Below are 72,089 nucleotides of genomic sequence, written 5' to 3' on the forward strand. Positions count from 1 at the left end.
AAAGGTTAGCTATTTGATGAGGGTTCTCAGTTATTAATATGACCCATAGTGTATAGATTAAAAAACAACATAAAGCAGAGAAAAAAAAACCCAAAACCAATTACTCCTACTTAACAGCTCCAAAGTATATACTCTTAAGTACGGCCCTGCAGACATCGAATTTGTACGTGTACATACTCTTTTCTATCAAACCAAATGAGAGTCAGTTTATTAGGATAAAATTTTTTTCTACCTTTTCCAAGGGGATGGTTTTGAGTAGTGAAAAGCTGCATGGGATGTGAGGATGTGAAGTACAGTCAGTATGGATTCTTAAGGTTCTTGTGGTTTTTTTTAATTTGACAAATGTTTGGGAGTGCCTCTAAAATCTTGAGAAATCATCAAGAAGAGAATTTAAAGATATGTAGTGATATCCAGAATTTCTGGGGAGGGGTTCTGGTAAAAGAACTCTCCCTCTCTAAGCCTTGGTGATCAAGTTCAATGTAAAGATACGGAATATCTGAGTTAAATGTTCTACTTACACTAGTGCATGTTCATGGACTAAAAGGATGAGTAAATTGAAGAATATTTAAAAATTCTAGTTTAAGGGATGGACTATGAACAAAAATTTAGAACTATTTTGAGCACATATTATATTCCTCATTCTGCCGTAATTCACCCTTTGATGGCGCTCCTTGCAAAGTATATTGAACAAAGGCATGTCTTCAGTGAAAGGACCAGGAAATAAAAAATAAGTTGCATTTATGTGGTTTTTCAAAGCATTCAACTTAGTTTTAATAATCAGAGTTTTGCCCCATACACATTTCACTAATTTATAGAAAGTTTATGTAAATTATGCAACATCGGTAATAAGAACAGCTAACATCTAAGGTTTTTGAACAAACAAAGCAGACATAACAGACTCTTGGTGGAAGCAGAAGTGCTTGTGTGTGTTAGAGAGTGAGGTCTGGCTGTGCTCAGGGCATTAGCAAGTGTGTTTTACAGAGGAAATGGACAATTAAACTATTCTAGAGAGCATGTTAGAGGGTTACTCGGTCATCCGTTGAGAGTTCCTCTTGTGTCTGGACTCAAAGTTGGTAATGAAGTGGAGTACACTTTTCTCTTTAAAGATGGTAATAAAGTGGAATATACTTTTCTGTCCTTTGTCTGTTCAGCTCTCTCAAGAATCCCATAGAGAAACAGGGTAACTGGCCCACTATGTTTGGCCATTTTTGGATTGACAGAATTCCTCCCATACCACTAATATTCACAAATAAGGCAAGATAATGAACATTAAGAAAATCAACAAGCAAGGGAGTACTGAATTTAGTCTTCTAACAGCATCAAAGTAGTCAGCAAAGTTCCAGATTGGTACAATGGTGAAAGAGGTATGCTATTTTCAAATCCCATCCCAGTTAGATGGTAAAAGATTCCACATAGCAGACCCAAGGGAACAAGTAACACTCATGTCCCATTATAACATAAGGGTAAGACAAGCTGATGTTGCAGGAATTTAAGAAAAGAAAATAATACTCAGGCTTAGAAATATTGAGGCAGCTATTCTCAAATACAGACCATAAGCTGCTTCTAACTGGCGGTACAAGAATCAGCTTAAGAGCTTATTAGAAAGCAAATTTTCCATTCTACACTCCAAGAAATTCTGATTAATTAAAGGTGGGTGAATTAGAAATGTGTGTTTTAAAAGCTTCCCAGGTGGGACTTCCCTGGTGGTGCAGTGGTTAAGAATCCACCTGCCAATGCAGAGGACATGGGTTTGAGGCCTGGTCCGGGAAGATCCCACACGCTGTAGAGCAATTAAGCCCATGCGCCACAACTACTGAGCCCATGTGCTGCAACTACTGAAGCCTGTGCTCCGCAAAAAGAGAAGTCACCACAATGAGAAGCCCACGCACCACACAAAGAGTAGCCCCTGCTTGCCACAACTAGAGAAAGCCCACTTACAGCAATAGACCCAATGCAGACATAAATAAATAAATAAATTTATAAATTTATGAAAAAATAAAATGTATGTCTTTAAAAAAAAATGTATGTCTTTAAGGACACAAGAGTTCCCTTTTCTAAGGATCCATAGTCCTTAGTTTATAGTCTTTATCCTATCATATTTCCAGGCAACGATCCATACTTCCAGATAGCCAGATAGCCAGAAAGGGAATTATCAGAGCAAGAAGGGCAAAGGGCTTCTATTTAATGAGGCATCGCCTTTTTGGTCATGAAGAAGATCCCTCTGTTAGTATTTCCAACTACATTTCTTTCAACATAATGCAACACATGGTCACCTTTCAATGTGAGGGACCCAGGGAAAAATATTATAGCTGACAAACTGCTTCCAAAATCAATATTGGAGTCAAGTGAGGGTGGATATTGGGTAAGCATCCAGCTAAGCATTCCAAAGTCATCTAATGAAGACACAATAATAAATTTTTGGAGCTATATTGGTAAATGTAGTATCTACTCTCTACCCCCTCTCTAAGAATTCCCTAGCTATTTCAAAGTAAAGTTATTAATATAAATAGTTTATATGTGACTTATTTGAAAAATCACTCAACATATATACCACAAATCTATTAAATCCTAAAATTATAAATTCATAGAGCATTCAATTTAGAATATTAATAGATATTTAGGCTAACCTTTTCAGTAGGTGTCTAGTACATGGGAGATATAAAAGTATACGTGTATATGACAATGACAGGATAAAAAGAATACTAATCTGTGGGGTAAAGATTAAGGTAAACATTGGGAAATACTCAAGGACCCCAGGACTCATTTTTTTACTCAAAGACTTATGGAGTTTTGTGGGGTTTTTTGATCTTTAAATTTCAGAAAGAAGACCAACCTACATTAACTTAACCTATATCCACAACGTTTGCGTGTACCTTTCACAAGAAAGTAACCTTTGGTTCATTTATCCATATCCTAAAGAGAAGCTGTTCATCTCCAACATTTCACAGCTGCTATAATTGTCACCTTTTTTCTAAGTCATAGGGAAAAAATAGGAGGTCAGCTGGAAATGCAGAGGAGGAATGGAGAATGCCATTCCCTAGCCTTGGTGTCAAAGACAGATGGTTTGCCTGTTTTCAAAAGCACTCAGTGTAGAACATGCAGAATTGAGAAGTAGAAAGAAGATCTCAATCAGTCTTACCTAAGGATTTTGAACATCATTTTCACCTCTTATTCTTCAATATGTATATATGGATGTACCTGATAAAGTCCTGGATGATAATAGCTCTTGGGAAAGCCAGCAGTCAATGATCAATATGTTTCCCTTAGCTTTTGCTCATAAAAAGTAAGAGGCAAATTTCTTCTCCTACTGCAATGAGTTCAATTCAAATGCCTGGGAACAATTATCTCTATTTTATTTTGACATTAACAGGTTTAAACAAAGACTTATCATTTACCAGATGAATGACTTTGGGTAAATTACTTAAATTTATTAATCCTGATTTTCTTCAAATGTAAAGTGATGAGTGTACATTTCTGAAAATTAAATGGTATGACATACATACAAGCACCTAGCATAGTATCGATATATGGCCATATTAGTTGTTAAACAAATGGCATTCTTTCACCTCATTCTCACTTGAGGAGCCATCACTTTATGGTCAGGGCATTTCCACAGATGCTTGTAAAAGATCTCTCCCCTACAATCCTATGTCTTTCATGCAACCTTTCTAGACTGGTCAGAGAGTAGTGCATAACTTCCTGTTTGTCCCTACTGGGTGCTTTAGTTGCATAGCCACAGGGGTGACATAAAGTATGTCACCTTCTAGAAACTTCTATTTACTGACAGTAAATGTAAATAATTGCAAACTTGAAGATAAACTGTGATACCAGAGACTTTTCTTGGTATTGCATTTCCCCTTAAGTGGCATACAGTCTCTCCAATTCTAACCACACAGGAGCCATTGCTCTTCTTCCTGTTTTGTTCTTTCATCATCCTCAGTCTTTCAGTTCCAGAATGAAACCCTGAGTAGAGTAATCATGTGGGTGTTTGACTTGGAAGACTACTAGAACTGGAGCTAGGATTGAAGAAGCAGAATTGTGCCTCAGGCAACTCATAGATTGAAGTAAATTTTGGTGCCTCCACACCACAAAAATCCACTATCAACATACCTTACCTTATTAAACATCCTATCCTCCTTTCTAATTACTGAGCAGATACCCCAATAATCACAACCCACATTCCTCTATAGATGGAGAAAGATGAATCCCAGACATTTGAGGAAAACCAACGTCAATACTTTTGATTAGAATCCCCAAAGATTAAAGATACTATCATACCCATAAAAACCATTCTTAAACATAATTTCTGAAGAAAATTGAAAAAAAATAATTGCTAAAATTTTCAAAATGAACAAATAGAAGATTAGATACAAAGTGAAGTTAAATTGGTTGAAAGACTGAGGCAAGATGTTTCCTCAGAACTGTACTACAAAATAATAAACAAATAAAAAGTAAAACAGAAGAGTTAACAGCAAGAATGTTTCAACACTCATTTAATAGAATTTTCAGAGGAATATTATAGAGATGATGAGGAGAAAAAATTTTAAATAAAGTAGAAGAAATAAAAGATCCCTAAATTGAACAAAATATGATGACTGCAAATGGAAAGGGGATCACTGGGTACTATGTAGAAAGATAAGAAAAGGAGAAATGTGGCCATATTTCAGAAATAAATTATATAAAGCTACCAAAAAACCCAGGTTATATTCAAAGTAATGAGAATCAGATTACTCTATGATATTTTAGAAGTTGCAGTGGAGGATAGAAGATAGGAAAATATCATTAAAAACCTTGATCCCATAACCAGCAAAATGACATGTAAGTAGTACAGCAAACTAAAGATATTTTATAATATTCTGTTTACCAACAGAAAAATACGTTTTAAGGATATACCCTATCAAAATGAAAAAAAAATTATACTCCATAATGTAGAAATACATAAGATACAAGCAACACTGGTGAGCAAATTTTTCATCATTATACTTGTATAAAAATATACTTGAAACCTCACACACAACTTGTTAGCAATCAGGAACTATTTACTTAGACTAAGGATAAGGCAGGGGCAGGTAAAAGAGAAAGCATTTTGAGTTTTTTGATCTGTTTGAATGTGGATATAGATACTAATCAATTCCAGATGTTGGTAGAAAAATAAAACTTTTCAAAGTTTAGCAAAATCTTAAGAATCATCACCACTGAAGAGTGGAAATAGGATGAATAAACTGTGAATCAATAAAAATAATGAAACAGAGCAAAGGACACTCCATTAATCCAACAAGGCCAAGGGTGAAAAGAGAAATTTTTAAAAGCATAGCAAGCAACAAAACAAACAACAACAATAAAAAAACAAATAAACAAAACTAAGCTAAGGTGCCAAAAGTAAGTCAAAAAATATCAGTGACCACTATACTGTCATTGTCAATTTTTAAACTTTCCATATTAAAAGGCAGAGACTAATAATGTGGGGGAGGAAAGGCAGAAAAAAGAAAATCCAACTGTCTACCTATAACCTGTTTGCAAGAGGTATACCTGAGAGACATACATACCCAAACCCTACATACAGTTGATAATCTTACTGATACTTGATAAACTTATTTACTAGAAATTTATAGCAAATATTCTGTTTTATAATCTGTATCTTTTGTCCATTTTCCTATATGTTTAGAATGTAATGGACTTAGAATGCATGAAAATTCATAGAAGAAAAGCAAATTGCCAATAAATATACCACCTTGTGGGTAGCACAGAAATGCAAATTAAAGTGAGATACACTTTTTTTTTTCTGATTAATTGGGTAAAACAGAAAGGAAGAGAGAAAGAGAAAAAATGAAGGAAAGACAAGAAGGGAAGGGAAGGGAAGGGAAAGGAAGGTAATACACCTTCCTATCTTTGATTTCCAGGTCTCAAGAGGAGAGAAGCAACAACAACAAAAAAATCATTTTCTGTGGCATCTGACACTCCTTTTCCCTGGATTTTCCTCCTTAGATTTCCATGATACCACCCTCTGCTGGTCTGTATGTGTCCTTCTTTACCTATCTGATCTCACAGGTACTTGTTTATTCTCCACTCCTTAAATACCAACATTTTCAAAATTCCACCTTTGACTGCTTTCCTGCCACACCATCTTCCCAAATGGTCTCATTCTTTCCTCTGGTTTCAACGACGGAAGACTCACATATTATTATTTCCAGCCCAGATCTTCCTAATGAAATTCTAATTCTTCCATCCAAATGCTCACTCATTAATATTTGAGAGGAACCCTAATTAAACTCAGAATGTCCAAATATTAAAATGTATTTTACACATATTTATCACTTGAACCTCACAACAAACCCTTCTTAAAGGTATATATAATGATAAACTATAAAATAAGTATTTTTAGAGGGCTTAAGAAAGTGTGTCACAATGATGTGAATACTACAGTGATATCTGTTATTCAGCAGGTTTGGATTGGCAAAATAAACTTTAAAATCAGAAATTAATGAAAAGAACTAATAATGTCACCCTGCTCTAGATTATTTTATAATTTTATACAGTGCAACAAGCCAATAAATGTAGCAGTAAAAAGTCTTTGATACACAAGTATTGCTTTTTAGTACCATAAAAATGTACTTTCGGGAGAGTAGCACATTATAGTTTAAGTGAAGCTCTTCATTAGATAGTATGAGAAAATGAGCCATGAAAGGAAGATGGAAAAGCCTCTTTAATAGTTCCTGTGTAGATAATGTAGGCCAATCAATAGCCATGCCTCATTTATTTTATGTCCGTGAGAACCTAGAGGCAAAATGTTAGTGTTTGCTATTCTGTTGGCTTTCCTTGCTCTGCATCAGTAATGAAAAAATGGATTTGCAGATTAAGGTACAATTTTTACAAGTGTGACTCAAACAATAGGCTGTTATTGTTAACCAGTATGGAAAGGAACACCTTTTGTGTTACCTTTGGGTCCATTAAAGTCACTTCTAAGCTGGATGATGAATTTAGTATGTCTCCAAAATGAGCCAATCAATACAAAAGTTCATAAATACTTTATGAATGTTAATGTATAAAAATACATTAATGGTACATAAAAAATTAAGAGGTCCATAAAATACCTAATTTAGAAGATGTCACAATAACTGATGAAGGCAATCCTAAAATCAACATATTTTTTAGAAGTCTATTGATGGTGTTTCCATCTGAAGCACACCTTTAGGTATTATGTGTAATGACCCACCTAGTATCACCTCTAGGTGATGGCATATTGAAATATGATCTATGTCTACTTAAAGTCAAAAGGTTTATTTCATTATTACTGTCATATTTATGGGAACAGACTTTAATGGGAGAAAAATCTTTGGTAAATAAATTTGTGATTTTTTAAAAAATCTGTTTTCCATAAAGAGACTAAAAGTTAAATACCATATAAAATGGATTAATATTTGCTTTTATAGACGATAACTGAATGTTAGACATTATGCTTTGAACTGGCTGTAGAAGGGAAAAGAAAAAACAAAGGGAAAACTAAAAATGAAAATCAGAGAGGCAGACCAATAGATAAGACAATAGAAAAGGCAGAACAAGAGAAGGTGGCTTGGGTGTAAAAGTAACTTTGGGGGTTCTCCTGAAATTTACTGGAGAGCTGTCTTACTGCCTCTGGATTTCAAACTCCAAAAGTGAAGAGCAGGATAAGATTCCATACAACAGAAAAAATATCATCAAGGTCAGATCAACAGTGCATACAGTCCAGTAGTTTCTTCTGATTTTAACAATTATACTTCAAACCGTATTTTTAGGGAAAAGTTTATTTTCTTACTCAACTTTACAAGGCTAAGAAAATGTTCTGAATAGAATAGTGAAAAAAAATTCTTTCCTCCATCTCTTGTCTATATTTTCCTATATATTTATGTATTTAGTCTGTGTAGTATTTTTTTTAACATTTAAAACACTGTGCTGGATTTCCATTTGACTTTCCCATTTCCACTAGTATTTTTAACTCAGATATACTTATATTGCAATGTCCAAAAACATAGCAACATCAGTAGAAAAACACAACTTTTCATGGTATATGAGACATAGCGTGGCATAATGTTTCACAAGAGGCCAATTTCAAAAGAAGTGTAGAAGTTACCAGTGCATACATAAGGCTTCTAAACTGGGAAGAGAAAAATAAGCCCCTACTGTGCCATGCTTACACTGGTACAGTTCTAATGTGGTTGTTTGGAAAGTGTTCTTTCATCCGTTTCTAGTCTCACTGTTCTTTTGCTGCTAGATTTTTTTTTCACTATATTTTTCCTAAAGAAAATGCATTTAGTTCCATCATGAAAATGGATAAAGTATAAATAATTTTTCACATATTTCTTATGCACATAATATGTGCCAGATACTAAAAACAGTTACTGTGGGGAAAAAAAAATAATGCCATTGTCAGTATCCTAAATCAGCTTATCACTTAGCTGGGAAACAAGATTCAGAAATGAGAGAGAAGTGAAGAGGTAGGGTGTACTTGATGAAAAAATTAAGTGGTATAAACTCAAGTGAAATTAAGAAGGCTTCATAGAGAAGTGCAGGAAGTATGGCTTGAAAGAAGATGCAGGAAGTATGGCTTGAAAGAAGATGCAGGGAGCCCTTATAAGTAGAGGAAAGCTCATGAGCATAAAAGGATACCAAGAAGACCAAAATAACTGGAGTGAAGGATTCAAGTTAGGGAAAGATGGGAAACCAAATTCTTTAACTAGATGTGAGCCAATTTAAGGTGGACTTAGAATACCATAATGAAAAAATAAGACCAGCCTAGAGATAGAAAAAGCAAAAGGAAATCACTTTACTGGTTAAAACATTACTGGTTAAAACAGCTGTAATAATTTAAGCAAATTGTCTGATGTTTAAAACCAGTATCACTGGAAAGAGTCTCGAAAAGATGAGCTGAAGGGGAAATATGAGGCATTTTTTATGCAACAAAGAAGACTCTCAACACTCAGAAGTGACTTTCAGATGGGGCTAAAGGCAAAAAGTAAACAAAATGCTCTTCTGCATCTTTGATTTAATCTCCATGGACAAAATTTAAGAGTTCAGACAAGCAGGAGTTAAGAAATCTGTGGGTAGATTTGCTAGATATAATTTATAACATTATAACGTTTTTTGAGGTTTTGGTAAGCTAACGTCTGCTTAGTTAAGGTCTTAATTAGTGACCAATGACACACTGAATTGGAAGGTCTTACACTTTTACTATAAGTCAATTCATATTTTTTAGAAATAGGACAAGTTATCATTATAAATTATAAATGAATATTCAATAGAAATGAGCTTTTTCTTCCCCAGGGGACATTTATGTTTCATTTTTTGACCTTAGGCTAACGATTGCCAGGTTTAGCAACTAATATGCACTCTACTTTAGTAAGCCTTAATTCTGAACCTAATGTTAGGGAAGATCAATCCAAGATAATTTTCAGATTCTTTATATATTAACTCACTGTGATTTCCATTTAATTTACTCTTGCATTAGGTATCATATTTGTTAATGGTCTATATATTTTCCATTCTTATCTCTTCAGGTTAGTAAACAGGGAAAAGGCATAGTTTCTTGGAGGAAAAAACTGTCATTTGTTGCAGCAAACCACTATCCAAAATTACTGATGACATCAACTTAATAGTTTTCTTCCTACTTTCTAACTGAAAAGGAATTATTCTTACGCAAGGATATTTCTTTTTCTGTTGTATCTCTAGGCAATGTAACTTCAGTGGCTGTGCTGACCAGTGGATGAATTCTTCTCTCCATTAGCGGTAACAAAAAAATGAATAACAACATACAGAATTCAAGATGCTTTATCTATATGGTATAGTTTTATATATATATATATATATATATATATATAGTTATAACTATACTATATGGTATAGTTATATGGGGTCATCAGCAATATTCCAACCCAAGTAATTTTAATTTTCCATTTTCCATTCAAGAAAACTGAGGCTCACTTTGAACTGCTCCATACTTTACTAACAAAGCTACTTTAGGCAAAGTCAGAACTTGGAGGCTTAGTTTCTTCTTTTGTTAGATGTGAATATTACCCTGTATTCAACATGTTCAATTGTAAGGTTAAGTTCTAATGTATTATTAGTGGAGCAACATCTTAAAATCACAAAAATGACCTTCCTCCAGATTTAATTGAGGACTTTTAGACCAAAAAAAACACCATATTCTGGGTATCTTTCTTTACTATTTTAAATAACTCTACACTTATTTATACCACATACGAAAAATGTCTTTACTGACACTACTAGCTGTAAAAAGGTTTATTCCCGGGCACCATAATTGTAGTCTGATTGTTTATGCCATTTGGAAAGTTCATAGTATAAGAAAAATTGTCTTGTTGATCACTTACAAAGGTATTCCTCCCAGGAATAACAAACTCTAGTAGATTCATTAAATCATCTTCTCTAGAGCCATTAGGTAATTTCTTTGATTCAATTTTATTTTTCTACCTATGCCATTGTAATATTCAAAAGAGCTACAAAGAAAAGAGAAAGCTCTGTGTAATGGAAAGTGCATAGGATTTAGAATTAAAAAAAAAAACAAGAAAACTTGGGTTGAATCTTATTTCTGTATTTATTAGTTGAAGAATCTTGAGCATCAAGGTCTACAGGAAGGAAGCAAGGACTTATACCTTTAAGAGATATTGCAAAGGAGATGCCCCATGGATGGTACCTCTGGCTGACTGAGACCTTTTGTCCTGGATGCTCAGTTGGAATCAGGAATAAATGTTATTGCGTTTTGGAGGACAGTGAGAAGTTATTTTTTAAAATACATTTGACTCTTTGCAATAAAGAATTACCCTTTCCTACCCAAGAGTCTTCTTTATGTGTGCCAAGTCCTTTTGGAGGGCAGGATTTATTTCCCAACCTAATGTAAGAAAGCCCCACAGTAATGGGAACTAGAGTGGTCAAGAACTCCACCTTTCTATTCCCTAAGCATTTATACTCAGTGGTTCTCTCTCCGGAGCTCCAGGATTATAGTATCCTACTCAGCATCCCACTTGGATATCTAAAAGACATCTCAGACTTTCCTGGGAAAAAGTGAATTCCTCATCTTCCCCTTCTTCAGTAATGAACTTTAACTAGATATATTGACAGCAAAGCATGGCTAAGACATCTTAGTAAAGAAAAGGTCAAGTTTCAGGACCATGTATAAGTTATGATTCAAGCTCTGTTTAAACAATGCATACACATATTCATATACATGAACGCATATTGATAGCTGTTTGGAAAACATCTGAAAGAATATGCATTCATGTGATGACAGTGGCTATACTTGAATAAACAAATTCAAAAGGCTTTCATGTACTATAGAGACTGTACTATTAAAAATGCTTATAATGAGCCTCTGTTACTGTTAAAATCAGGAAAAAAACTAATTAAAAATGATAGCACAAGTAGACTTTCATTGTTTTTCTAAAAAATTTATCCAAGTATTTTATTTTGTGCCTTAGAGCAAAGCTAGGATGACAGTGAAGGGTTCATTGTAAGCCACTCTTTCCAATACTACATTTTGTCATATTTGACAAGAAAAATAATAGGAATTCAAAATCAGTTTTCTCTTAGTGGGCAGTTTAAATGTATGTGGGGTATTATAGGCTTATTCCAATTCTTGTAAATGATTTAGAATTTACAAAAGTATACTTGGCTTTCTTAAAGCACTAATTTATGAACCTAAATAGTACTGACATAAAACTATCAGTACACATATTTCCCCTCTTGTTATTTTAGTTCTTGCTTTGTCCATTTGTTAACAGTTCCAAGAATTTTGTTACATACATTTGTATGCCAGCAGAATATGGCTTTAATATATCATTATCAACATCAGAAAGGAATATTTGTTAAGTGTCCATTTGCGTGTGTTATTCTCCACGGCTCAATAGTTGAACGATCTTTTACTCAGATGACTTGTAGCAATACTTTAAGATGTCACCTTCAGGCATGTACGAAGTACTAAAGGAAACTGGAGAACTAAATCTCTACTTTCCTATCTTCTTTATTTTGCTCACCCTCCATCTTTCTCTCCCTCTGTACTCTCTTTGTTAATTGATTATTTTTAAGTCTAGCTTTTGTGTGGAATGATTTGTCTGCCTTTTTGCACTTATATTTATCTAACTACTGGATCTGGGCTTCTATTAACCCTTACATTTTGTCTTGGGTCCCAGAATATTTCCTCTCCTTTACTTGACTAGTATGTAGAAGGTTGGTTGTTTGAGTACTTTTCTTGGGGGTCAGGGGAGGCAGTATTTGCAAAACATTCTGTGTCTTTCTTTTTGTATTTAATATAGAAAACCCTATTTGTAGAGTAGAAAGATCATGAGATATAACAGACAGAAAACAAAGTTTGCTCCCTATCTTTGCTGACTTACTACATATATGCCCTTTGGGTTAGTTTCTTACCCAAACTAACATAGATGTCATCATCTGTAGCATGTATGATGTCATTATCTGTAGCATGTAGATGATAACTACATCTGTGGTTATGTGGTTGTGTGACTACATGAAATAATGTGCCAAGAATCTAGCAGGGAGGCTCTGATATTGTACTTGTACTTCCCCCAACCTAGAACTCATGTGCTCTGGTCTAAATCAGCCTCACTGGCTCTAATTTTACCTTAGGCTTTTGCTTGCCTAATCTCACTCTTAGTGAGATTCCACTTTGCACACCACTCCTAAAAGCTGAGTCTAGCTTAATTTCCCCTGGTTGCACTTCCATTAATCTACTATCTCTGGAAATGAGGTTTTCCATTCCCTCTTACACACAAAGCATTTTACATAATGAAATGCAGCCATTCTACTACAATCTTTATGGCTTAAAACTATCTCTGCCTGAAATATTTTCCTGGCTGGATATTCTTCAGGTTGGTGTTTTACAACCACGGTCTCCACTGAAGATGCTTAAGAGAAAACGTGGCTTCCCGTGTATTGTTATGAACTGAACTGTGTTCCCCCCAAATTCAAATGTTGAAGGCTTCATCCCTGATAAGACTGTATTTAGAGACAGAGCCTATAAGGAGGTAATAAATGTTAAGTGAGGTCATAGCAGTGAGCCTTAGTGTGGTAGTATTGGTGTCCTTATAAGAAGAGGAAGAGACGTCCTCATGGGCACAGAGGAGAAGCCATCTGAGGACATATCTACAAGCCAGGAAGAGAGACCTTACCAGAAGCCAACACTGACAGCACCTTTACCTTGGACTTCTAGCCTCCAGAACTGAAAGAAATAAATGTCTGTGGTTAAAGCCACCTAGTCTGTGGTATTTTGTTATAACAGCCCTGGCAGACTAATATACACATGGTCTAGATTTTGGTTACTCTGCTATTTCAACACAACCTAAATACTTTTGCAGAGAAATAAAACAAGTAGCACTTCAGTCAGTTGACAATAATTGCAATGTTTCATAAACTGATATGAACATAGTGACGCTTGCTCACTTCCTGCTGTGATAGAGAGAAGACTCTTGTCCTCAGGCAGCTGATAGCCCTATACTTTAAAGAGCTCAACTATTTATTATGGCTTGGAAACGTGAAAAAGTTAAATACATTGGTGGAAATTGAGACATGTTATTGATTGAATTCACTAAAATAATTTCTTAAACATAGTTATTAATGTGCATAACTCTTGTTATGTACAAGAGTACATAAAAGTTTGCATATGAAGCTTTTAATCCCCATATGCAAACTTTTTTTTTTTTTCACATAGGCAAATGAAAGTTGGCATATGTAGGTATTCCCATCTGGTTTGCCAATCAATCGTCAATTTGTATTTGTGTAATAACTACTGTGAGTTAACCCTAGCTTAAATTGTTATAATGTCTCAAAACAAATATTTTTAAAATTAAAATGTACTTAGTACAGTGCTTCAAATTCACAGTGTTTCCTATAAGAATGGCAAAGGACATGATTTTTCAGGGTGCTCCCATATATTCTTAGTTTCTGGATATGTCTATGATCTCCCTGTTTATATCTAAGTGTATGCAAAATACACAATTATAGAAAATGCATTTTCCCTATAGATAATTTGTGTGTTTTTAATTAAATATAAAGAAACATTTGAGCAAATATTTTCATTTAAGTTTTATTGTCACGAGTTGTACAATGGGATATTTTGTTAAATTTAGTTTCTTATAATATTTGGACATTGTTAAACAAAATCACTGGATGATTCTACTTTTGTAACATTCTTTTGTAAACAACTCTGAAAATCTTCCTATAAAATTTACATGAAAATGGTCTATTTTTCTTCCTTTATGTGTATATTATTCTCATGTTTCAAATATTTTCGGAAGGGATAACATAAATTATTTTAGGGAAAAACTAGAGGTTGATCAAATATAATATGCTTATAAAAGGACATAACAACTTTGTAAATGCAGGTATAGTAAAATTCACATTTACTTCCTCACCCCCATAGTGTTGAGGGGAGCTTCCAATATAGGTAGATCATTTCAAAATGATTTGTGGATACTTTACTGCCTTCATAGAGAATAGAAACTAGATTTGAGCTTCAACGGATGGTTTTGGAAATAAGAGAGAAGGGATACAATGTCCTATTGACTAAGCTATGTCTTGGGTTGTGATGGAGCCACAGCTGGTTCAGAACACATGGGTCCTGGGTGTGCATTCCCCACGGCTCCACTCCTTCCTAGCTGTGGACCCTGGGGAAGATACTTCAATTCTGCAAGCTGCATCGTCAAATCTAGAATGGTGTAATAATAGTATTTATTGCATAAAAATGAATAAGAATATTTTAAAAGTGTCAATGGGTAAAAACCACTGAGGAATATCTGACACCCTCACCATTAACTTGTTATTGACACCAATTCTGCTGTTACTGTTAAAAAATAAAAATAAAAATTCTATCCCAACCAGTAAGAGCTCAGTTTTAAATGTCTCCTCGGTTAGTTTAGAACCTGGATCAGATCACACATCAGTATCCTCTTTCTCTGTGATTCTAGAAGATATTTGAAAACATTAAAACCAGTAAGACCTGTTCCTAGGTCATTTTCCCTTTCTTAAGTTTTATTAACAATGCCAATTCAGAGCAATTTCAAAGTAACGTAAGCACGTTAGGGGCATGCATTGTCAGTCCAGATCTATGGTGATATGTACAACTTGATTATCACCGTGTTGAAACAGCTTGGCAAATATCACTTAGGCCCTTCATGCCCGGTAGGCAGAATAACTACCTCAATTTTTCAAGGTGATGAAGCTGATTAAGTAAGAACACTGGGATTCTTCATTCATTTATCTTCACTTAATCAGATGGAAAGGTCTTTTCCACTGACAAAGGAATTTAAGTGTTGTAATTTAATCCTTCTATTCATTTTCTTTCCCCTCCACCCCCAGTACAGCCAGGACCCCTTCTAAGAGAGCCAGGCTGTTAATAGAGCACTAATTCAAAGCCCCTCATTTCCAAGTTGTGAGGTTCCCCTCCTCTCTTTTTAATTGAAAACATTTAACAGACCTTCTAGGAAATAAATGCTAGAGCACTAACCTCTGAATGTCATTTAATCACTTCTTTCAATCAATTCACATGTTTATTTATGAGAATTGCTCTACCTGTTAAGTGTTGAATTAAAAGGACTGGAGGGGAGGAAGACACCATTAGGAAAAAACCCAGAAAGTAGCATTACCTGAAACATTTATGAACATCTATTGCAAACATTCTTAAAGCCTGGTAAATTGCATTTTAATTATTTTTGTAAATGTACTGAAATTAAAGAGCATTTGAAAAAAAAATAAAGAGCATTTGGAAAGTAGTTATCTAGAGTTAAGGAGGTATAAATGAATCACGTGGTTACATTGAATATTCAGAAATTCAGGGATCCTTAATGGAGCAATAATAATTGTCAAACAACATTAGAACTTCTTGGCACATACTCAGGGCTACTTGGAGCATATTTTCACACTGAAGAAATGTTTACTCTACCCAGCAGCCTGTTTCCCCCAGTAGAAACACAATGAAAATTCAAACACAATAAATCATTCCCAAGGTACTGGGATTCAAATGCCACAAGTGCTTTGATTCACTTTGCTTCAAGGGTGGAATTTATAAATTGAAGAACTTTTAAATTTGTTAGAACATAGCACTCTGGAAATGAGAAAGCAGAGCCAATTGGATTCTGGGATCTTGTTTGTCACTCCGTATTACCCTTGGCAGTGAGTCACTGGCATAGGGCAGAGTCATTTCACCTCTACAGCCAGCAGGAGGGCCTCAGAGAGAATCAGACTCAGAAGGATTTCAGAGGGGCCCTCAAAACTGCCACCCTCTTTTAAAAAGGCGAAAATGAATTTGAGAGTTGAAGTTAATTAATTCTGGCTTCCCAATAGTTAAAACAAACCAAGAAGAAAACACAGATTTCCTGATTCCCAGTAGCTTCTCTTCTTCTTCACCATTCAAAAAAATTATGAAGATCATTGTGCATGTGTACACTTTTTTTTCCACCACTAATTAATGAACCACACATATTGGCTTAATTTATGTTGTGCTTTCTACTTTTCTTATACTACTGAATCCTATAAACATTTTGCCTGTTTGAAGAATATTGTCACAGGATCTTTTATTTTTTGCTTTTATTTTCCTCATCTCTTCAATAAGCTGTTGAAGTAAATAAAGAGCTAGTGCTACTGATGTTTTGTTATTCAGTTAGGACTTTCTTTTTTTGGAAATGCTGAGCTGTGTATAACTTCTAAGATGTTAAAGCATTTATAGAACAGTCTGTGCTCTACTTAACAAATCACTCCTTTCTCATGTACTGTGGTTACTACCGTCAAACTTTCGAATCATGTTTATGGAAATTCAGGATGCTACAAAGTTACAGCCCCATAAATGAAGTTGTAGAATGATAGAACTTCCAGATAACAAATGTTACTTGTACTATACATCCTTCACTGCACCTAAGATTTTCATGAAGGAAGAACTATTTAAAAGCCAAGTCTGTAGATTGTCTTTTCATCCCTTTCACTTGGGCTTTTTTGCAGAGCAGTAGTTTTTAATTTCAATGGGTTCAAATTTATCAAGTTTGATGGAACATGCTTTTGGTGTCAAGTCAGAGAACTTTTTGCCTAGCACTAGATCCTGAAGATGTTCTCCTATGGTTTTTTTTTTTCCCTTTTGTGATGACGTATGGTTTTATGTTTATAAATTTATTTTTGTTTAAAGTGTGAGGTTTAGGTCAAGCTTCATATGCCAGTTATTGTTTTTAAACTATATATAAGAATGTTATTGATTTTAATATTTTGGTTTGTATCCATAATATTTTTATTACTATTAGACCTAAGAGTTTGTGTGTAAAGTCTTTTGGATTTTCAATATACATACCACATCATAAGAAAAAAAAAAAAAGTAGTTTTCCCCAACCTCTTAATTCTTCTACCTCTTCTGTTTTCCTATTGCATTTGCTAGAAGTTTCAGCAGAATACTGAATAGAAGCAGAAATGGCAGATGTCTGTTTAGGTCCTGACTTTAAGAATTTTTCTCAAATTTTATTATTAATCATCATAAGGTAGGTCTTTATGGATAAGGTAAAGCAATTCTCTTCTACAGGTTTATCAAAAATCTGTTTTGAGCATTTACTGGGTTTTATCAAATATTATGTCTGTACATATTAAAAAGATATGGGTCTATTCCTTTAATCTGTTCAGAGATTTTCTATGATGAGTCATTTTTGCTGCTCAAGAACAAATTTCACTTGCTATTGTTTTATTTTCTATTTCTGTGCTGAATTATAATTTTTAGGATACTGTTAAAGCCTGTTTAATAAAGTTCTGAGTGGCAAACTCTTAAATATCATATATTTGAAAATATCTTTTTTGGCCTAATTTCATAAAAGCGTTTAGCTGGGTATATAATTTTATCTAACTTATTTTCCTTTCCCTAAGCCCACTGAAGATATTGATCCTTTATTTTCTGTTATGTAATGCTACTGGTGAAAGATCTGCAGTCACCGTAAATCTACTGCCATTAAAATGAAGGCGATCTGTCCCTTCTTTCTGGCAGCTATTAAGATTCTATTTACAAAATCTCGGATTGGTCTTTTTCTACATTCACCTGTCCATTTTGTTGTTGTAGTTGTTTGTTTAATATTTTCTTATATTTTAAATAAAAATTTATTTTCATTTTGAGCATGCTAGGCATTCTTAATTTTAAGTCTTTGTTAGATTGTTTCACATAATTAAATTCATTGGAAATCCATATTCAAAATATTGATTTTGTTGGTACCATTCTTTGAATATGTATTCATTTTTATGAAATTTGCAGGTTTGATTTTTAAGTGAGGCATTTTGTTTATTTTCTCTCTCTGTTCCTCTTTTCTTGACCCTTCCTCCTTAACAGGTGTATCACTACATTCACCCAGCCCTCTGGGAACCCAGCTAACTGGTCTGGGGACCAAGCTGTCACTCTCTTCCCAACCTCCCTAACTTCATGCTTGCCAAGAAAGCTCCCCAATTGGAATGTTTTAATTCCCTTTGACTCCACAGGAGGTGAACCACGATCTGCTATTGCCAGCTTCCAGGCCAGGTATCCAGGCAGCTCCTCAGTCACCACTTTGTGTCTTTCTAATCCATGGAGGTTTTCTGTCTTGTTTTGTTTTGGTCTGTTTGTTTTTACAATCCAACTATGTCTTTGTTTTCTCTTTTCAGATTTTATCAAACTTTGCTACATATTAGATCTGACAGAGTGTATCAAAACATACTTGTCATCTTGTCCTTAATACTCTCATTCTGTCTTTAGCCCACTCTAAGCAGGCTTTCATCTTCCTAGGAAACTTCCTGGCTGAGTCACCAGTAAAACACCCATCCCACCAAACCTAACGGCCAGTTTTCACCTTAGCAGTGGCTGACACAAGTGATCATTTTCTTCTTTCTGTTGTATTTTCCTTTCTTGTTTTTTAGAACAGTCTACCCTTATTTCTCTCTTAGTGAATGACATGGATGAAATGTCCTTGGCTGGCTCACCTTTCTCTTGAATTTTCATTATTGGAGTGTCTCAGTGCTCCTCAGATATTTTTCCTCTTTCTCTGTAATCACATCCTATGTGATCTCATGTAGTGCCATGGATATAATATATATACATATTATATAATATACAAATACAATATACATTATAATGTATAACATATACATTATAATATAATATAGAATTCAAAATATAAATTATATAATATATTGTGTGTACATACACATACACACATATATATAAAATACAGTCTATTACTATTACTTCCCTATTTTTTCTCCTCTTACCTCTAGAGTCATCCATACACTGTTTCTGCATATCCACTTTAATATCTAACAGTCATCCCACACAAAACTATTAGAACTAATAACTGAATTCAGCAAGGTAGCAGGATACAAGATCAATATACAGAAACCTGTGGCATTTCTTTACACTAACAATGAAATATCAGAAAGAGAAAGTAAAAAGTAATCCTGTTTAAAATCACATTTAAAAAATACCTAAGAATCAACCTAATCAAGGAGGTAAAAGACCTATATGCTAATAACTATGAAACATTGATAGAGGAAACTAAAGATGATACAAAGAAATGGAAAGATACTACATGCTCTTGGATTGGAAGAATTAATATGGTTAAAATGGCCATAATATGCAAAGCAATCTACAGACTGAATGAGATGACTATCAAATTACCCATGACATTTATTTCTCCAGCTAGAAGAAATAATCCTAAAATTTATATAAACCACAAAAGATCCAGAATTGCCAAAGTGATTCTGAGGAAAAAGAACAAAGCTGGAGGCATAAACCTTCCAGATTGCAGAGAACACTACAAAGCTACAATAATCAAAACAGTGTGGTACTGGCACAAAAACAGACATGTGGATCAATGCAATAGAATAGAGAACCCAGAAATAAACCCATACACCTATGGTTAGTTAATCTTCGACAAAGAAGTCAAGACTACACGATGGAGAAGAGACAGTCTCTTCAACAAGAGGTGTTGGGAAACCTCAACAGCCTCATGTAAATTGATGAAGTTGGAATACTCCCTCACACTATACATAAAAATAAATTCAAAATTGCTTAAAGACTTGAATATAAGACACAACACCATAAAACTCCTAGAAGAGAACATAGGCAAAACTTTCTCAGACATAAATTGTAGTAAGATTTTCTGAGATCAGTCTCCCAAGGAAAAAGAAATAAAAGCAAAAATAAGCAAATGGGACCTAATCAAACCTAGAAGCTTTGCACAGTAAAGGAAACCATCAACAAAATGAAAACACAACCTACAGAATGGGAAAAAATATTTGCAAATGATGTGACTGACAAAGGCTTAACTTCTAAAATATACAGACAGCTCATACAGCTCAATAACTAAAAAACAAACAACCCAATCAAAAAATGGGCAGAAGACTTAAATAGACATTTCTCCAAGGAAGACACAGAGATGGCCAACAGGCACATGAAAAGATATCCCACACTGCTAATTATTAGAGAAATACAAATCAAAACTACAATGATGTATCACCTCACACCAGTCAGAATGGCCATCATCAAAAAGTCTACAAATTTGCTGGAGAGGGTGTGGAGAAAATGGAACCTTCCTACACTGTTGGTGGGAATGTAAATTGGTACAGTCACTATGGAAAACAGTATGGAAATTCCTTAAAGAACTAAAAATAGAGTTACCGTATGATCCAGCAATCCCACTCCTGGGTATATATCCAGAAAAAACAAAAGCTCTGATTTGAAAAGATACATGCACCCCAATGTTCATAGCAGCACCATTTACAATAGCCAAGCCATGGAAGCAATATAAGTGTCCATCAAGAGATGAACTGATAAAGAAGATGTGGCATGTATGTATGTATATATGTGTGTGTGTATCTATCTATCTATCTATCTATCTAAATGGGATATTACTCAGCCATAAGAAAGAATGAAATATTGCCATTTGCAGCAACATAGATGGACCTAGAGATTACCATACTAAGTGAAGTAAGTCAGGCAGAAAAAGACAAATATTATAGATCACTTATATATGGAATCTAAAATAATAATACAAATCAACTTATTTACAAAACAGAAACAGACTCACAGACATAGAACACACACTTATGGTTACCAAAGTGAAAGGAGTGGGGAAGGAGAAATTAGGAGTATGGGACTAACAGATACACACTACTATATATAAAATAAACAACAAGGATTTATTGTATAGCACAGGGAACTATATTCAATATCTTGTAATAACCTATAATGGAAAAGAGTCTGAAGCTATACACCTGAAACTAACACAATATCATAAATCAACTCTAGTTAAATAAAAAAAAATCTTAACAGTCATTTAAATCTAATTTGGTCAAAACATAAATTTTGACCTAACATTCTAGTCCATACCAGTATCTTCTGTTGTCTAGGTTCCTACAATAGCATTCTAACTGGCCTCCCTTATTCCACCATTGTCCCCTACACTTTATCTCTTATCTAGCAGTGAAAGAAATCAGATTATACCATACTCCTGTTCAAAACTATCCGATAGCTTTCCATCACACTTAAAATAAATCCACGCTTACCATGGCTATAGAAGCCTTAACAGGTCTCACAACTATCATCAGACACTATTGTTTCCTTTACTCAATTCATTCCAGCAGGCTTTGCATTCTTATTATCCTTTGAAATATTACTATGGATTCAGAATGCTCTTTTCCCAAATCTTTGCCAAGTTCATTTCTTCACATCATCCAGTTACTGTTTAATTTTTACCCCTTTAAAAAGACCTTCTATAACCACCCAGGAGTTAAAATAATCTCCTGTCACTCTTGATGTCCTTTTCTTTTTTTTTCAGCTTCTTTGAAATTCTTTCTTTTCCAGCTTTATTGAACTATAACTGACAAATAAAATTATAAGATATTTTACGTATACATCATGATGATTTGATAACATATATATTGTAAAAGGATTCCTTCCATCTAGTTAAACTAGGTAGTATATATATATGTGAGAGATATATAAATATATATTTACTTATATATATGTGTGTGTATGTGTATGTTAATGTTTAAGTTCTACTCTGTCTTGGAAAATTTCAATTATATAATAGTGTTATCAACTATATCCATCATGTTATATATCATGTTATACATTAGATTTTCAGACCTTATTCATTTTGCTATTCTTTATAAAGCCTCAATTATTACCTGATATTTTAACATTTATTTTTGACTTGTTACTTATGTTTCTTACCCACTAGAATGCAAGTTTCCTGAGGGCAGGCAGTTGATTTCTCTTATTCACCACTGTTTCCCCAGCATCTAGAATAGCGCCTAGTACCCAAATGGCATTCAATAAATATTTGTGGAATTAATAAATTACAGCATTCCACCAATGATCAGGAAACTAATTAGACAGGTCAGCTAACACAGCTCCTATACCAAGGAAATGGTATACAGTATATTTTTATATCTAGTAACCAGAAGCATAGAGGAATAAACATTTTTCAACTTTTTTCATTAAATCTCCTTTACTTGTACTCTAAAGTAAGAACATGACAAACAATAATATAGGAAATGTTCATTTTGAAGGCATTTCACACAATAGTACGTGAGTCACCCTTTGATTCCTTTTGACCTGTCCCTTTTGGATTTCCAGCATCTCTATTCTCAGTGGCTGGATGTGTGTAAAAGTGTTTACACCCCTACATTTAAATTCCTTCTAAATAAATGATCTTGGCCTCTTCTTTTAGAGTTATGCCTAGTAAAGCCTAAAAGTTAAGGGTATATTAATCCTCTGAATTATTTGTTGTGATAGAAATATTCCATTGTAGACTCTTCTGACATGTCTTAATATAATCTAAATTAAAAACTACTTGGGATGTTAAAAGCAAGAGACAAATAAATAACCTAATTCTTGATAACTGAGAAGGCATTAGAAACATGAGCTCTTATATCCAGTAGACAATCTATAAAAGCTAGCTTTTCTTCCATACTCTTCAAAATGGTAATCAGGGTATGAAGGATTCTCTTTTAGCTGAAAGCTCCCTAGGGCCAACTTCACTGTGTATAAAGAGGGTTCCTATTTAGAATGCCAAACCTATAAATATATCCACAAGGTACTATAGATGTTATGTGAAAGCTGCTCAGCAATATAGAACATTGTGTGTCAAAATTTGAGGAAAGAATACGGTAGGTCTCTGGCAGCCAGTTACCATTTATGCATTTTACCATTTATCCTTCTGAAAACTGTAGCATGACTAATAAAGTTGGGGGAAAAAAATCCCTGTAAATTACAAATACTGAGATTGTAATAAAAAGAGAGGAGAATCCTCAAATTTCATGCAAGCAGGGACAAATCCAACGCTACTAGGTTAAATAGTGTCCTTGAAAAATTCACGTTTACCCAGAACCCATGAATGGGACCTTATTTGGAAATAAGGTCTTTGTAGATGTAATCAAGTTAAGATGAGGGCATACCAGATTAGAGTAGGCCCTAGTATAATGACTGATATTCAAATAAGAAAAGGAAAGTTTAGATACAGACCTTAGAGAGGGAAAACAGCCATGTGGAGACAGAGGCAGAGATTAAATTATGCAGCCACAAGCCAAGGAATGCCAAGGATTGCTGGCAGCCAGCAGAGGCTAGAAGTGGCAAGGAAGGGCCCTTCTCTAGGTTCACGGAGGGAGCATGGCCATGCCAACAGCTTGGTTTTGAACTTCTGGCCTCCAAAACTGTGAGATAATAAATTTCCATTTTCTAAGCTATCCAATTTGTGGTAATTTGTAACAGCAGCCCTAGGAAACTAATACAGCAGCTAAGACAAACAAAACCTCCATGACAACAGACAAGTTCAGATGAGGAATATGTGTGGGGGGAATCTAGTAGTGGCAGTTCTCAGAAATGAACAATTAATATTTAGTTTCAGGAAGAGGTGACCTTCCAAAAGCGGGAACCCCTTGAAAAGTACTGAGATCAAATAGAAAGCTATGATTATAGATCATCACAGAAAGAAATCACAGGAAATGGCTAAGGGAAACCAAAAGCAACAGAATTCAAAAATTTCCTCTTGCTACAACGTCACAAAAGACCACATATTGTTTAGTCCTATTTATATGAAACATCCAGAATAGCAAATTTATAGAGACAGAGAATAGATTAGTCGTACATGTGAGGGGAAACGGGAGTGGCTGCTAATGGGTACGAGGTTTCTTTGGGGGATAATGAAGTGTCCTAAAAGCAGACTTTGGTAATGGTTACAGAACTCTGTTAATATATTTTTTAAAAAGCAATGGAATTGTCCACTTTAAACTGGTGAACATCACGGTATGTAAATTACATCTCAGTAAAGTTGTTAAAATAATATAGTGAATAATACAATGATGAAATTTAAAATTTGATATCGGAAAAGCAAACCATATTATGGAGAAAAGAGACTCAAAACATCAAGATATATACTAATAAAATTATTAGACTTTAAAAACAAAGAAATAATTCTTTGAGCACCCAACCATAAAAAATAACTGATTTACAATGAATCAAATGTCAGGGTGGCATCAGGGTCTTTTTTTTTTTTTTTAACATCTTTATTGGAGTATAACTGCTTTACAGTGTTGTGTTAGTTTCTGCTGTATAACTAAGTGAATCAGCTATATGCATACGTATATCACCATATCCCCTCCCTCTTGCATCTCCGTCCCACCCTCCTTATCCCACCCCTTTAGGTGGTCACCAAGCACTGAGCTGATCTCCCTGTGCCATGCAGCTGCTTCCAACTATCTAGCTATTTTACACCTGGTAGTATATATATGTCAGTGCTACTCTCTTATGTCATCCCAGCTTACCCTTCCCCCTCCCCTTGTCCTCAAGTCCATTCTCTACATCTGTGTCTTTATTCCTGTCCTGCCTCTATGTTCATGAGAACCAATTTTTTTCTTGGATTCCATATATATGTGTTAGCATACAGTATTTGTTTTTCTCTTTCTGACTTACTTCACTCTGTATGACAGACTCTAGGTCCATCCACCTCACTACAAACAACTCAATTTCATTTCTTTTTATGGCCAAGTAATATTCCCTTGTATATATGTGCCACATCTTCTTTATCCATTCATCTGTCGATGGATACTTAGGTTGCTTCCATGTCCTGGCTATTGTAAATAGAGCTGCAGTGAACACTGTGGTACATGACTCTTTTTGAATTATGGTTTTCTCAGGGTACATGTCCAGTAGTGGGATTGTTGGGTCATATGGTAGTTCTATTTTTAGTTTTCTAAGGAACCTCCATACTGTTCTCCACAGTGGCTGTATCAATTTACATTCCCACCAACAGTGCAAGAGGGTTCCCTTTTCTCCACACCCTCCCCAGCATTTATTGTTTGTAGATTTTTTGATGATGGCCACTCTAACGGGTGTGAGATGATACCTCACTGTAGTTTTGATTTGCATTTCTCTAATGACTAGTGATGTTGAGCATCTTTTCATGTGTTTGTTGGCAATCTGTATATCGTCTTTGGAGAAATGTCTATTTAGGTCGTCTGCCCATTTTTAGATTGGACTGTTTATTTTTTTTATATTGAGCTGCATGAGCTGCTTGTATATTTTGGAGATTAATCCTTTGTCAGCTGCTTTGTTTGCAAATATTTTCTCTCATTTGGAGGGCTGTCTTTTCATCTTGTTTATGGTTTCCTTTGCTGTGCAAAAGCTTTTAAGTTTCATTAGGTCCCATTTGTTTAGTTTTGTTTTTATTTCCATTTCTCTAGGAGGTGGGTCAAAAAGGATCTTGCTGTGATTTATGTCATAGAGTGTTCTGCCTGTGTTTTCCTCTAAGAGTTTTATAGTGTCTGGCCTTACATTTAGGGTTTAATCCATTTTGAGTTTATTTTTGTGTATGGTGTTAGAGAGTGTTCTAATTTCATTCTTTTACATGTAGCAGTCCATTTTCCCAGCACCACTTATTGAAGGGCTGTCTTTTCTCCATTGTATATTCTTGCCTCCTTTATCAAAGATAAGGTGACCACAGGTATATGGGTTTATCTCTGAGCTTTCTATCCTGTTCCATTGATCTATATTTCTGTTCTTGTGCTATTACCATAAACTCTCTTGATTACTGTAGCTTTGTGGTATAGCCTGAAGTCCAGGAGCCTGATTCTTCCAGCTCCGTTTTTCTTTCTCAAGATTGTTTTGGCTATTCAGGGTCTTTTGTGTTTCCATGCAAATTGTGCAATTTTTTGTTCTAGTTCTGTGGAAAATGCCATTGGTAGTTTGGTAGGCATTGCACTGAATCTGTAGATTACTTTGGGTAGTATAGTCATTTTCACAATGTTGATTCTTCCAATTCAAGAACATAATATATCTCTCCATCTCAGGTTTCTTAATAGCAACATCCATCAAAGAGAAAAGCAGCATCTACAAGGTACTCAGAGTAGTGTCCATCTTCCCTTTACCAAATGTTAGAATATTTATTAGCCTTTCTGAATCCACTTCTATCAAAACTGATGTTCTAGGTAAATCTCAATGAATTCTAGGGCCTTCCTATAATATTAAGGTAATAGAGTCAGAGGATACCTGTGTTTCTAAGAGCAGACCCAATGGCCAAATGTCATCCTACCACTGTGGACAGATATTCCCTGGATTCTTCATTTGCTGAATGCCACATCTGATAGTATCTGGGGTGTCCTGCCCAACCTTTCCAATTAAGCTTACTATTTATTTTACAATATAACAAATACCTCTGAGCTTGTTATTATATTTTCTAAATGAATTACTTATTTCTTTAAAAAAGTACAGCAACTTTCCTAAAAATTAAAATTAATGTTTGTCTGCTGGGAGTAATCAAAATATGTGTCCACTACAATACAGTTTGAAGAACAAACCACGTTCTTTTTTTTTTTTTTTGCAGTACGCAGGCCTCTCACTGTTGTGGCCTCTCCCATTGTGGAGCACGGGCTCCGGACGCGCAGGCTCAACGGCCATGGCTCACCGGCCCAGCCGCTCCATGGCACGTGGGATCTTCCCGGACCGGGGCATGAATCCGTGTCCCCTGCACCGGCAGGCGGACTCTGAACAACTGTGCCACCGGGGAAGCCCAAACCACCTTCTTTTTATCATGTTAAATTTTATATTATTATATTAAGATCATGTACTATTGAAAAACCAACTCAATCACTCTGTAAAATCACTTAGAAATAATTTTCTAGAAGCATAATAAGAGTGCATACTTTTTTTCACAGAAGTATCAATAGAATCATGTTATACATTCCAGATGTCAAGGGACCTTAGATTTTGTAATCTAAACTCATTGTACAGGTGAGCAAATTTGGCCCTTGGAGAATTGATGACAATTAAATCACTGTAGGCTGGAACCAGACTCTAGGACTTTGATAGTTTGCCTGATTAATACTCCTTACACTTTACCATGCCCTCCTCTCTTCTTCTGTTTAGATCTGTATTTGTAAACATTCCATCACTGTATTCATTGCACAGATATGTATTCACTGTCTACTCTGTGCTAGCTAGTCTTTGAAATTCAGGAAATGCAGAGATAAAGAAGACAGACAAGGTACATGTCCTCAGGGAGCCATTATTTCTTTATCACACATGTCTTCTGCAAAGATTCTTGAAATAACCCCCCACTCCTCTTTGCTTTACCATTTTCTTCCCAAGCTCCACTTTCTTCGGAGATGCAGGGCATTCCTATTCTAAGTGACACTGAGCTATAAGCCTGAGACAGATTCTCCAGGAAGCCTTCTCTGCTCCCCTCACTGCCCCAAGCTACATGCCCTTGCTTTGCGCTCCCTTGGCACTGTGTGCTTATCTCTGTCAGAGCATCACTACTTGAAGGTATTTATCTACTTACTTGTCATTCCTTCCTCTTAAACTATGACCTCCTAGAGGGCAGCGACTTGTGTCCTGTTTGTTTCAGTATCTCTAGTATCTGCATAGTACCTGGAACAGAATGAATGCTCACTAAATATTTGTTGTTGACTAAATTGAGAATGTCTGCATAAACATAAGGTCTTATATGAACCATTTACATCTCACTGTAAATGAGTTTAAAGAAATTAATTCTTCCTGCTAGGTTTACTTGTACCTTAATAGCTCCAAACTAGTCATTAGTAAATAATGTCCAAAAATACCCAACATACTTCTAGGACTACAGTTGACCCTTGAACAACACAAGTTTGAACTGTAGTGAGTTCACTTACATGGGATTTTTTGCAATAGTAAGCACTACAGTTACTATTCTGTAGGTAGTTGTTTGAATCCATGGATACTGGGCCACAAATAGGGAGGAACTGCAAATAGGGAGGAACCGTGGTTACAGATGAGCCACCTATACATAGAAGGCTGATTATAAGTTATACTAGGATTTTCTACTGCTCAAAGGGTGGGTGCCCATAAAACCCATGTTGTTCAAGGGTCAACTGCACTTCCTTCTCCACACTGATGTCATGTATTGTCCACACCATCTCTCTGCAATGGACAGCTCATATCTATACAACCCTCTCCAATGTTCAACCTAGGAGAAAATGCTGATGCTGGGATTTTAACACACCAGAGATAGGCTCTGTTGGACTTCTGATAAAATTACTTTGGTTTTCTGTTAAATGCCATATTGATTTAATAATTGCCACATAATGACTTGCAAAGGAATCCATGACTTAGAACTTGGATGCTTGTCAGAAGCTATCTTTCAGAGTTGAGCTCTTGTCTGTGACTGAGGGATGAAGGTCTATGGGTCTACTTTCAGAAACAGAAAACAATAACAACAAAACCCTCAATACCGAAATAAAAATCCACACATTCCAGTTTAGTCATCACACAGGCCAATTTATAATTCTTTCTCAGCTGGAATCTGATATGGTAGAGTCGATAGATTCATTCAGATCTAAACTTTTACCTTTTCACTGGGGCATGCTCTCTAATTGAAAACTGCTTACACTTTATGTAGGGAATGGGAAAACACTCCAGGATGTCTCTGCATTAAAGAAAGCTACAGGGGTTGTACTACATAATTGTCTTTGAATTGTATTACAAACAACTCCACAGGAGACACTAAAATTGGTCTACTATCTACTAAATACTAAGAAAAAGAATGTCAACACTCCATCTATTATTTGAGGTAATGATATTATTTGGTCTTGCCGCGAAAAAATCATTATTTTCTCAACAAATCAATGCCTTATTTAAAATACAACACACTTCCTTCATTTTTCTCAATCATTAAGGATTAGGTGTTGTTCCAATCATTGGCAGGAATAGTCCCCTGGTGTTCTTTCTGAGGTTAGCCTGAGTATCATTCACAGTAATTCTAAATCAGGGGAATAGTTTTTGAAAGTTAACCTTGTTTCCTCCTTTCCTTCAGGAACTGCAGGTTGAACCCACTGGGCTCCCATCTGGTCACTAAGGAGATGTTTAAAGCCACTTTAAACATTGTAATGACCATTCTCCTTTCAATATTACAAGTGGAATTGTGGGAAAGAGTGTATATACAAGGTATAATTAATGTAAGCCTATTTTGATTATTAATAAACATTTATTTTTAATTTAATTTTTACTTTATATTGGAATATAGTTGATTTACAATGTTGTGTTAGTTTCAGGTGTACAGCAAAGTGATTCAGTTATACATATACATTTATCTATTCTTTGTCAGATTCTTTTCCCATATAGGTTATTACAAAATATTGGGTAGAGTTCCCTGTGCTACTGTAGATCCTTGTTGATTATCTATTTCATATATAGTAGTGTGTATATGTTAATCCCAGACTCCTAACTCAACATTGTAAATCAACTATACTCCAATATAAAATAAAAATTAAATAAAAAAAATTGTTTATCTAGAATGGAATTTAGCATTAGAAAGACTAGGATTAAATCCCTATTCTTCCACATATTAGTTATACTACTTAAGGCTCAGTTTACACATAAGCAATTTTGCATTTTAAATATGATACATGCCAAGAGTCTAAGACAGTGTTTTTTCACACATACCCTAGTCCTTAATTCATTCTTCATGAACAACAATGTACAATGTCATAGTGAACAATTAAGGTAGCCATCTCTAATTCAAAATGGCAGGCTTTTGAAGTTTCAAAATCCAACCTAAACTATTCCTTCAGGCAACTATTAGGATAAATTGCAAAAAAGTTTATTTGCCACCTCTGTTCTAGCTATAAAAGAGTTTGAAACACATGTCTGTCATAAAAATCTTGAATCTGGTTGGTTAGAGAAATAACATAACTATAAAATAATGAATAGTGTATACTGAATACCAGTTTCTTTCTGGGTTGATAAGTCTATAAATATAAATCCAAAGGAGTAGTTTATATGATGAAGTGAAAGAGCATGAGAGAGTGGAAAGGGCTCTAAATTTAAAAAACATTATTTTCAAAAAAATCCAACCTCGAAATCGTTGTTCAATCTTGACTCCGTTTGTTAACCTTTCTGGGCATCTTCCTCTTTAAAATAAGGGGATTAAACCTGACATGGTATTTTCCACCTCTAACACTCTGTGATTAGGGCTAGAGGAATCAGTAGAAAATGATCCTGGAGATTTGGGGAGTAAAAGAGGGTTCACAAAGCCTTTGAAATGACCATTAAAAGATGAGCTGAGTTCAGGCTGGTAAAAGCGGGTAAAGATGGTATCCCAGATGAGAAAATATTGTGAGCAATGGCTCTTGATCAGACAATTCTAGACAAGTTTAAAGCACGATAATGGTGATGAGGATAATGCAAAATATTTTAGATTATAGCAATACATCACCATGTACCATCTGCCATTCCATTTTGAGCAAATCACCCCTCAGGCAATAACTGCACTTGCTAGATTTTACACAAAATGTACAATACAGTTTTGCTCAAATAAAAACCATCTAAAACTGGGATGCCTTTGCCCCAACAACAACAACAACAAAAGAATCTGATGTCTTCATTAATATGTTGATTTCCTCATTTCCTACCAGAGTAAACATAAAGGCCCTATGCATAGGCTGACCCAATTAACACTATACCATTGTTTCCTTTGAACTTTAGAGAGCATCTTCCCCAAAACTACTGTGTGAAAACAATGAAACCTGTAGTGATTTGAGATTTCATGGGGAAATAGGATTAAAAGAATAGACCTATGGAAGGGATGTTTTTAATCACTAAATAAAAATCAGTAACGTATTACCTAAAGAGATCAATGACATATTTTAAATCATTAATATTGAAATTTTGACTACTGATTTTCCTCTGTCATCTTCTAATCATGATAAACTTCTCAGGATTTCTGTTCTCCAAAATTTCAATTTTTACACATATGTCTATTTTATTGCATATTAAGTGCATATTAAAAAGCACCTTTTTTTTTTGCACCTGGTCTTTTTCCTAATGTCTCATACCATGCTTCATAATTCCCATATGCTAAGTCCTGTCATATTCTCAGAGATTCAGTGACGAGGCTTGCCAGATTTAGCAAATAAAAACACAGAATGTCAAATTAAATTTCAGATAAACAATAAAAGTATATTTAGATAAGTATGCCCCATATAATTTTTACATATAAGTATGCCCCCTAAATATTATATGGGGCATACTTATCTAAAAATACTTTTATTGTAAAGTGATTTTATTTATTGTAAAATAAAATTATTTTATTATACTTACATACTGTTTATCTGAAATGGATATAACTCAACGTCATATATTTGACCTGGCAACCCTAACAGTGACTGAAATGACTGAGAAAAAAATCACTTCTGAGCAAATATTTCTTAAGCCTTCTCCACAAAATCCAAAATAATATATTATTATCTCCTCACACAGTAATGCGTCATCAAAGTGGATACCCACTGCCTCTTTTACATCAACCTTTGCCCCTTCCATCACACACAATCCTAGAAGTTCGAAAGCAGTGGTTGTATTTGCTACACTGTCCTTTGTTTGCCAGAGTTTTAAGACTACACTGCTCCATTATGCTTTATCTACTTTTTCCCCTTTGCTAAACACCACAAATACAAAAGATAAAATCAGAAATATTTATGTAAAACTATTATCAGCTAATTACCATTAGGATATATATTTAATTTCCAAATGCTATTCACTTTATTTACACTAATGTTTCTGAATAAACAACTATGATTTTGCCATACACTAAGGGCCAGCTCTTGAAATTTACAGAGTGGTATTAAGGAAACTTAGTTTAAGTCTTCAAGGGTAAAAAAAACAGCTTTTTTGTGTGAAAATCCTGGAGCATTTCCAGTACAAAACTTTAAGAAGCACTGAATTATTCATTTTTATTTGGAAAATATTATGGGCTAACAGCTGAACAAATAAAATAGCATGTTAAAATTGTAGTTATTGGTATCTAAAGGCATGAAAATGGTTTTTAAACTGTTATGAGAGCTTTCTTATTTTACAAACTGGTAATGTTCCAATAAGAGTCATTCAGATTTACAAAAATGAGGCAAGCATAAGTGGCAAGATACTGAACCTAGAGCAGAAACTCTCATTCTCATTTCTAATAAAAGCAGAAGTCAGACGATTTTTAACAGACGTTTTCTACCTCTGTTTTCTCATCTGAAAAGTAAGGACAATATCTTTTCAGAGAGCTTGGGCTGAGGAAAAGAAAGTGGAATAGACTTTCCCTATTGAATCTCTTTCTCTCTTTGTCCAAATTTCACCCATGGCAGAAGATTTTACATTACCAATTTTCCAGAAGTGAGGTTGGGGGAATGAATGCAGGCTGAGTGGAAAGGTGAGGGAAATCAGGGAAAAGAAAAAGAGGAAGAGAGGTTTGAGCTCAGCAAACCAGAATCAGATCCTGCTTTAGTTATTTTCTCATATGCAGCTAAAGGAGATCATGAAACTTAAAAGTGCCAAAACAATCTTTTTGTTGCTGATTTTTTTTTTTTTCTCAAGAGTTCTCCTCAGATTTTTCTTCCTGAATGCATTTTTCCCCAGGAAAAAGGAGGCCTTACCCACTTCCATTTGTTACATTAGGAAACAAAACAAAGTCTTTGAACCTGCATTGGGATTGAGGATACTTCTTCAAGTTAACATTCCTTACACATTCATTGTATATTTATTCAACGTTTGGTGGAGAGGTGAAACTAACAAGAAAGAAAAAGCAGGATCTCTAATTACAATCAACGTTTGATTCCCCCTCCAAACCTCCAAAGAGTTCAGCTCTGAACTCAGCTCAAGAAACGAAAGTAAAAAAAAAAAGAAAAGAAAGGAAAGTTAACCACACCAACCCATGCTGAAAGGCTGACTGTAGACGATGGGGGATTGGGCATCAGAAAACTCCTCCCAAATATATAGACTGTCTCCCTGAGAGTTCTTATAAATATAATTTCCTTCTCCATCATACATTTCTAATGATGTTTAGTGCCTCTAATGGACTGAGATCCAGTCTGCCCTTCATCAGTCTTGGCAAGGCAACACCTTGGACCCTGTTCATGATACTTGTCATCATACAAGGGAGGATTTAGGGCATAAATATGACATTGGAATCTGATTGAGTTGGGAATCTCAAACTTAGGTTGATGAATTACAACAGGTAATGAATGAGTTACCTACATTATCAGCCAAGCGCTGAGGTCTGAAAGCGACTGCAAAGGTTGTACCTTTGAAAAATACTATGTTGATAACAAGGATTGTTATTTTTTTCTTTAGAAAAAGAAGACTGTAATACAATGAGAGTTTAGTAAATGGTAGCTAATATTTACTTCAGTATTTCCAGTACCTAGAAAAGTACCTGAATTAGGAGATATTCATGAAGTATTTGATAAATCGGTCAAAGTAAATTAGCTTAAATGTGATGGTAGTTTTTTTTCTGTTTGAGGAGTTGTATTATTTCTTTCAAGTTTAAATATCTATTGGATATTGGAATTCCATGTTAAAGATGAAGTTACATAATAAACACGAGTTTCCTCTGTGACGTGTAACCACTCAACAAATCTAATGTATTACTGTAGTTAAGCTCTTTCAACTTAGTGGAGGGGTGTGAACCAATTGATATAAGTGAAAATATGATTAGCAATTTATTTTCTTCTTATCAAATTAATTAAGAAGACACCTTAGGTGGGTACACAATTCAATATCACCTAGGTTTCATGAAATCTCATTCTGTTCTTTTAGCCCAGCGGATACCTAAATACAATTCAGAGATTCAGAGAGGATTTAAAGGATGCATTTTCACTGATTAAAATTTCTGTCACAGGAAATATACTACATAAATTGCTACTATTAAGTGACTTACTATTTACTGAATACTCAAAAATAAAGCATACTGTTAATGAGCACCTTCTTTGCACCAGGCATATTTGATAAGAATTCTATTTTCATTCTTACAAAACCACATAAGTAGACATTATTATATGCACATGGCTAACTGAGAAAGATGTGTAGGTGAGTGCTGGGTAAACAGGAGAGCTCAGGCCATGTTGAGAAGGTGGCTTCTACTCAACCTCAGCGAATTTTTGCATTGAGGGACAACATTTCTAGTCTTGCTATTGCTTTTGACCTTTCCAGGAAAGTCAGAAACTGGATTTTTGATTCCTTCCAAATTTTCTAATGTTGTCAACTAATTCTATTGAACAACAACAAAAAATCATTAAGAACATTGAATAGCTGAGGCTAACACAGCTGAAGGCCCCTATCCAGTTCACAGCATTCCAGCTTGTTACTGCTGTACTATTTTGCTTTCCAGAATGCCATGCTGAATCTATGGCTTCCTTTCCTTGATGATTAGTTTCTTTGCTCTCTATGTACTTCCCTCTGACTTAGGTGAACCCATAGGAAGTTGGTACTTGAAACGTTAGCTCTGCAAAGAAAATCTGAGTCTCTGTATTAATTAAATATTGTTACAATAATGCTACAAAACAAACAACTACAAAATATCAGTGTTACACAACAAATAAGCATGTATTTCTTGCTCGTGAGTTTGTAGATCACCTGTGGCGCCTAGGTTTCAGGCTGCAGTATTTGAGGCGGCTCTGCTTCATGTTGCCTGTTGGCTGGTTGCCTCTCCTCCACCCGTTTATCATCATCCCCCAAGAACCAGTAGGCTAGCCAGGGCATGCTTGCTTCATGTGACGGCTGAGGCCCAAGAGGAGAAGTGGAAACGAGCAAGGTTTCTTAAAGGCTAGATTTGAGTCTGGTAAACTATTGTTTCTGTCTACATACCACTGGCCAAACAAATCACATAGCTAAGCCCAAAGTCAAGGAGTGGAGACTTCACTATTCCCATGATAGGTCATGACGAGAGTGTGGATGCAGGGAGTGAAAAAGGCTTGGATCCAAGCATTCAACCTACTACACAGTTCCTTACTTTGATACTTGATACTAGAGCTCATTGACCTTATCAAAAACATTTAAGTTCTGCCCTGGAGTGTTTTCTGGACCCTCTGGAATTTTTCTTTCTTCTATTTGACAACTAGGCAATGCCTTGTACAATAGCAATTCTCCCTTGATTTCCCCATTCCTCACTAGCACTCCATAATCTTGTCATTCTTATGTTCTTTCTAAGAAAATTGATTTAATTTCCTGTCTTATTTTTTATACAATACAACACTGCTTACTATTAAAATGTTTGCTTCCCTTAAAAAGCCCTTACATACTGAAAAATCAGCAAACTAAAAAGCCATTGAATTATTCTACTGAATTAAATATGGAAACTTAGAGCAAAGGAATAGAAATTAACATTGTACAATCACAGAAAAAATATCTGTATACTTAAATCTCGCCTGTACGACAGCATCAATGCAGCTGAATTTAAAGCTTTACTTAGTATTCATGGCACATTATTCTGGTGTTTTGTCAAAAAACTTAAAAAGCTGTCCCATTATTTTATATGGGTTAAGTAAAATTTTTAAAATTGTATACACACACACTTTTTAAAAGCATAAATGTAACAGAAAAGGACAGTATATATCTATAATTTTAACAATGACTTTTCTATTTGACCTCAAAACTCCACTCCAAAGAAATTACCGCAGGGAAATGGTTAGATATGAGTTCATGTATTTGCTTTCAAGAATGTTCACTGCTTTTTTTCATTACAGTAATCTATACAGAAAAAAATCTGAAATCCAACAATTCAGGAATTTAATGTAAATTTCATCATATTCATAGAATGGAATATTAGGTCCCTTTGGTAGGCATGCCTTATGAGAATGTTAAGTGGGCAATGGGCATAATCTAATGTGCATGAAGATAACATATTTTCAAAATTATATTCAATATGTCTTAGATTTTTGCAGGGGTCATGGATTATACTGAAATTCTGATAAAAGCTATATATTTCTAGCTCCACCTAGAAAAATGCACTCATGTACACAAACAACAAAATGGCAAGCAATTGGGAGTGGGGCTGGGGGTGTGTGAATTTCCAGCAACCAGTTTTGAAATGTTGGGTAAAGAAACCCTAATCTATATTGCCATGATTTAAAAAAACAAAAAACATACAAACAAGACCTATTTCTTTACTTATTAAAAAATGTACACACACTTAGAAAATATTCAGGAACTTCAACAGCAAGGTGGGGAAAAGTTTTGCCACAAATACAGAGAAATGCTGAGAAATGCCGAGTCCGTAATGCACACATGCATACATGCGCTCACTGAGCTAAGCCAGAGAGCTCCTCTTCCATTGTCTGCAGGTATGGAAACAAAGGGATAAGCCAAATCCAGAAAAGGAAAGGTCACTGATATCATGATAGTTGGTTGAACTTTCCAAGGAGGATCTAAACTCTAGTGCTGGGCTTTTAATGGTCTTGGGGATAGAAGATGTGCCCTCTGGCCTCAGCTAAGCAAGAGAGCTGGACCTGAGACCCCAGCACAAGGGAGGACTTCCTTGGCCAAGGACTATGATGGTATTTATTTTATTATTTTTGTTTATAATAATAAGATAATATTGATTTCTGGGGGGGTCTGGTCACTCAGGAATCAGAAGTTTGGGTGTTCTTGACTAGAGACAACATTTAGGTAAGGGCGTGGACTCTGTTCTGAAAGAACAGATACCAGAGGCTGAAGATACACATTGCCAATACAGATTTTTAACTCTCTAAGTATGGTACAGAGACTCTACAGATATGATATCCAATTTTACATAATTCTTATTTTTTACTAGAAATCCTTTCACTCATTCCTTCCCTCAAATAACTCACAGGCATACAAATATTCACTGGTTACAAAAACAAAGACTGTGTTTCCTCAAGGAACTATTTAAAATGTAGTCCTGGTTTTCTCCAGGCAATTTTCAATATTTTCCAGTTAAGTTAAAAGCAAAAGTAAGGTCACTGCAGAAACATAGCTGCTACTGTGCATCTAGCATAGCTGAACAATAACGCACGAGTGAATATCTCCCCTCACCCAAAGCCAGTCATATGGGAGAACCTTGAATAAGACAGTCATGCACAAGCAACAGAGGTAGACAGAGGGGGGTCGCATGGGTCACTGAAAGTGTCTTAAATGCTAATTATATTCAGTGTGCTCTCATTCCATGAAAACCTGTGATAAACGTAACTCCAAGTCAAGAATCTACTCAAGACTGCACCAAGATATCAGCTTGACAGAATTTGAATAGACCACATAGCATAGTAACCAGGCTGGGTTATAAAACATGGTGTTTGGTACTATGTAACTTTTAGGGCAAAGTGATGAATGACTGTTACAGATGTGCTACCACTGTGATTCAGAAACCTTAGGAAGCTATGGAAATGTGAGAAGTAACAGAAATATCTTCTGAGGTTACAAGGCTGATTCTTCTATGTGGTTTAGAATCAGTCTCCTCATTTGATAGGCATTATAACATCATGGGTTCTGGAGTCAAGCTGACTGAGGTTTAAATCCATTCTCCAACTCTTAGTGGCAGTGGAACTTTGGACAAGTTACTTAACTTATTGGAGACTCAGTTTCCTCATTTGTAAAACAGAAGTAACCATCCTCTTTGTCTTAGGGAAGTGCTGATAATTGAAAAAGATGACGCACAAAAGGGCTTAGTGTAGGGTTGGCTACAATAATTACTCAATAATGTGAGCTCTCTGCAAGTGAGGTCTCGGAACTTCTCTTACTGTACCACATCAGTCTGTTCCTAGTCACTGCTAGCATGTTCCTCATTCCTTTCATGTGTAACTACATAAATTTCCAGCATGTCTGATGTGAGCAGGCAGAACTTCAACAGATACTAGGCCACTATGGCACATGTCTCTCACCAAGGAAAGACAATAATACCTACCATTCACTGAGGAAGTGATTTATGGTAGACAATATTGTGCATTATACACATTTGATTAATTAACTCATCATATAATCATTGTTTTCCCCTTTACAGATAATGAAAAAGAAGAAATTATTGAAGCTAGTAACTAGCATAGACAGACTTCAGACTGAAATCTCTCAGACTCTAAATTCAAGACACCTACTTCCAAAAGTTTCCCTGTTATAGGCAGACTTGTGTCCCCCCAGATTCGTATGTTAAAGTTCTAACCCCAAGTATGTGAGCTTATCTGGAAACAAGGTAATTGCAGGTGTAATTCATTAAGATGAGGCCATACCGCATAAGGATGAGCCCCTAGTCCAACATGAATAACATCCTTACAAAAAGGGAAAATATGGACACAGACATGCACACAGGAAGAATGGCATATGAAGTTGGAGGCAAAAATCAAGGTGATGGAGCAGAAGCCAAGGAACGCCAAAGATTGCCAGAAAACCACCAGAAGCTAGGAGAAAGCCTTGAGGCAGAATGAAATTTAACTCAGGAGAGAATGCTGAGTATAAAATATAACAGCAAGCAAATAAATTAATGAATGTACTGGCTGTAAAAAGCATCGATAATAATGACCACGTTTGAAGGCTTCTATTCAAAACATAGACATGAAAGATGGGAGGGGTGATTGGATGAAAAAAATTGCTAAAGTCTTTGTATTTGGAGGAGGACAAAAGAAATATTCGTTAACATTAGACATGGTTAAGACAAGTATTTGTTAAGACAAGTATTAAGCCATTAAACTTAAGACTCTCACTAAAAGAATAAAAACACAATGCATAACTTCCAATTAAAGAGGGAATAAAGGAGTATAAAGAAAACTTGACTCATAAAAAAGAATGGGAAAATACTTTATAAAAAATTCAAAGAAAGCATAGCAGAGAAAAAATACATAGACAATAAGGGAATATATCCAAATAGGTTATTATTCTCAGTTAATAACCTATTAACTTCCAGTTAATAACCTATTAACTTCCCAGTTTTAAGTAGGAGAGTTTTCAATTGTGTGTTTTTTTTTTTTTTTTTTGCGGTACGCAGGCCTCTCACTGTTGTGGCCTCTCCCGTTGCGGAGCACAGGCTCTGGACGCGCAGGCTCAGCAGCCATGGCTCACGGGCCCAGCCGCTCCGCGGCATGTGGGATCTTCCCGGACCAGGGCACGAACCCGTGTCCCCTGCATCGGAAGGCGGACTCTCAACCACTACGCCACCAGGGAAGCCCCAATTGTATTTTTTAAAGCTATGCTGTGCTTACAGGAGACACACCTAAACATAAAGTTTCCTTCAGTAAGTTTGAAATGAAAGATCTCAAAAGAGAACACATCAGGTAATACCAACCTGAAAAAGGTTATGGAACAACACTGAGACAGCACTGATTTTAAGTAATATCTATTTATACAGTGGTTTATTATCAGAATGTAGGCGACATAATGATGGGATTTTTTCTACTGTATTAATCAATATATCCTAAGTTCAAATCTAGAATAAATAGTACCTGGCACATAGGTGCTCAGAAACGTTTGTTGAGTGACTGTTGAATGAATAGTAACAGAAAAAAATGATCAGAGAGTTAGCACAATTCTGAGTCTATATGGATTTAACAGCCTCCAAAAATAAACGAGCACTCCTTATATTATACGAACACAGCTGGGTATATGCATATAAACACACACACATACACATAACATTTTTGAAAAAGAAAAAAAAAGGCAAGCAGTTTGCAAGAAACAGTTAACCTTATAAAGAAATCCTCACATCATCTGCCAGTCTGTGCCACCTGTTTGAGCTAGACAATGTGACTACTAAATTACAGGTACTGGGACTCATACCAATAACACTGTTGTGTAATATCATGCTCGTGTTCTCATCTCTGCTTATTTAATAAAGGCATGAGGTGCATAGATAAATCAGTCATCTTGTTTCACCGAGTCCCTGATGCTAACAGGACAAGGTGATCTTCAAATTCTGTTTTCAGTGTGGTTATGTGGCTATCTCCTTCACATTCCTCAATAGCATCTGGTGGGCATGCAATGTGAATTGTTAATTCAACTCTAATTGCAAAATGAGTCCAGGTTCAGCAAAGAGTGTAGGAGGAGCTGATAAACAATACGAGATCCCACAGGCTTCACTAGCTGGATATACTTCCACAGGATGCCTGACTCATTTTTTCCTTCACCCCTTTCTCTTATCCAGTGATGCTGCAAAATTTGACAAGTGTTTCTAGACAGAAAGCTTAGATTATGGTGTGGGTGGGGAGTGATTCCAAATCCAAAAGAACTAACACAACGCTGAAAAAAGTTTGATAAGAAACTGGAAGCACAGAACCCTTACCTTATTACCTTTTCCATAACTATCACATGCGGCTACAGCCATGATGAACTCACCTTTTATAGCATTTTTCAGTATTCTCTGCCTGTATCTCCCACATAATATAGAAAAACAATACCAATGCCATTACCACTCTCAGTAACAATTTTATACCTGTCTGTTTAATCAAGGAATGATCTTAGTCACTAGGATTTAGGTAATAAAAATGTGTAGGTGCCATCATCACCCCACCAAGTTTACAGTTTAAAAATTAGGTTAAATCCATATCTGGGCAAGATGAGATCTGTTTTGCCATCACAGGGCTTTCCCTGCACTGCAGCGTTGTAGGCTGGAGTCTTGCCCAGGTAGTTACTTACTTAACCTATTGCTCAGAGCTCTGAATCCTCATTAACTTTTGCGTTGTTTTTTTCTCATGTTTCAGTTAAAAAAGAGTGTTTTATTTCTTTAATGGCTTTATTTTCCTACCTAAGAGCCAAGTCCATACCAATATACTTGTTAGAGTAAATTATTTGAACATATATCTGATAGCATAGAGACAGGTTAAATGGAAAGGACCTCTAGATGATGCCAAAATGAGAAACAGTGAGTAATAAAAATGTAGTTGCTAACGCCGACGCAATGCTACAGAAAGATAAAAGCAACTCAAACTATGCAATATTTCCGAACAGAAAACCATTTCATCCCATTATCCAAGATAATGTCCGGAAGTCAGCAAAGGAATTTAGTGGTTAACTTACCTTAGAATACTGAAACGAACGAACTCTGTGATCTTTTCCAGACAGAGAATACCATTGTCTTACCAGTGAAATTACAAACAAGCTGCTTCTCCTAAGAAGGAGGGGGTGCAGTTTCTATCACATGTGTATGTGCCTTGGTGAAATTAACTGGTCCTTATGAGGATGGCTTAATTAATCAGAAACTCCATTTTCAGAATAACATCCACTGGCAGAAGAATAGATTCTCAAAACATCATGGATGGAAAAACAAGGAGAATTTTTTATAATTGAGTCAACTTTCCAGATAGGGAAGAAAGTTTCATATGTTTGGTTAGCTAGTTTTCAGAATCATTAAGAGGTCTGGGAAGCCATGTTTATTAATTACACAAAAAGCAAAGTATCAGAGCTGGTGAAGCAACAAACATGTTCTCATTTCTTTGAAACGAAATGCCCAGATATGCTCATTAAAACCCAACTGACTGCCTTTCCTGGGTGTACGGCATAAATCACTGCAGGAAGTAGATGGCCAAGCTGGGATTAGAAAAATAGAACCCACCTATTGGGTTCTTGAATATGGAAAATCAGTCCCAGTGCTGAATTCTTCAAATTAAAATAACTGTATATTCTAAAGTAAAAAAATATTAGAAACATATCTCCATGGTTTGAGAGAGGCCCAGGGACCTGAGACAGGCTATTTTCAGAGGAGGGAGAAAGCTTTCACCTATTACTGTGGGCGGAGGCTATTACACACTGGGTTCTCTAGCAGATGCCAAGACAGAGTTTGCAGTGCAAGATGTTCATTAGGGATCAACACCTATGAAAAGAAAGGTAAGAAGCAGGATAAGGCAAGGGAAGAAGTTAAACTGTAGTGCTGGCAACAAGGCCTCAGGCAGGCAACTCTAGAGTGGAAAGTGCCTGAGAAAGTTAACTTGCAACAGGCTGAAATGGCCTTTCCTTCCTCACTCAGAAACCAGGTGCTGGAAGGGTAAGAGGTAGAGCAAGGCGTCCTCTACAGCTAAGGAAGAGCCTGAAGGACCCGCAGCTGCAAGCTGTCTGCTGATAGCTCTCCTCGCAGCAGGACAGCAAGGCCTTCCTTGAACCAGAACCTGGGCAGCGTGTCTCCACGTCTACCAGAGAGCCCTAGAGAGAAAGTGACCCTCTGAGACATTCTTGCGCCCTGGATACCCAGAAAACATCAGGACAAGGATGCCTAAGGATCAAATTTAAATATTTTACATTTTATGCTCATTTAGATGGATGATCCTTTCTCCCATTACCTCTGATTAACCCAAAGAGTTCTCTTTAGTGTAATTAAGAATCATGTAAGGCACTTGTGGCAAATACAGATTATTGGCTGGGATCCCCAAGGATTAATTCATGGAAGCAGCCCTGAGTTCAAGGGTTAGTATTTTTGCATTTCAGCAGTACTGGTGTGGGTGATATGGTGCTAATACCACACGCTTGGAGAAAAACAGCCCTAAAACTTCAGTAAACTCTGCTACATACGACAATCCTGTGCTTCAGAGTCTAAAAGCAGAGGGCGTTCTAGGAAAGGGCAGAAAGGAACAGAAGAAGAAGCCAAGTGTAGAGCACAAAAAACAGCTGTTAGGAGCCAAGTACCAGTGAAAAAGCAGGCTTCAAATACAAGAAAATACGTCCCTTGCCAAATGTTCCGGGGTAGATAATTTTGGCGAGAGGAGAGCAGACACTTCTAAAATGCAAATAACATGCCAAATGATATAGGTATTACATCAGGAAATGGCAGTTGCATATAAAGGCAGAAGGGGAATATGAGACTTCAAAGTATCAAAGTTACCCAAGCGTCTTTAACAGATTTAACAAGCCTCTGAATTTCCCACTTACAACTTGATCAGTCTAATAAATGTCTATTTAAACCTATGCTTTATTTAGCTTATGACAAAGTTCTTATAAATCTCCTTTATATATAGATGTAGAGCAGTTCAGTTCTGGAACCAAGAGAAAGTTTTAAAGGCTACTTGTGATCCTTCTTTCAATGTCTTTAAATTATTTTATTCATTATTAAAAAGGCAGTTCTGGATTATCAAGCGCTAGATCTCTTCATTTATGCCCTGGGACTAAATTTGACACATTTATGTAAAGCACTGAATAATCTGGTGAACAGAGGCCACTTGGGACTGAGCAACACTCATATCTGGAATCCTTCAGAATTGTTATGGATATTTTAGTTTAAATGCAGGAACAGTGACAAAAATGTATTACAACAAAAAATGTAGATGTATGAATATATAAAATCTCCTACTTAATTTTTCCATATTTAGCATAAGCCTACATGCTTTTTATATAACATTGCACAAAAAGCATTAAAAAGGCTTGAGAGAAGGCAGAACAGTCATTTTGAATAAAATATATTTTCTTGCTTTCAATCAATAATGTAAAACTCAGTATTGCTTCTCAAACTAGTCATTCACACATTAGAACATGGGAGGAGGGGGTTAGAAGGCACCTAGTGACATACTTAATTTTGACATGATCTTGATTCCTTTGTTAAATCATGAAACAAACAATTATGATCCTAGCAAAAAGAAACTTGAATAACTGGTGATAATGGCATAAGTTTGATGAGCTCATTTTTATCAAATACGGTCACCTGCTCTGTTATCAAGCGACTCCACAATTAAAAATGGCTTTACCGGGCTTCCCTGGTGGCGCAGTGGTTGAGAGTCTGCCTGCCGATGCAGGGGACGCGGGTTCGTGCCCCGGTCTGCGAGGATCCCACATGCCCCAGAGCGGCTGGGCCCATGAGCCATGGCCGCTGGCCCTGCGCGTCCAGAGCCTGTGCTCCGCAACGGGAGAGGCCACAACAGTGAGAGGCCCGCGTACCGCAAAAGAAAAAAAAAAAAAAAAAAGGCTTTACCTGGGAATCTTAGATCTAAAGCAGTGACAGCCCTGTTGAGTGACTTGCACTTAGTGGGTGTTGGGTTAACAGAATCTCTGCACTGATCTCTGTAAACTTCACTACCTGATGTTCCAGGTACACCAAACCCTCTCTGAAGTAGACCACCCACTTGTCTATTCACGTACTTCTGCTCCATCAGCAAGTCATTCCATCAACAAGAGTTAGTTGTGTTTGCAAGGACCTAGCAGGGAGCCTATAGTGGGCACTGTCACCATTTTAGTATCCTTCTCTCCTTCTCTCCATAAAAAAGCCAGAAACTGTAAGAGCAAGAAGAGCAATGTAAACTGCATTATCAGTATGGCATTAGATATGTCAAGGTAGTATTCAGATGCACATTGAATATAGAAACATCATAATACACAGGAACAAATAGCATATATTTATTATAGTATAGTGAGAAGAAAACACAAGAGATAGAATACTTAAAATATAACATTGAGAATTCCATGGGTTTCCTACTATTTTTTGAGCTGGAAACAGGACATGGATGATTACTTAATCTCAACGCCCACATGTGCCAAATTAGAAAACAGATTCAGAGGAGCTATTAATATCTACGGATTACTTATTTGGGACCAGGCAGTGTGTTGGCTATCTTATATATATCCTTTTATGTCATTCTTAAAACAACCCTAAGAGAATTGTGATTTGCCTATGAGAATTACTTTCTTCATTTTATAGATGAGTAAGGAAGTCTTGCTAAAACTTATTCAATTATTAGCTGCAGAGATTAAAATCAATTCTGTCTTACCCCCAAAATCCCTTTTTCTGTCTTATGTCAGATTGTATAAAGGGGCCAAAAAAGATTTTAATTGAACTGAGGGGAGACAGACAAGGTAGTGATTCATTTATATTAGCTTTAAACAAGAGGAGCTCCAGTGATAAACACAATGACTTCAGGGGCCAGGCAGGAGACCTAAATATGTGACAGAATAACGGTTATTGCGGTGCACTGTGGATTTCTTACCCTACCTAAAGGCATTCCCATTCAATTAAAAAAAATTGGACTGCCCCAATAAAACATATCTGCCAGAGGGTTACCAATTTGTAACTTCTGAAAGGAGGAAAGGCAGTAGGTCTGCAAAAATAAGTCTGGAAAACATTCTGGGCTTGAGATGGAGGCACTATAATATGTGGGAAGGCACGGTAAAAAGATAAACGAGATTTAAAAAAATCAGGGGATTGGCTGGTTTGACCATATCAAAGAACTTTTTATTTATTATATGTAGGGAGGGCAGAGTGGGCAGTGAAACTAGAGGGAAAGTGGAAAAGGAAAGAAAAGTTTGGGTAGTAGTCGTTAAATGCCAGCCAGAGTGAGAAAGAAACACACAGATTTGCCAAATATTCCCCTACTCTGTGTAGGTATGCCTACTGTATATTAAGTCTTCTTAAGAACCTTATACTTTATAGATTTGTTGAATCTGTATTGAATAAATCTGGGATTTATTGAAGAGAAATAACTTTCCCAGTGTCACGAGGTAGAAAATGAGGGAGTCAAAATTCAGTTGCATCTGTCTGATTTGAAAAATTAATCCACATAACCCACAAGGTTTTCTATAGGAAATACAAGATCCAGACTGCAGTATAGGGGACTTCTGCAATTGGTCAAGGATTGTGGGGAGAAATTCTCAGTTAAGGTAGTGATTATGAGACCAAAAAAGAAGGTGTATTTGATTAAAATATTAATTACAATAACCAACATAGTGCTACATATTTATTAGAAATCACCATTACTATAAGTACTTTTCACGTATTAGCTAGTTTTATTCTCATAAGAAACCTACGTGATAAGTATTATAACTAACATCATTCCCATTTTACAGATAAGAAAACAGGCACTGAAGTCCATACAACACGTTTAAGGTTAAGCAGATAGAAAGGGTGAAATATGTAATTTTAATCCGTCAAATTAAACCAATTTGCTCTTAACCAAGAGTAAAATACCTTGATACTTTAAGGGAAATGTAAAAAGGTAAAAAACCTTCAGACCCATTAGTTTTCATTTAACATAAATACGGCTTCAGTAGATCAATTCAATTTAGGTAAGCAGCATAATAACGAGGTCAACTCTCTGCATTCAAACTCTCAAGCAGTTTTATCTTCATCCTAAATTGCATTTAGAATCTCACCCTTGAATCTTCATCAAGTATCTCCAAACTGCAAGTAAACTGATTAGGAAAAGGTGGTGGAGCAGAATTGAATCCATCAAATAACTTCGAGCAAAGCCTTGTTAGAAAAAGAAAGATGAATAGTGCGATTCTTCGATACTAAACATGCCTCCGTTTTCTTTACATATTCCACTGCTTGTTGCTAGGATCTGGCGTGAAGCGGTAAACCGGTTTCCAACTAGTTTATGTACAAAATCAAGCGTTTTCTCTATCTAATCGCTATGTGAATATGGGACAAATGAGGCATATATCTGTTCTATAACCTTCCTTTTCTTTCTTCCTCTTTCACAAGTTTTGGTAAAGATACAGAAATATTTATATGTGAAGAAGTTTAGTAATTCATTTAATGAAAACATTTACTATGGGAAGAGACCCTGTAGAATTTTGCATTTCCGTTACTCTGATGTAAATTTCAAAATCAGAGTTCCATCGACAGGAGAGAAAAGAAAAACTGCCATCAACTAGAGACAGCAACTTTACTCTTAACGGAAACACTAAATTACTGCTTTCAAAACTAAACCATATAAACAACTTTAGTTTCTTTAAGAAAGGATGTTATATGAAAGAAAGAAATATATGTTATTTTCACTTGCCTTAAATGACACATGGAAATTAAGACGAGCCTCCATTAAATAGACAAATGATTGCAAGAAATGAAATATAATACCAACAAGAATTTACACAGAGTCAGTTTCAAAATTAGAATATGGAATAGTACTCATAACGAACAGGGAAGGGGGAGGAAACTGGGCTTTAGTGCACAGAAAAGAAAGTTAGAGAAAAAAAAAACTGATAAGAACAAAATGCCGATATACAGAGAGTGAATGATGATAAAATAAGCCCAAATCAATGGATTTATCTTCATTGCCTTTGAAGAAAATTGGGGGAAGAGAGCCAGTAAATTTCTAAGCACATACACAAATTTGAGTAAAATGTTCTACATTAGTATGTTATGTACAGCTCTTTCGGTTACCAGAAACTTAATCAGACTCTAGCCAACCCAAGCCAAACAAGAAATTTATTAGAAGAAGGTAGGCTATATTGCAGAAGACAAGGGAAAGCCACCCAAGCAAGCCTTCAGAAAAGCAGGTACTTGGGGACCTCACAGGTTCTCACTAGAGATGTTAATTGAAACTTTCCTTTAAAGAATCATGATAAGCTTGTTAGAGTTTCAAAAATTCCACCTCTCTTTATCCCTCAAATCTGAATTTTACATTTGAGTTAGTTGTGCATCTTTTGACCAGCCAGCTTTGGGCAGAGGGCTGTCATATGGGACAGGCAAGGGAACTAGTGTCTACTGTTTGAGGAGAAATTCCTAAGAGAAGAATTTGAGCTGGTAATTCCTACAGTAAATGTAGTTGCAATTAAAAAATAGGTATCTGGACATTACATTAGATTTCTCATTCAAGAATAATCTAATTATCTGCAATGCTAAGATAGAGAAAAAATGTGATCATGTATTATTGCAAACTACAGACCTGAGGAAATCACTGTAAAAATGTAGACAAGGGGTTGTTACCACTTCTTTTAATATCTTCACCCAAGGGATATTGACTACAATTTAAAATAAATATGTTTATTTTGTATAAATTAGGTAATATTCCAAAAGTGTAGAGAAGTTTAGAAGATAATAAACAGCTGTTTTTACTGTCCAGATATAACTCATATTTGACAACGTAAAATATTAACCTTTTGCTATAGTCCTTCTAGATTTTATTTTTGAAGAACTAAAAAAGTTTCAGATATAAGTAAACCATTCCTTCCCCCTTCCTCTCCAGAGATAACCATTTTCCTGAAGTGTTTACTATTCCCATGCATTATTTTTAATATGTCACACATATCCAGGTATCTATAAATAGCATATATCACTGTTGTGTGTTTAAAATTTACATAAATGTTATCATACAGTGTCTATCACCAACTAGTTTTTATCACGCAATAGCATACTTCTGAGATTGAGTCATGTTAACACATGTAGTTATGGTTCATTCATCTTAAATGCTAAACAGAATTCCATTGTATGACTTTTAACATCTATATTGACAGATATTGAAGCTGTTTACTTCCCTACTTCCTGCCTGCCTGCCTCCCTAAAGGAATGATGCAGCAAGACTTATTATAGAATTATACTAATCAATACAGAAGGTATTCATGCATGGATAGTTCAAACTGAACACAAGAAAACAAGAGTGCCTAGAAATAGACCCATGCATAAATGAAAGCAAATTACAGAAGATTCTTGGGGATATGATGGACTGTTCAATGATTCTGAGACCGAGTAAGAAAAAAATATAAAATTTGATTTACATTTGCCTAATACACTGCCTAAAATCAGTATCAAGATTACAATAACACAGAAAACTATATAATTTTAGATAATGTTCATGGATTTGGGGTAGAGTAAAATTTCTTTAAAAACATACAGAAAGGATAAGTAATAAAGGAAAAGATTAATAAATTGGATCTGATTAAAAATTCACACCTGTATTCTTTAAAATGCATAATAAAATGGGAAAAAGGAATGAGAAGGCATTGATAAAATATGCAATATACTTTTGTATATTAATATTCAAAATATGTGAAGAACACTTAAAAAATAGACTAAGACCCACAATTCAGAATAAAACTGTGTTAGTGTGTTATTAAATAAGTTAATAACAGACAATTATTCTGTGAAAAATGTAAAACATTACTAATAATCATAAAAGTAAAATTAAAACAAGTGATATTCTATTCCACATCATCAGAGAAAAATATTAAGGTACGGTACCAACAAATGGCCGGCTGATATATGTAGGAACAGGGGTCATGCAGTGCTGGTTGGAATTTAAACTGGAAAAATCTCTCTACACATAAACTGGCAATATCTATGAAAGCTTCCCACACCTGGAAGTTATATTTAATTTCTTATATTATGTATGAGAAACATTTATAAGAATGATCATTGTAACACATAAAATCAGAGGCAAAATGTCTATCAATAGAAAAGTGGTAATTTTGGGTTGTTTTCATAAAATGGAGTAGTAAACACCAATGAAAAATAGGTGAACTAAAGTTACATGTATCAACATAGAGAGATCTATATAAAGTAGTTTTAGATTCTTGGTTAAAAAATACATACAGTGGGCTTCCCTGGTGGCACAGTGGTTGAGAGTCCACCTGCCGATGCAGGGGACGCAGGTTCGTGTCCCGGTCTGGGAAGATCCCACATGCCATAGAGCGGCTGGGCCCGTGAGCCATGGCCGCTGAGGCTGCACATCTGGAGCCTGTGCTCCGCAACGAGAGAGGCCACAACAGTGAGAGGCCCGCGTACCGCAAAAAACAAATAAACAAAACATACAGTATGATATCAACTATAGATATTTAAATTATGTTAATAACTAATGCACATTAAATGCGAACTAATGCTATTATTTAGGATTACATGTTCATGTAATAAAATGTAAACACATACATGAAAGTGATAAGTACCCAAATCAGTAGTTAGCTCTGAGGGAGAGGAAGTGAAATGAGATCCAGGAGGAATGCACTGGAATCTAAAAGTAGTTTGCAATTATTCAAAATCTTCAGAGTATATTACTGTTCAATATAGTATTCTCCATACATTTCTGTATGTTAGAAATGTTTCACATTAACAGAAAAGCAATAGAGTCATTGACTGAATAGGCTCTTTTCCAAATATAACCAGGCATAAAGAGAATCATTAAAGTGATTTTTATTGTTTTTATTTTTTTGGCTGTGCCACGTTGTTTGCAGGGTCTTAGTTCCTCGACCAGGGAATGAACCCATGCCCCATGCAGTGGAATCGTGGAGTCCTAACCACTGGACCTCCAGGGAATTCCCTATGTTAATATTTTAAACATTAAGTAGATGAATAAAATAAAGCATATAACCCTTCTTGATACAGTTAAATATGCAACACACAGTAAATTTATCTTGTTAAAGATATCTCTATCCATAAAACATAACCTGCTCCAAACTGCTCTGGGTGTGCTCTTATACCTGCAAACCTGCTCCACAGCTATCATCTTGTGATTGGTCATTCTCTCCACCTTCCTTCTATGTAGGGTCTCTTGTTCTCTGGAGCTTATTTCCTGGTTTACTCCCTAATTTTAGTGGGGAACACCTTCCAGTAGCTTTCTGAAAATTAGTGCAGAGGAGATAAAAGTCTTTTGTGTACTCTTACACATAATCTAGGTCGTAACTCGTACTGTCTCATCAGGCACATAAAGACTCGGTCCTATTGCTTTCTAGCTTCTGTTATTGATAGTTTTATTATTTTACTTCACATTAATGTTTCCTATGAAAGGCTGAAGATCTCTCCTTTGTTTCCAGAGCACTGCCTGTTTTTTGGTGTGCTTTAATATGAGTCTATTTCCATCCATAGCACTGGGAATATGGTGGTTCTATTCAATATGAAAACTTATGTTCTTCCATTCTGGGAACATTTCATGATTTTTTTTTTCTTTCATGATTTTCTATCCTATATATTCTTTTTTTTTTAACTTCTGGCATACTATATTTTAAAGATATTGGACATACTCTACTGGTTCTTGGCTCTCTATTTTTTTCTCTTTTTTTTTCTTTTCCTCATTTCCATCTTTGACATTTTGCTTTTTATTCTGCAATAGTTTCTGAACTTTCTCCCCTAAACTTTTTATTGAATATTTTCACTTATATTTCAATTTTCAACATTAAAAAAATATTTGTTCTTATTTCAAGAATACAAAACCTCTTCTCATATATTTGAGGATATTAATCACAGTTTTATTTTTGTGCATAAACTTTTCTTTTTCTCTAAGTTATTTTTTCTCCTTTTTTTTAGTCTCTGATATAAGATACTTTCTTCAAATATTGAATAATTCTTGGGTTTGTGCTAATATATTGAGTGGGTCTTGTTAAGCCCAGTCTTCACTATGGTCTAGTTGATTTGGTTCTAGTTGAGGAATTCCTGCCGTCATTTTTGTCAACTTTTTTTTCTCTTGGGTGGGACAGATTCCCTGGAGAAGACTCTTCCATTCTCCTGTCTAGATGTTATTTGTCTGCCAGGGTTCTGCCAAGAATCTAAGTGGGAGGAGAGAGTCAGGCAGGGGGAGGTGTTTCAACATTTAGTGTGCTGATCCCTGGCTTGCAGTTTCATGCTGTGTCCTGGTTTCTTCCAGGCCAGAGATCCTTGGTTTTATGCTCTCTGGGGAATGAACCTCTTCTGACCTACCAGAGGACTGAGGAGCAGTGGCCTTACTTTGAAGTACAGGGAAAGCGATGCAGCTGCCTAACTCTTCAAAAGAGACTTTGAACCAATCCTGGGTTTTTAGCCATAGTTTTATCTCTACTACCAGAAGTACCTGGGACCAATCCTAAATTTTGAGTATTGTGATGAAAACTGGGGTGTTCTTGCCTTTCTACACTGTCACTTTAGCAAAACAAACAAAAAGCTGAATCAGTTATCATCTTTCTAACCTCAAAAATGTTGCAATTCGGACCTCCTCCTTTCTCTCTTTCATTATGGGTCCATATGTCTTTACCTTTTACTGCTCTATTGCATCACTAAAAAATGGTATACTCCAAGAAGGACCCACATAAATCAAATAAAACCCATTTGATTACGATTTGAATTGTAAACAATGCCTTAAAATAAAGAGACAGAAAGAAATAGGTAAGTAAGGTATTTGCCAACTCTCAAGAAAATAATGCATTGATTTCTTATTTTTTGAAAGAATAATTCAGGTTAACTACTCTTAAGTGTGTGAGTTGGTAATATTCACTCAGTTGTTTATTTCCTTAGGATACATGTATATTCACTTTGCAATGAGACCAATTCTAACAACTGTCATCAAGTAAACACTCAGACACTGTCAGCACTTTATAAGAGAAGTTGCCAGTATTTGGTGTGGCCGTTTACTAACATGCTCTGGAAAAGACATTCTGTTTTTCTAGTTTTTAAATCCACAATCATGGCTCAAAGTCTCAATCTGAAGATTCAGATGTTTATTCAGAAATGTCCTCAAATGCAGCCTATGAATATATGTTCCATTTTGCCCAGAGAATGTTCCTTCCAGGTAGGAACCATGCATTTTGTTTTGTCTACAATCCAGTGGTATCACGTGTAGAATTCCATGCATAATAGGCTATTGCCCATGTTTTTTGCTGTCTGTAGGTTGTATAACTTGTAGTAATTTCTTCCAACCTCAGGTTCCAGAATCCTATAGAACATGACCACTAAAGTACCTCATAGTTTTGGGTGTATACTGTGTAATAATGGAACTTATCTTCTTGACTAAACACTCTGTAATAACTTTTACTACCTCTTTCCAATGAATGTAATTTACATAAGAAATAAAAACAAAACTGTCCTTCTTTTGTTAGTCACAAAAAATTTATGTCAGTACTGCGCCCTTTTCTCCATTTTTCTGTTAAATTATTTTTGTTGTGTACAACATTATCTTTTTCTGTTTGTAAGCATTTCTAAGTTTTTTGGGGGAAAGTATTGACATCTCCAGGATGTTTTTAATTTCCAGAAAAGGTTAAGGCCCCTCCATTGATTCCGAGGCTGGCATCTGGGAGAAACTGAATAATCCAAGGAATTATTTTCACCAGTTAAAAAACAAAGTATGAAATCATTCCCTCTACTCTCCAATGCCTGTACATACAGTAGGAATAGAAATGAGAACAAGAGAAGGCGTGTCCAGCCTCATGTACCTTCCTACTCAAAGATGCCTTTGGCCTTCCTGCCTGTGTCTCCCAACTTGACCAACCACAATTAGACAAAAAAAAAAAAAAAAAAAAGGTGATCCAGGTGTGGTTGGAGCAAAAACATGCTCACAACGACTGGTGAAGTTACCTTTACCTTTTCTCCCTTGTCCTCAACTTTTGAGGCATGTTATGGTTAATTCTATGAGCCAACTTGGCTGGGCCACAGTGCCCAGATATTTGGTCAAATATTATTCTGAATGTTTCTGTGAGGATGTTTTTGGGTGAGAGTGACACTTAAATTAGTGGACTTTGGATAAAGAAGATCACCCTCCATTATGTGGGTGGGCCACATCCAATCAGTTGTAAGCCTGACTAGAACTAAAGACTGACCTCCCCTGAGCAAGAGGAAAGTCTCCAGCCTGACAGCCTTTAGACCTGAACTACAGCATGAGATCCTTCTCGGGTCTCCTGCCTGCTGGCCCACACTGCAGATTTTGGACTTGCCATATTCCATAATCATGAAATCTGATTCTTTAAAATAAATCAATGTCTCTCTCTCTTTAAATATATATATATATATGAGACCCCTGACTATTAAAGGGTCTAACAGGTATCTTTTGAACGTGATAATAAAAAATTTAAGTGAAGTCATTTAAACACTGTGTGTGGCAGACTTCTTTCTTGAAACATCAGTTCTGTGTAAAATTCCACAATAATGGATGAGTACAATAAGAAGTTCCGGGCTTCCCTGGTGGCACAGTGGTTGAGAGTCCGCCTGCCGATGCAGGGGACACGGGTTCGTGCCCCAGTCCGGAAAGATCCCACATGCCGCGGAGCGGCTGGGCCCGTGAGCCATGGCCGCTGAGGCTGCGCGTCCGGAGCCTGTGCTCCGCAACGGGAGAGGCCACAACAGTGAGAGGCCTGCGTACTGCAAAAAAATAAAGAAGTTCCAACTCTTCCTTATAGAGTCTTCAGTATAGTGTCTTTCCAAAAGAAATTGCAAGCTCTTTGGTTAAAATGAAAATAAAGAGTGAGGAAACAAAGAAGGAGAAATACATGATATGATACCTATAAATACACTCCTAGTCTCCTAACTCCTTCTACATAATTCTCTCTTACCACGGGGACTCTGTTGCTCTCCTTACTTCCCAACCACCCTCCAGAGCTTCCAACCAACCTGTAGAAAATACGGACAAATTCTGATGACATCAGCCTGGTCTAAAAGTTGGGCAGACTTATCATTTAAGAAAATCACTCAGTGCTATTCAGAGTCATTCAAAAAGAAACAGATCTGTCTATTACAAGATATGGACCTGAGTAACACAGGGAGTCCATGGAATAAACATTTACAGCAGAAAACAAAATAAAGTGCTGGGGAGCCTCTAATAATCACTTTCTTAACTTACCCAAGGAGATCTGTCCATGTTTCTATAATTGGTTTACAGAAAAATACATGGTATACATCAGTAATCAGTTTTATAAATTTAGAATAATATATATATGGCTAATAGAGGTGTAACAGAAAATAAAGGAGGAGGCTGAAGGATTCAGGCTTTCTACTTCTGCAGACATACCTTCACACAGTGAGAAGGAAGCACCACAGACAGCTTTGCAGTGTGCTAATACCAGCTAATATGCACTTAATGAGACGTCCAGCTGTCTACTTTTCAATTTGCACTCACTGAATTCGTCTAGAGCAGCTTTTTTTTTTTTTTTTTTACTGCAAACTAATTAAGACACCCCCATCCTCTTTCCTTGCGGCATCTGCAATAGCTACTTCGAAATTTTCTGGTACATAAGCAAATGACCCCATATAGTGGGTAGTCTATACAGATTGCAAGGGAAATACAAAAAGGATACACATCAAACAGTGTGTTAAACAGTGAGCTCTAATGCTCTAATAAGGAACCAAGACAGGCGGATTGGTCTTCTTACTGGTATAGATTTTCAGTTTTTTAGTTGATTTTCAGTAATTTAGACAATTCTTTTGGGAAGAACTATAAGTAGTGAAACAAGAGTAATCAAAGGTCAGAAGACATCATTCTTATTTCCTCTTCCGGTGAATGATTCTTAGTCAGCTAAAGCTTTCCTGATCCCCAAAGTTTTACGATACTCCCACCTAACCATCTCTAAACCCTCATAATATATAAAGTCAAAAGGAATGCTCTCCAAGAATTCAGTAATCTCCAAGAGGAAATGAGCAATATGCATTTACTTTCAGAAAAGAAGGAAATTGCTTCCCATTAATCAAATTTTACCAAGAAAATGTATCTTTCTTTCACAGAGATATGGAAAGATAACTTGCCTCAAAGCTTTTCAGTATCATGCTAAAAGGGTTATCAATGAGGTTATAAGGTTTACAATGTTAGAGTTGCAAAGGAATAGGTCTTTATAATGAGGTATCTTTTTGATGTTGTGAATGTGCTTTATCACTCCTCACCCTCCCATCTTGCTGAGAGATCAGCCATTTTAAGAATGGTTTGTGAATTCTTAAGGTATGACAGAAGTAAACTAGCTTTTACTATATTTTACACATAGTTACCACATTTAATCATTGCAATACAGTGGCTGTATGTCTAAAACTTCTTCACCTCATTTTAGAGATGAGGAAACTAAGGTTCAGTGAGATTAAATATTTTGACCAAGATCCCATAACTAGTAAGGGTGAGAGCTGGCAATGAAACCCAGATCTATTACTGTTTACCTTTCTATACTATCTCCTCTCTGGGATTATCAGTAATTTAAAACAGGGTGCTTAAAGCATTCTCAATTGGAACAACAAATCTAGAATATGAGGGTTTCTATACTTAGTGACCAGAAATTACAAAGCTTTCTATTTATGCCTAAATCCAAAAGCTATTCTGGATAATAAAAGAATAATTCTCTCTAAAGACGAATTTTGGCAAGGAAAAATGCCGTCCAATTTGTTTGCGCTACGAAAATAGACACACATGTAATCTCAAATTAACTGTCTTTGTCTTCTGCAGTTCTGTGCAAATGCAAATATGCAAAAGAACAAATCCTTGGAAGAGAAAAAAAACGTACATTTTGACAACTGGCTGTCCTCACGGTTCTCTTAATTGATGAGCGTTTTCCCTGCTGGAATTCTTCAGACTGCTCAGATTTGCTGGCATTAGTCCTCCTGAAATCCCACCTAAATAATACCTTTGTGGGGACGATGATACTCAGTCAGACAGTCTGGCTCACATATTAGGCTGCTGATCTGACATTCAGCATCCAGAATCGCTTGTGCTGAACCAAGCAAGCCACCTGCTGAGCTGTTTCCTGCCCAATTAGTGGTAGCTCTCAACAAGTTTACTAGATGGCTAGAACCCCTGTACTGTGAGCATGACAGCCCAGAACGTACACTAATGCCTGAGCATTTATGAATGCAGTGACATACACTGCCGACAAACAGAGGCAGTGTTGAGCAGAACCATTGTCTGCACATGCATGTTTAAATCAATTACAATGACAAACAGCTGTTTTATGAGAGGCCATGACTATTCAGAACTTTATTTTAGGTGCTTAACACTTCATCATAGAAACGATGAAGAAGAATTGGGGGGAGGAGTAAAACAATAAAATAGTTCTCTTTTGTGGGTTTATAGAGCAACAGTCTTACACACGTAGGGAAAATACAATTATATTATTGAAGCTCCCCATACTATGAAAAATTTTAAAGTCACTTATAGGCAGTTTCCCAAGATTAGAGCTGTACACGGAAAATATTGGGGAATCTAGATTTGCAAAATCAATGAACCAGGGAGGAGATAATCCTTGATAAACTCATTAACTTTCTTAAAATAAATCATCCATTTTACACGTGGCACCTCCCCAGGTTTACTGCCACCACCCCTTCTACTTCTATCCTAGACTATAACTACCAATTCCTAACTGGGTTCCTATCTTCTCCCCTTCCTTCAATTTCCCACTCACACCACAACCAGAGGAATCTCCTAAAAAGCACTATTTGCTTTAAAATACTTTATGACCCTTGTGCTCCCGCCACTGCTATCACATAAAATGTATGTCTAGAGTTTTTAACCCAAATGTTATTGCTCCAATATGCTTTTTCTGGGAATTTTCTTCCATCCTTCCTAACAGAAGCTCCCACTAATAAAACTGCACTGCCTAATACAGTTGTCACTAGCCGTGTTTCAAGTCTAAGTTTAAATTAGATAAAATTAAAAATCCAGTTCCTCTGCTGCACTAGCCATATTTCAAGTCCTCAACAGCCACTTGTGGCTAGGGGCTATTGTATTGGACATAGCAGAGGGTCCATCAGTACACAGTCCTATTATCTAGCACTGCTGTATATCTACCCCTAAATCCCAATGTACAGATCTGCCTGCAAGTTCCGGGATTAAACCACTCCGTCCAAGTGGAAAAGCTCTGACTTTTTGTCTGCCTTCCAAATTTACATTCCCAAATCTCATACATCTTCAAGGTTCAGATTACGTTTCACTTTCTCCACCCCTTCTCTTATATATTCCAGTCAGAAATGATCTCTACCTCATTTGAACTCTTTTGAATTTTGTTTATAATAGTCACAGGCTAATTCTGACACCGCTGTTTTAAAGAAATCTAGGTAATATGATTATTTTCTTACTAATTTAGAAGGAGGGAGGAGGAGAAACAGAGAGAAAGAGAGAGAGAGAGAGAGAGAGAGAGAGGAGAGAAGAAGAAGGAGGGGGAGGAAGAAAAGGAGAGGGTGCCAGGACAGCTGTATAACTTTGTTCTCTTCTCAGAAAGCCAGTGCATTATAGCCACTCGATATGTATTTCTAAATAACAAAATATAGTTCACATTATTTATTTATTTATTTTGCAACTGCAAGAAAACACCATCTTGTCCAGCTTTTTCATTTACAAGAAGGAAACTGAGAACCAGAGAAGGTGCAAGCTGAGGAGATCATCAAACTACTTAACAAGTACTCCGGCATCAACCTATCAGAATGGAACTGGCCTTAGCAAGAGAACTGGGTCCTAAAGGTCCCCTGATCCTTATTTCCTAAAGCTTGGGAAGATTCAAGGGGTTCTATGAAGAAATGAGATAGCCAGGAAATTACTGGGGGAGAGGCTTTTAGAGGCTTAAGACTATAGGACAGCAGTGTTTTAAGATTTTTATCAGTGAGCATGGCTTATACCTTCAGCTGCTTACTGAACAGTTCTGGTGATGCAATTGTCCCAGGGTCACACAGTTAGTAGAATTTGCCATAAATCAATTTTAATACAACTTTTCAGGAACATATCTACTGTGTCACATAAGACACCCACCTTCTGGGACATGGAAGCAAAAGCCTTTCAACTGCTAAATAAGCGTGTGATCTTATACCATTGGTATAATGTCACATGCATTTGCGTGCAGATGACAACATTCTAGAAGACTGCTCCCTCAGATGTTGTATTTGGCGTAATTGATGCTTTAGGCCTAAAAATCTTAATAAGCTGACACTTTTATTTTCAGAAGTGCCTGCAAGGAGTGCAATTCTAAAAAATTACGTTCCAACCTGGCTGATTGGCTAATATAATGAAAGTAGTTTGTAACAAATAAACAAGTAAAGGATACGGCATGCGTGGCATAGCTTTTAACATAAATGGGTGAAATCACTTCATTTCTTTCAATAAAAACATCTTGCACCTAAAATAAAATGCTTGATGTTTATACAGAAATGGCACGTTTCGTATAAAAATTTTTTGGTAGTTCCTTGCTGCCAACACTTTAAAAGTTATGACTTTAATCCTTAGTTGTGCAAAACCAATAGCTGATAATATCATTTTTGGCTCTAATCCTCCAGTTTTAAATAATGTTCCTTTTGTAAGTAAATGCATTACTTCTTTATTGATTCTTCTTTATAAATGATCTGAAGCAACCCCACAGAGAAAACAATAACCATAACTGATCTGTAAAGTTGTCTATATTCCAGTGGTCATTTTATATTCAATATCCTTTGCCATTTAAAAAGAGCCATTAAGTGTTTGTAGATTAGAAACAAGGGAAGTATCTGGGCTTTACTTTTCCCTAGTCACCTAGTTCTAACACTGAATCTCCTCCTATCTTATAGTCTACTTTAAAAAGTAAAGCTGATTTTTCATCTCACAAAATAGTTGATTCAGAAAATCACAAGAGAGTGGAGGACTCCTACAGACCAGCCAGTGAAAGTGGGTAGTGGGACTAGTGAATAAACCAATGATGATGGAGAAAACTGAACAAAGGGAGACTATAGCAAGCAGGGACAATAAATACTCAAAAAACTGATATCCAAGGCCATTTAGTGTAGGAACAAAGAATCATAAACATTTTGATAGCTCCTGTGGGCATCACTGACTTATAGGACAACATAATGATAGACACAAAATCTTAGTAATTGGCTTTACTGTCACCTACTATTTCTCACAACTGTACAAACAGATTACGGTTTAGATAATTTCCACCATATCACATTTATTATGGAACTCTGTTTATTTGAGATGCTAACATTACTTTTTCCTCAGATATGTTATTAAAGACACTGGCACTGCAACCTGAACATTAGTATTAAATAGACCTATGGTATGAGACATACTTAACATTTCTTGAATTACGTGGTAAAGAAGGAGTAAAGTGCTCGGGTACAAAGATAAAATAATAAATAAATAAAGAAGCATGTGTCTTAGCGTTTAAGCTACTGTCACAAAAATACCATACGTTGGGTAACTTAAACAACCAGCATTTATATCTCAACGGTTCTGGAGGCTGGGAAGTCCAAGATCATGTCACTGGCAGATCTAATGTCTGGTGAGGACCTTCTTCCTGTTTCATAGATGGTGGTTGTTCCAATGTGTCCTCACATGGTGGAAGGGGTGAGGGAGCTATCTGAGGTCTCCTTTATAAAGGCCCCAATCCTGTTCTAAAGGCCTCCTAAAGGCCCCACTGCCATTTACCAACACACTGGGGATTAGGTTTCAACATGAATTTGAGAGGGACACAAACATTCGGCCTATAGCACATACAACTTCTTCGAATCAGCCCAGGCCACTGAAGCAGCTTACACAAAACTCCCCATGGGATAAGAGACTGACTTTATACCCGAGGATTAGCAATGGGGGCTTTTGTTGCCCTCTGCCTTAGCATATCTACCACAAAAACAAAACTGCATCTACTAGTCAGGTTTTTTATGGTTTAGCGTTAACCATCAGTATGATTTAACATTGGATTTGGCTAAACATTAGGACAAACATATTAAAGTATTTCTCAATTGTTTTTCATGTCATAAAGCCAGGTTTTCTTCCATCGCGGTGCCATTTTTTAGAAAGGTTGCCTAGTTTGTTTTTAGGTAGACAAGAACGTGAATGATATTCACTAGCATGTAGACTACAACGTGCTTAACAAGATCCTTAATTTTAAGTTGTAGCCCCTAACCAGCTGAAGAAAAAGTTCTAGTGATATACAATTGAAAAAAGAGAATAAGAAAAATAAATTCAAAACGATAAAGTAAATGGAAAAAATACGAATTGAGTATATTAGATTCATAAATCCAGATAAGCTAGAATGTATCATTGGAAGTTTAGAAGACTATGAGAGGAATAAATGAGATGAGATGGGTGGAGTCATCTGAGCAACTTGGAAGAAAGCAGCTGTATCGATTCAAGGTATCATAAAGAAATACTCTCATGACCGCTTATGTGTTCAAATATTTTCCTTTTAGACAGGAGGGGTGAGGGAAATAAACATCTTTTCAAAACTTTGTAAGTTCACCGATCAGTTAGTTTCCTAATTGCTGCTGACAGAAATGAAAGTAAAAGTAATCCTTTCAAGGTTCTCTTTTCCAGAATGAACAGGTTGAAAATCTAGTAACACAGATGGTTTTAATTACTCGTCTTCCATACACCGGCTTCGTTGTTCATACAGAGCAAAACATTCCTCATACCGAGATTTGCTAATAAGAAACACTTCATAAACTCACACACATAACTATAATCACTGCCACATGCTGAGAGCCCTCTTACACCAGACACTCATAATCTCTAATTCATAAAATGATCCTGTAAAATGGGAATGATCACCAGTCACATTATATAAACTAAGAAACTGAGACTCAAAGAAGTTAAATAAATTGTGTAAATTCATGATGCCAGTTCAGTGGTGGATTCAAGATTTAAGCCACATACCACCTATGGCTTTCAATTATTGACTCCATATAGATTAACACTTTGTATAGGCACAGATGAGAAAAGTCATTATTTTATTTATTGTGGGTTTGTCTCATCATTCATGGAATATTTAAAACTCCCTGTTATGCGACATTGTTCTATGTGTTGAGAACACAGCAGTAATCGAGACAATGTCACTAACATCATGGATTAGGAATGGAGTCATTACTCATAAAGGACGAGGTCAGTGTACTGGCCATGGTCAGCTAATTTACCCCCACTTTGAATTTTATTTTCAAACTTTTGCTTTGTACAGTGAACTATAAGATAGTTCGTGGTGTGAGAGCTTGGCATGCGAGAGTGCTATAATCACAGTTGTCCCTCACATGCGACTTGAAAATTACAAGAAGGCTATGTAAGCTAGACTGACTCTGCATCATCTGTCACCTGGGTAAACTCTATTCTTTGCATGTAGGTCCCTCCTTCAGTCATCACTTTCCAAGATTATTTCCTTTCCAGACTTATGATACACAGTGTTCTATCTTCATAGATCTTAATTCCACAAGGAAAACATCTAATTAAGTCATATTTTATATAAAACACAAATAGCTTGCCACTATCCTTGGATTATATCTCTCAAGGCAATATTTATTTCATCAAAAGGAATTGATTTATAAAGGGTCAAATATAGGGACAATCTTCGGATGCATAAAGCTTTACTGACTCCTTTATTCTACCTAGATTCAACTTGCATGCACACAGTTACTCTTCCACAGTCAAAAGTCATCAAAGGCAGGATCATACAACCTGTCATTAATACTTTTGAGGTATAATTGACATATAATGTTATATTTGTTTCAGGTGTACAACTAATAATTTGATACTTGTATATATTGCAAAATGATAACAACAATGTCTAGTGAACATCCTTTCCCATACATAGTTACAATTTTTTTTCTTATGATAAGGACCTTTAAGACGTACAGATAGCCCTCCATATCCACAGGTTCCACATCTACAAATACTAATTGTACTATGGCCAATTGTACTATGCCATTTTATATGTATAAAGGACTTGAGCATTTGTGAATTCTGGTACCTGCAGGAGGTCCTGGAACAAATCCCTTGTGGTTACCAAGGGGTAACTGTACTCTCTTTCTTAGCAACTTTCAAGTATGTAATGCAGTACTATTAATTACAGTCATCATGCTGTAAATTAATGGTTTTTTAACTAGAAGTTTCTACCTTTTATTCACCTTCACCCATTTCTCTCACCTCCCAACCTCTGCCTCTGGTAACCACCAATCTGTTCTTTGTGTCTGTGAGCTTGGTTTTTGTTTGTTTGTTTTAGATTCCACATTTAAGTGAGATCATACGAAATTCGTCATTCTCTTTCGGACTTATTTCACGAAACATAATACCCTCGAGGTTCATCCATATTGTTGCAAATGGCAAGATTTCATTCTTTTTTATGGCTAAACATTTCAGTGTGTGTGTGTGTGTGTGTGTGTGTGTGTATTGCATTTTCATCATCCAGTCATCCATTGATGGACACGTAGGTTATTTCCATGCCTTGGCTATTGTAAATAATGTCACAATGTACATGGGGGTGCATATATCGTTAGGAGTTAGTGTTTTCATTTTCTTAGAATAAACATTCAGAAGTAGAATTGCTTGGTCACATGATATTTCTATTTTAAATTTTTTGAGGAATCTCCAAACTATTTTCCATAGTGGCTGGACCAATTTACATCCCCACCAACATTACAAAACTGTTCCCTTTTCTCCATATCTTCGCCAAAATTTATTTCTCATCTTTTTGATAATGGCTATTCTGATAGGTGTGAGGTGCTATCACTGTGGTTTTGATTTGCACTTCCCCAGTGATAAGTGATGTTGAGCATCTTTCAATGTATCTTTTGGTCATACATATGTCTTCTTTAGAAAAAGTTTGTTCAGATCTTCTGTCCATTTATTAATCAGATTGTTTTTTTGTTTGTTTTTGCTATTAAGTTGTATGAGTTCTCTATATATTTTGGTTATTAACCCCTTATTATATTACTGGCAAATATTTTCTCCCATTCCATAGGTTGTCTTTCCGTTTTGTTGATGCTTTCCTTCACTGTGCAGAAGCTTTTTAGTTTGATGTAGTCCCACTTATTTATTTTTGCTTTTGTTGCCTTTGCTTTTGCAGTCAGATCCAAAAAATCATCACCAAAACTATGAAGGAGCTTACTACTTATGTTTTCTTCTAGGAGTTTTATGGTTTCAGGTCTAACATTCAAGTCTTTAATCCATTTTGAGATAATTTTTTTGTGTATGATATAAGATAGTAGTATAGTTTCATTCTTTACACATGGCTGTTCAGTTTTCCCAACACCGTTTATTGAAGAGACAGTCCTTTCATTTCCCCACTGCATAGTCTTGGCTCCTTTGCTGCAAATTAATTGACCATATATGCATGGGTTTATTTCTGGACTCTATATCCTGTTCCATTAACTATGAGTCTATTTTTATGCCAATACCATACTGCTTTGATTGTTATAGCTTTGCAATATATATGTAGTATATAGCTTTATAATATAGTCAAAAGTCATCAAAGGCAGGGTCATACAAACTGCCATTATTTTTTTTTAAGTCTAACGTCCTAAGGCACAAAGCAACAGGTATGATAACCTCAAATGGTTATGATTATACATCAGCTGACCTTCAGCCAAATTCAAAATTGAAGGCTTTAAGGGAGAATGAAGGTATCTTTCTACCAGTGTTCTTGAAGACCAAAACGTTCTGTGATTCATCCTTCTCTGTGGAGGTCTCTCTGATAGTAACTTCCATCCAACAGCTTCCTGAGAACTGCTCTGCATAACTTATCCCTAATACTTAGTGCAATAATTGAATTCTAATAACCTCTACAAGAAAAATATATTACCTTTATTCAAGGAACCCAAGACACTCAATATAACACTGTCCTTTGGAGTTTATGATTTGAGATGTCCTTGAAAGTAAGGTTACGTGATAAAGATGCTATTTTACTAAGTAAACTAAACCTCCTTGTCAATGATTCAAGACAAAGTCATTGTATTTGATCTTATTCTGCATATTCCACAGCTTTCATATCCTAAAAGTGTATTCCATATCAATTTTTTTCAATATTTGCTGGTAAAATAATTGCAGGAATTTATTTTCCTGTTCTGAAGAACTAACTGAATAGATTATGTTTCAAGTAAAGAATAATGACACAGTAAAAGCTGAACAATCTTAATTAAGCTTAATGAAATCAAGGCAACTCAGAAAAAAATCCAGATTATTGACCTATAAATGGAATTTCCTTCAGATTTACTCTTTATTATCCACCAAATGAAATTCTTTACATGTATACACTAATTCTACCCCATCTTGGAAATCAATTGAAATTCACAAGAAGGACCTTTATACCAAGATTCTAGAAGTCCACTAAGGGAACTTTATAGTACAGCTGTGCTACCTCAAAATTTGATTCAAACACACTCCAAACACTACAATTAAGTTTCTAATTACACAAGACTTGAATTTCACAAGAATTTGCCAACATTCATCCCCAAATATACTGCAGAAACATGTCTATTTCCCTGAACACTATAATGTGAAAGGTCATAGGCCCTATGCACTTGAAACTTTTTCTCACATTATTGTTTTCTGTTAGGAGCTAACATGATGTATAAGCTAGTTTTACAGCCAGAAATAATTATGGCAGAGGTATATTTTTGGATATTTTATTATTTGTTTTTCTCAAGTATAATAAGCAATTCCTACCTATATTCTGGGAATGAGAAAATAGATGAACCATTTACTTGACAAATAAAATATGAAAATAAAGACTAGACTGCAAACCTTTATAAATATCCACTTTTTGATGTTAAAGTATTACATCAACAGCCAATGATTTTTCATGAATAGAACAAAATGAGAAATGCACATAATAGAAGAATTTTTTAAAATGAAGATTCAATTTAGAAGAGAAGTAGTCAGCTATTTCCCCCAAATTGCTAATTTCTTAAAATCACTATTGACATAAAAATTAAAAAGATAATCTTCACAGACTAAAAGCCCCTTTGATTGACTGACAGATAATGAAAATCTGATCTTTATATAAAAATCACAGGCAGACAGAATGTAATGTAACTTTCACTACAGACTTTTAAGCCTGAACTATGGTCACAAAGTGAAAAATGAATATGTGCTTGTGAGTGAGTGTGGTATGTGTGTGTGAGAGAGAGGAAGAGAAAGAGAGACAGGGAGAGAAGAGAGAGAGAGAGACTGAGGCTCACTATGGGTATGCTTTATGGGACAGACCTACCCCCAGTAATTATATGCTAAACTTAACTTGCACAATAATGTGAATTCCAAAAACAACTTTAGGTCTGAGAAAAGGTACATAATTTTCATCAAATTCTAAATGGAACTTGTGACTTATCCAAATGGCTAGAAACCACTTTACATCTCAGTCTTTTGTTTCTATACATTGAGAAACAAGTTTCTATACACAAGTTACAGTGTGTCAGCACATGCCCTAAGGGAGTCACTGCTCTTTGCAGACTCAAATCTAATGCTGACTATGGCATGTTTTGTGTTCAACAGTGGCTGCTGCTTGTGTGTGGTTTTTGGTTCCTAGTTATTGAACCAATGAATGTGTACATTTTATCAAAGCTAATGGTGCAGTGAAAAACTGGATGAAAGTACACATTCTTGGGAAATCACCTTGAAGAGAACCCAACCTTTTATGCATTATTTTTTTCCTACTCAGTTGACTATCCCAGACCTATTCACTGCAACCCTACATAGGCAGATATTGAGTTTTTAGGAGATGGTAACATGAATTCTACAAACATTCCCTAAGAAAGGTCTGAAATAACTCCAAACTAGGAGTCATAACACCTGAATTCAAATCCCAGCTTGATCTCTATGTATTTGAGGAACATAAGGCAATGTGTTTAACATCCTGGGCTTCTCATCCCCACCACGCACACACAAAATGGTAACTATGGGAAGTGATGACTACCTTATTTTGGTAATCTTTTCACAATATATGCATGTATTAACTCATCACTTTGTATGCCTTAAACTTACACAATATTATATATCAATTACATCTCAATAATCTAGAGAAAAATACAATAAAAATGAAGCACAAAGTCTTTTTAAATGATATTTCAAGACCACCCAATATAACAAAGAAGTTGAGTCCTAAAACTTTTCCAATATTTTTGGACTGTAAAATATTTTCATAATTAAACCTTGCACATAAAGAACATCATTTAAAAAAAAAGATAAACTGGGTGTAATATTCATTTATTCCTCAAAGTAAAATAGAACCAATAAATGCCAAGTAACACAGGGCAATATGGAGACAATGATTATCAATTTTTCCTTTTGAGGAATTCATTGTCTAATTGGAGTGACAAACTTGTGAACAGATTTTCACCCAGCTGCTATGGGAACACAAAGAAAATGGCAGCTAATTTTGAATGGAGAACCTGATTAAGGCTTTACAGAGAAGGTGACAATAGCCTATGGAAGAAACAAAGGTTTTCTTCTGGTGAAGAGGAGGGAAAGGAATTCCTGGCATTAGAAACAGCAGACAAAGGGGCAGAAAGGTACCTTAGGGTCTGCTCTACATTCAGGAGATGGTAAGAACTTTGACTCTTAGTGGAAAGTAATGATGCAAGAGGGGGCTTATAAAGTTAATCTACACACAATTGAGGAGCAATTGGTTCCAAGCTACGGGTTTTGAACCACATCCTAAAAGAAGTGTGTCCAAAGCATACGGACTGATTCTCGAATGGCTCTAGGTTGGTGTACAGAGCTGGGGGTTGGGGGCGGTCAGGGTGGTAGCGAATTCAGATTCTGCTTTTGGGCAAAAGCATCTCAGCAGCTCTCATACATTCCAGAGTCTGGCTTAGGAATGGGATTAAATTTATCTAATTAATCTTTGCCTGTAGGTGATTCTTTAATTCCAGAGTATGAGTATTGTACACTGCCTTTATATTTAGAGATTAAACATCACTTGATGTTATTATAGAAACTTCTTTTATACTATCTTTTTCTGTTGATTTTGTACTGCATAATTATTGGTCACAAATAAGACTTTCCTCCCAAAGTCCAATTTATAAGCAGTATTGGTGACTAGGAAAAACAATTTCCTTGCTTTTAAATGAGTGCGTGTTCCTAACTGAAAAAGAAACCATTTTAACTTGAATTAGAAGAATGTCCTTTTGTTATCAGACATTATAGTTATAAATTCCGTGAAAACCAACTACTCCACTCGAAGTGCAAAGATCAATCTTTGTCTTCCTTAGGCTTCTTGGTGAATGCTAATTAACACTCCTCAGTATAACCTTAACTCTGACTTGCCGGTTCTCCCTGAAGGTCAACAAGCTATTTTAGGAAAAATATGTACAAATCCATACTTTGTTTAAATGCAGACATAGCCTATGTTTAAAAAGTGAGTATAATAGGTTAAGTTGAGATCTCCAGTGTGGCTTGGAGATTAAGACGTTGTTTGTTTCCCAGTTATGGTATTACTTCTAAATAATACCATCTGAAAATGACATCACATAACTGCACAGTAAAAAGAATACATTTAAGATAAGATGGAACAAAGTTAGTGGGATTTATTTTATTACGGTGCATTTATTGGTAAGTCAATGTTTAAATAATAAAAGCTCCTCTCAACAGTTCCCACAGTATTTAGGGGCTTCAATTTGATTATCCATCCTTTATAGATGCACCACATTAAGTCAAGGGCCTGGACAAGGTTAGAACCCTGAGAATTAGCATCATCTATTGTGAGTCTTCTTATTCCTGACTCCTGGCCTCTACTTGATGCTTTTATCATTGGCCCTACTCCCTTAGCCCCTGAGAAAAATAGGTATTTCACTGGAGGGGTTTAAGAAGACATATTTTTGAGTGAAGAGTAATGATGTAAAACTATACCCATTTTCTGTTAGTGTTAATGAAACCATATTGGCCATTAATCACGGACAAAACAACACTCTGCTGTTGGTCGTCTACTATACTAAGCTGTGAACCTATGAAAGGAAATTTGTGAGAATAAGTAGTAAATAACATCTACGAGTCACACTTGCGAGGTACGATTGGAAACAAAGTTTGGAAAACAGTCCGGAGATTTTTAACAACTGTGTTATTTTGCCCAAGCTATTATATAATCTCCCCAAGTCACTGGGTTAATATATTTTAATAAATCAAGCAATAACAAAAACCACAAAGGCTGCTGAAGTGAGAGGCAATATATTTCAAGAACATTAGTGGGCCTAGTTCTTCACTGTTGACTATCCTCTCGGCCCATTTCAATGTGAAGATTTTGCTGAACTGTACTGGATTCCCCAATATTCTTTTTTCCAAAAATAATGGTGAATTGGTTTAGGGGAGAAGAGGAGAATGGTATGGTAGGAGATGAAGAGTCAAAAAATTCCAAGCATACTAGATATCACTCTGTCTTCTAAGCCGGAGAGGGAAGTGCTAGAGCACATTATAAATATGACCATGAATCACCCAAAAGTCACTTCTGTGAAGCTGGGCAGGCAGTCAACACTACTCAGATTCACTTGAGGTTTGTAGAGCTGGTCTTGGCTTTCATAAGATAGATAAACACGTGAAAATCCATGGTCTGGTTGCCATCGCAAAAGAAGCGGTACAGATGGGGGTATGTCTTTGAACCACAAGGAACAGAATCATTCATCAAACCTTGTTTCTTTGCTTTCATGAACCTAGTAATTAGGGAGAGGGGTTTCAGAGCGGGTGGAACATTGTGCACTAGCTGAGAATTCAATTCTTCAAAATATCTTAGGACAGCAAAGGGTTAAATCCAACAAGTAATGTTTCTGAACATTACTTTTAGTGTTACCATCTGTGAGGAACAGCCACTCTTTTTATAATTATCCTCCAAGTCACAAATAAAAAAGCCATAAAATAAACCCTTACTACAATGTTAGCAAAGCCTTAAAAGTTACTTCAGTAATGTCTCCATGTTTTTTAAATGTACGCAATCCTTTTATACCAATTGCCATTGGCTATGACAACCTCCCCCCTGCCACACACACACACACACGGAATAGATACCCTACACATCAGAGATCTCTATAGAAGGACCATGCTGGTAAGTCTATTTTAGCTCTTGACCACTTGCTGTTTTTGGTATAAAATCTCTGCTATCATGGGAAAATAGTGACACGTTAACTGAAGAAAGAGAATGTTGTGTGGTTCTACTGCCGGCTGAAACCATGGAAGTGCCCAGCGTGTTTAAGGTCAAGAATGCCCAGCACTTTGACATTCAAACAGTCCTTTATGGGAGGATACAGGAAAAGATATCTCTATTATATTTTGATGATCAACATTCAGCAAGCTCCGGGCAGTAAGAAAGGAAAACAATTTGGGAATTCAAGAAGCAAGCTGAGCGATGACTCACTTTGACACTCCAAATACTGGTATTTTTCTCTCGGCAGCAGTGCTTAAGGATGCTCCTGGAGTGACATTTTAACCTTTTATAAGGTAAACATTCTTTTCCTCTTAAACAAAATAAATTTCTGCTGCCCCTTAGACACCCTAAATAGATGAAGAAGTCAATTCAGTTGCTGGATTGGGAGACAGAAATGGCAGCAACATAGCTCCTCTGTGCTTAAGTATTGAAGGCTGTGCCATGTGACTAGTAAGGCAGTAAGAAGAGGGAGGGAACTTGGACGGCTGGCATTTGCGGATAAGTTCTTACAACGAATGTTAGTTGTTTTGCCACTTGGAACCTTCTACCCAACAGATATATTCCTGAAGTTTCCTTGAGGGAGGAAATATTCTCTGCGTACGTGTGTGTTTGTTCACCAAGGACTGACGCTCTCACCACTTAATTTCACATGGGAGTCAAACCCACCTCCTAAAGGTACAAATTTTAAAGGAGAAACTTGAATGCCTGTGGGTACACAACATCTGATTGCAGTGTTTTTGCCTTTTTTCTTTAAAAAATTTTAAAGATCAAGTGACTCACAATGTAAAAAGGAAAATCCAAAAAGCCTCAACCGAAGATTCATGCCAATAGCACAGTAAATGAAATCATACACATATTGAAAGCAACATACAGCTGGACTTCAAAGGAAAGTTTATCTATGATCATTCTAATGCATGTCAATTATTAGCTATGTCAATTCTCATACCGTTGCATTGTATGTCACAGGGAGTTCTGTGAATAGATGCTAATAATAATAGATGTTAATAATGTAAACACAAACATAAAATTAAAAATATGTACGTCTATTCTGCCAGCTAAGACACAGAGGTTTCCTATAACTTCAAGGGCAGTTTTCCTTCTGGTGGTAACACTTTAAAAGTATTCGCTTATTTAATGTTATTTCTGGAAGTCAGTTTTCATAATCCATGTTTATTTAATTTTTAACAAGTACTCATTGTAAGTGTGTCCTCATCACTGTGCTACTTTTCACTACTTTATGCTAATTTTGCTTTATAATCTTTCAGTTACACAATTGTAAATACACTGAATATTATCTTCATGTTGTCCCTACTACGTGGGTTGCCAGATATGCCTATCCTCTCTCTCCCCCAACCCCTATATATATATACCTGAAATGTTCTGTATTTAATGATTTTTTCCTGTGCTCTTTAGGGAGCTTGTCAGGGTACCCAAAACGGCCTACATTCAGCTTTTCATTAAATAATTTTAAAATATAAAAGATATTTCAAAGTATCTTTAGTGGTGCTTAAATGACAAATGACAACACTACCTGAGAATTATATCTCCACAACTGAAGATCTGAACAACTCCTATAGTTTGAGAGAAGATCAAAAGAGAAGCTTGCAAACAACAAGTACATATTTTTCATATTGAAGAATAAAAACACCACTGTTTGCCCAAAGTGTCTAGTCAGAGATAACTCCTGGTCAGCTCTCACGTGCTGAGAAACTCAGCCAATCAGGCGAGCCTCCTGTCGCTCATGCTTCTAAAAGCCAGCCGTCAATAGGACTTTACTCCAGTGATCACAGCAAGGCAGCTAAGATCCACCATGCCCTGAGCATTCCAGCTTCTGACAGACTCCCAGCCCCTGAGCGCCAGGTTTCCAAAATATTTACATAAAATCAATTGGGCATCATTACAGGAGACCGTGCCTTATGAAGATAGGTCTCCTTTGCAGTCAATGAGGAGTCTGCAACAGCTATCAAGTTCAATTATTATTAGTCCACAGCTCTTTCAATGATTCACCTATGTTTATGGTTAGTTTTGAATTGGACATGAGTTACAGGCAAAATGACACACTGACATGAGATTATCATATTCAATCCTTCAATTCTGGTAGTTGTTGCTATCAACAAATTTTTAGTTGTGTATATATAAACACAACACAAACCTTGTCAACATTCAAGCATAAATTTTGTGATGAATATTTTAAACACTGGACAATTATTTAAATGAAGAAAAAGAATTTAAATTTGTGCAGGATACAACTGTTTAGTCAATATAAACAAAAGATGGAAAGTGAGATATAAGTCAGCATATAATACAGCTAAGCAGAAGAGATGATTTCCTCAACTAGTACTGAAGAAAAGCAATTAATAAAATTCAGAAGTAACGTTATAACAGAAGTTGTTATAACGTTATAACAGAAGCAGAAGTTGTAATGGCTGTCTGCTATGTATACCACCAGTTTTACAGCTAAAAAGGCTGCACATACTTCTACCAGAAGCATTTTCTGATTCCGAAACTGCAAGCAAATTTTCAAGTGTCAAAAGGAAATCTACAAAAATAAAAAATGCAACAGTTCCATTCACTTTTACAGAAATTATCAAAGATATAAATGCCTCACCTTTTTATGTTATAGCCATGGATA

Source organism: Lagenorhynchus albirostris, chromosome 7 (assembly GCF_949774975.1).
Source record: "Lagenorhynchus albirostris chromosome 7, mLagAlb1.1, whole genome shotgun sequence".
NCBI lineage: Eukaryota > Metazoa > Chordata > Mammalia > Artiodactyla > Delphinidae > Lagenorhynchus > Lagenorhynchus albirostris.